At 39.9% G+C, this 72,089-nt stretch overlaps 3 protein-coding genes across 3 annotated transcripts; all 3 read left to right on the top strand.

Moving 5' to 3' along the window:
* Window positions 1-1,741: 1,741 nt before the first annotated feature.
* Window positions 1,742-8,705, top strand: LOC309569058 (protein S100-A6-like). Its single transcript, XM_082274820.1, has 3 exons — window positions 1,742-1,893; window positions 6,770-6,913; window positions 8,517-8,705. The coding sequence occupies exons 1-3, from the start codon at window positions 1,891-1,893 to the stop codon at window positions 8,655-8,657; spliced, it is 288 nt and encodes a 95-aa protein (XP_082130946.1). The 5' UTR covers window positions 1,742-1,890; the 3' UTR covers window positions 8,658-8,705.
* A 22,594-nt stretch (window positions 8,706-31,299) lies between these two features.
* Window positions 31,300-56,412, top strand: LOC309569895 (uncharacterized protein). The gene is made up of 5 exons (XM_082275886.1): window positions 31,300-31,338; window positions 35,999-36,159; window positions 44,014-49,854; window positions 51,676-54,683; window positions 54,990-56,412. Exons 2-5 carry the CDS (start codon window positions 36,022-36,024, stop codon window positions 55,774-55,776), a joined length of 9,774 nt encoding a protein of 3,257 aa, XP_082132012.1. The 5' UTR covers window positions 31,300-31,338; window positions 35,999-36,021; the 3' UTR covers window positions 55,777-56,412.
* Window positions 50,041-51,538, top strand: LOC309569474 (uncharacterized protein; the record flags this gene model as incomplete). Its single annotated transcript, XM_082275322.1, has 2 exons — window positions 50,041-51,467; window positions 51,526-51,538. Coding segments are annotated over 2 exons (1,440 nt in total), but the record flags the coding sequence as incomplete, so codon positions are not given.
* Window positions 56,413-72,089: the final 15,677 nt, after the last annotated feature.

The raw sequence follows: 72,089 nt of genomic DNA, 5'->3' as shown, positions 1-72,089 counted from the left end.
TTCTTTGCTGAATATATGGGGATGCCTCTCTGCTGTATTGGGCTGTCTCTTTGCTGAATATGCGGATATGTCTCTTTGCTGAATATATGGGAATGTCCCTCTGCGGGATTGGGCTGTCTCTTTGCTAAATGTATGGGAATGCCCCTCTGCTGGATTGGGCTTCCTCTTTGCTGAATGTATGGGAATGTCCCTCTGCTGGATTGGGCTGTCTCTTTGCTGAATATATGGGGATGTCTCTTTGCTGCATTGGGCAGTTTTTTTTTTTATTGAATATATGGAAATGTCCCTCTGCTGGATTGGGCTGTCTCTTTGCTGGATATATGGGGATGTCCCTCTGCTGGATTGGGCTGTCTCTTTGCTGAATGTATGGGAATGTCCCTCTGCTGGATTGGTCTGTCTCTTTGCTGAATATCTGGGAATGTCCCTCTGCTGGATTGGTCTGTCTCTTTGCTGAATATATGGGAATGTCCCTCTGTTGGATTGGGCTGTCTCTTTGCTGAATGTATGGGAATGTCCCTCTGCTGGATTGGGCTGTCTCTTTGCTGAATGTATGGGAATGTCCCTCTGCTGGATTGGGCTGTCTCTTTGCTGAATGTATGGGAATGTCCCTCTGCTGGATTGGGCTGTCTCTTTGCTGAATATATGGGAATGCCTCTCTGCTGGATTGGGATGTATCTCTGCTAGATTGGTCTGTCTCTTTGCTGAATATATGGGGATTTTTCTCCTCTGGATTGGGCTGTCTGTTTTCTGAATATATATAGGGATGTCTCTCTGCTGGATTGGGCTGTCTCTTTGCTGAATATTTGGGGATGACCCTCTGCTGGATTGGGCTGTCTCTTTGCTGAATATATGGGAATGCCTCTCTGTTGGATTGGGCTGCTGAATATTTGGACTTGCAAGCACAGATGACCTGGAATACACTTTATACATTTATACATTAAGTTGCAAGACTGTTAAAATAAAAGTGGGTGCACTGAAGGACTTGGAGGGAAGGCCAGTGGGCGGATTCGGTGGGACGGCCCTGGGGAATGTTGGTGGTCAGGCCCAGGCCTAAAGCTGTGTAAGGAGCCCCAAAATTTCTAAAGGCGGCCCTGGACCCTCACATCAGGTGCTGCCAATACAGGGGCCCCATGGCAGAGATTCAGGGACGTGTCTGGGCTGAAACTTTAATAAACAATGGCCGTACCTTCAGAGCGTATCTATAGGCAGAACTTTTTTTTGGATGGAGCAGGAAAGGGGTTAATAGACGGTGTCACCCGTGGAGCTTGCGATCATCAGACACGCACGTTGGTAAAGGCAAACAGTCACTTTTTATTCCAGGTAAACAGGCAAACAGAAAAAAAAACGGCTCATCTTCAGCATCAGAAAACACGAGATAGTCCAAAACTCTGATATCGCAGAACAAGTCAAAGGTGCAGCACCACCATACTGGTCCCCACTGGGGTTTTGGGGTTTCCCATTGGCTTCAGGGGTTCCAGGGTGGCTCGGTCCTAAGCTCAGCTCACCCGGCTCAATCTCTCTCAGCCAGATGCCGACTGAAAACCATTCCTCTCCTTTTCAGCCGAACTACCCCCAGAACCCCCAACCCTGCATGGAGGAGAACCCCGAGAACTCAACATTACCCTCAAATTCTCCCCTAAAGGGACCACATCCGGAATAGTTTTACTAATTCCTCATTTCGGAGAGTTTGTGAAGGGAGGGGAGCCAAGGAGTGGAAGAGAAGGAAGGGTGATACCTCCGCCCCAAATCCTTGGCTCATCCCTCATCAGGTGGCTCCCTCCTGGGTGTGGCGCTGTCCTGTCTGGGTATATATTGGGCATCAAATTGTAACAGGTACCACACCGGCTGAATTCTCCCTTTTGTCCGTCGTAGTCTGACAACATTGAAAACATGGTAAGTGAGACTCCACTGCTCCCTGTTTGTTCTGTGTGGGGGTGGTAGCTCATGGCCAGCTTGGTACGGGGCTCTCCTCTCCTTTGGGTTTCCTCTTGTGGGGTCATAGGATGGTTCGGGTTCTGATCTTGATAGGTCAGGGTCACCTGCACAGGTGGGAAAAATGGGGATCAGTTGTCAGACACCCCCTCAGGATGGGAGGATCTGGTCTGTGTTGGGGTGGTAGCAGTGCCAATGCTCATGACCAGCTTGGTACGGGGCTCTCCTCTCCTTTGGGTTTCCTCTTGTGGGGTCATAGGATGGTTCGGGTTCTGATCTTGATAGGTCAGGGTCACCTGCACAGGTGGGAAAAATGGGGATCAGTTTTCAGACACCCCCTGAGGATGGGAGGATCTGGTCTGTGTTGGGGTGGTAGCAGTGCCAATGCTCATGACCAGCTTGGTACGGGGCTCTCCTCTCCTTTGGGTTTCCTCTTGTGGGGTCATAAGATGGTTCGGGTTCTGATCTTGATAGGTCAAGGTCACCTGCACAGGTGGGAAAAATGAGGATCAGTTGTCTCAGACAACCCCTGAGGTTGGAGGATCTGCTCTGTGTTGGGGTGGTAGCAGTGCCAACGCTCATGACCAACTTGGTGCAGGGCTCTCCCTATGGGTTTCCTTTGGAGAGGTCATCAGATGTTTCAGGTTACGTTCTCAATAGGTCAGGGTCACTAGTGGGCAAAATGGAGGTCAGCTGTCTCAGACAGTTGGGGGGGGGGGGGGGGACACGAGCAGAGCGGAGAAGCTGGGCACTGATTGCCCTCGAAGGCACAATGGCCATTGGACAGATATTCCTGATCCAAGCGATCAATCGCCCCATTGTGATGACATTTTCCACCGATTGATGAAATAGAATGAAAGGTTGACACTACATGCGCCATCCCTGGTGGTAGTGGTGGGTTCGGCAAATATCCCCCACCTCTTGTGCTCCGTTTAGACACTTGGCCAATCCCTGTCCTCTATTTTTGCCCCGGTGTGTCTACTTTGCCTCCCCGGCATGTCAGACATTAACAGGTACACAAAGTTTACATTCACATGACGCCATTATTATTACACCCAGAAGATGCCATTTTCTCCTACGCAGCCAGCCGAGCTAATAATAATAATAATCAAAATAATTAGAAATAATATTATTATAATTTTGTATTATTATTATTATTATATTAGTTTTATTATCAATATTATTTAATTATTTGTATTGTTAATATCTATATTATATTATTTTCATTATTATTTCTTATTATTATTAATATTATTATTATTAATATTGCAAATGATGATGATAATAATAATCATAATATTAATGAAAATATTATAATATAGATATTAACAATAAAAATAATAATAATAATAATAATAAAGATAATAAAATATAATATCATTATTATTTTTTTTATTGTTAATATCTATATTATAATATTTTCATTATTAATCATTTTTTATTATAATTACTATTACTATAACAATAAAAATAATATTATAATATAGAGATTAACAATAAAATTAAATAATGATAATAAAAATAAAATTAAAATAATAATAATATAAACAAATATTAATATTAATATTAGAAAAAATAATGATAATAAAAATAATGATATTAATAATAAAAATATTAATAAATAAAAAAACTAATGGTAATAAAAATAAAATAATAATAATATAAAAAAATAATAATAAAAATAATGACATTAATAATAAAAATATTAACAAATAAAAAAAATGATAATAAAAATAAAATATTAATAATAATATAAACAAATATTAATAATATTATAAAAATAATGATAATAAAAATAATGGTAATAATAATAAAAATATTAATAAATAATAAAAAAAATAATGATAATAAACATAATGATAAATAATAATGATAATAATATAATAATATAAATACTTATGAATAATAACAAATAATAATGATGATAATAATAATATTTTTATTATTAATAATAATATTAATGATAATAAAAATATAATAGAAATAATAATAATATCAATAATACAAATAATTATAAATATAAAATGACAATAATCAAAATAATGATAAATATTAATGACAATAATAATAATTATTATAATGATAAAATTGATGATAATAATAATTATACTATGATAATATTGATACAAAAACTACAATAATAGTAATAATAGTATTAATACAATAATAATATTAAACAGAATACAATAATAAATTATAATAATAGTGATAAAGAATGCAGTAGTAATAACAATGATAATAATACAAAGTATCATTTTGCACAGATGCAGATTACAGATGTAACAAAATCCATTTACAGAGATCTCCGCCCCCTCTATGTTCATTTGTCCCCTCCCCCATCCCCGCCCCTGCGGAGTCCTATAGTACACAATAGAGAAATGAATGATGATTGGTCGGTGTACAGAACACGCACACATCCACCGTAGAACTTTGAATATTGAAATCTTTATTTAGTAAGAATGCACCTAAGGCAGCCAATCAGAGCTCATCATATGCTAGCCTGATCTCAGTGACCTGTGATTGGCTGAACAAATATCGCTTTTTATAGGGTCACCCCGGGGGATCAGATGAAGATCTCACAGGAGGATCCCGGTGTGAAGTCAATAGAGCAGCTTGATATCCCCAAAACCAATCCATAATGCTGACAAGCTAACATGTTTCAGGCACTGGGGGCAGTGACAGGCAATGGGGTGTGTGTGCTGCTTACAGGAGTCCAAGTCTAATGAGGAGACTGTAGAGGTGACACCGGGGGTGCAGAGCGGCATATAGTGGTGTCACCCCCCCTCAATTCGGCTATACAGCACGCAGTATCCAACAAGACCCTCCCCCAGACTTTGTATCCAACAAGCCCCTCCCTCAGACTTTGTATCCAACAAGTCCCCACCCCAGACTTTGTATCCCACAAGCCCATTCCCCAAACTTTGTATCCCACAAGCTCCTCCCCCAGACTTTATATCTGACAAGCCCCTCCCCTAGACATTGTATCGACAAGTCCCTCCCCTGACATTGTATCCAAAAAGCACCTCCCACACCCCAGACTTTGTGCCAGGGCTCAGCAGGATTTGAGGAAGCTCCATTACCTTTGTGTTTTATGTTACCAGCGAGCCGAAAATTAAAACCGATGAAGAGGAGTCTGGCTGGTAGCGGGATCGGGGAGCGCCATCAACTTTCACTGGGGGGGGGGGCAGGAGATCTACAATGACTCCGATATCCCGATACAAGCCATTATTTTTATTTACAATTATAAAGATTAATAATATAATAATAAAAATAGTAAGTAATAATTATAGTTGGGAGTAATCTCCATCTCCCAATAATCCCACTCTCCCAATAATCTTTGGCTCCCAATAGTCTTTGGCTCCCAGAAATCCCTCACTCCCAGTAATCTCCCTCTCCCAGTAATCTCTCTCTCCCAATAATCCCCCTCTCCCAATAATCCCTCACTCCCAGTAATCTCCCTCTCCCAGTAATCTCTCTCTCCCAATAATCCCCCTCTCCCAGTAATCTCCCTCTCCCAATAATCCCTCTCTCCCAGTAATCTCTCTCTCCCAATAATCCCCCTCTCCCAATAATCCCTCACTCCCAGTAATCTCCCTCTCCCAGTAATCTCTCTCTCCCAATAATCCCCCTCTCCCAGTAATCTCCCTCTCCCAATAATCCCTCTCTCCCAGTAATCTCCCTCTCCCAATAATCCCCCTCTCCCAGTAATCTCCCTCTCCCAGTAATCTCTCTCTCCCAATAATCCCTCTCTCCCAGTAATCTCCCTCTCCCAATAATCCCTCTCTCCCAGTAATCTCCCTCTCCCAATAATCCCCCTCTCCCAGTAATCTCCCTCTCCCAGTAATCTCTCTCTCCCAATAATCCCCCTCTCCCAGTAATCTCCCTCTCCCAGTAATCTCTCTCTCCCAATAATCCCTCTCTCCCAGTAATCTCCCTCTCCCAATAATCCCTCTCTCCCAATAATCCCTCTCTCCCAGTAATCTCCCTCTCCCAGTAATCCCCCTCTCCCAGTAATCTCCCTCTCCCAGTAATCTCTCTCTCCCAATAATCCCTCTCTCCCAGTAATCTCCCTCTCCCAATAATCCCTCTCTCCCAGTAATCTCCAGCTCTCCCATTGATCCCACTCTCCCTGTAATCCTGCTCTCCCATAAATCTCTCTCACCATGTAATCCCTTGCTCCCAGTAATCTCCCAGTACTCTCCCACTCTCCCAATGATCCCACTCTCCCAGTAATCCCGCTTTCCCAGTAATCTTCCTCTTCCAGTATTCCCTTGCTCCCAGTAATCCCTCGCTCCCAGTAATCTCCCATTCTCCCAAAGATCCCACTCTCCCAGTAATCCCGCTTTCCCAGTATTCCCTCTTGCCATGTAATCCCTCTCTCCCAGTATTCCCTCGCTCCCAGTAATCCCTCACTCCCAGTAATCCCTCGCTCCCAGTAATCCCTCGCTCCCAGTAATCCCTCGCTCCCAGTAATCCCTCGCTCCCAGTAATCCCTCGCTCCCAGTAATCCCTCGCTCCCAGTATTCCCTCTTGCCATGTAATCCCTCTCTCCCAGTAATCTCCCTCTCCTAGTAATCCCTCGCTCCTAGTAATCCCTCTCTCACAGTAATCTCCCTTTCCAAGTAATCTCCCACTCCCAGTAATCCCTCTCTCCCTCTCCCAGTAATCCCTCTCTCCCTCTCCCAGTAATCCCGCGCTCCCAGTGATCCCCCAGTAATCTCTCTCAGGCTTGTTTGGTTGTAATGAGCCCCACTCTGACCCCAGGCCTCACTGTCAGAGGGGTAGGTGGTCTCGGTGGTCTCGGTGGGTGGATTTATAATCTGTCTTCTCTCTCCAGGACAATAATCTGACCGTGGAGGAAATCATGGCTCTGATGATCCTAAAATTTGAAGGTTACAACTGTAAGAGTGGCGGAGACAAGAAAACATTGTGCACTGACAAGCTGTATGACCTGGCCACCGCAGAATTCCCCACACTCTGTGTAAGTGAATGCAGGAAATCTCCCCATTGTGGGAGGGGTAGAGACACAAATTACTGCAGGGAATCTCCCCATTGTGGGAGGGGCAGAGACACAAATTACTGCAGGGAATCTCCCCATTGTGGGAGGGGCAGAGACACAAACTACTGCAGGGAAATCCCCCCATTGTGGGAGGGGCAGAGACACAAATTACTGCAGGGAATCTCCCCATTGTGGGAGGGGCAGAGACACAAACTACTGCAGGAAATCTCCCCATTGTGGGAGGGGTAGAGACAAATTACTGCAGGGAAATCTCACCATTGTGGGAGGGGCAGAGACACAAACTACTGCAGGAAATCTCACCATTGTGGGAGGGGCAGAGACACAAACTACTGCAGGAAATCTCCCCATTGTGGGAGGGGTAGAGACACAAACTACTGCAGGAAATCTCCCCATTATGGGAGGGGCAGAGACACAAATTACTGCAGGAAATCTCACCATTGTGGGAGGTGCAGAGACACAAACTACTGCAGGAAATCTCCCCATTGTGGGAGGGGCAGAGACACAAACTACTGCAGGAAATCTCCCCATTGTGGGAGGGGTAGAGACAAATTACTGCAGGGAATCTCACCATTGTGGGAGGGGCAGAGACACAAACTACTGCAGGAAATCTCCCCATTGTGGGAGGGGTAGAGACACAAACTACTGCAGGAAATCTCCCCATTGTGGGAGGGGCAGAGACACAAACTACTGCAGGAAATCTCCCCATTATGGGAGGGGCAGAGACACAAATTACTGCAGGGAATCTCACCATTGTGGGAGGGGCAGAGACACAAACTACTGGAGGAAATCTCACCATTGTGGGAGGGGCAGAGACACAAACTACTGCAGGAAATCTCCCCATTGTGGGAGGGGTAGAGACACAAATTACTGCAGGGAAATCTCCCCATTGTGGGAGGGGCAGAGACACAAACTACTGCAGGAAATCTCCCTATTGTGGGAGGGGCAGAGACACAAACTACTGTAGGGAATCTCACCATTGTGGGAGGGGCAGAGACACAAACTACTGCAGGAAATCCCTCCATTGTGGGAGGGGCAGAGACACAAACTACTGCATGGAAATCCCTCCATTGTGGGAGGGGCAGAGACACAAACTACTGCAGGAAATCTCCCTATTGTTGGAGGGGCAGAGACACAAACTACTGCAGGGAAATCTCCCCATTGTGGGAGGGGCAGAGACACAAACTACTGCAGGAAATCTCCCTATTGTGGGAGGGGCAGAGACACAAACTACTGCAGGGAAATTTCCCCATTGTGGGAGGGGCAGAGACACAAACTACTGCAGGAAATCCCTCCATTGTGGGAGGGGCAGAGACACAAACTACTGCAGGAAATCCCTCCATTGTGGGAGGGGCAGAGACACAAACTACTGCAGGAAATCTCCCCATTGTGGGAGGGGCAGAGATACAAACTACTGCAGGAAATCTCCCCATTGTGGGAGGGGCAGAGACACAAACTACTGCAGGAAATCTCCCCATTGTGGGAGGGGCAGAGACACAAACTACTGCAGGGAGATTTCCTAAAAATAAAAAAAAATAAAAAATGTTGTCCTAATTCTGTCTTACAGACGAGCGCCAAGAAGGATGAGATCATAAAGGGAGTGATCAGTAAGATGGACAGAAAGAACGACAGAAGGGTGACCTTCGAGGAATTCATGTCTTTCTCGTGTTCTTTGGCCTCAGTCATCAGGGACATCTTGAAGGAGTAGCGCCCGGAGCGCAGGGGGCGGGGCAACAGTTACTGAATTCAGCAATCTTTCAATAAAAGCAGTAATATTTGATCTTTTTTTTTTATCTTATCTGCGGTTTTTGAGCTAAAAAATTGTAAAGTTGCAAAAAAAAAAACAAAAAAAAACCCCAAAAAACAACAAAAAAAAAGATTTATTGGCCGATTTCCCTGACTTCATATAATAATGGTAATAGCCAGCATCTGGCAGCAACCAATCAGATAAAAGAATCATAAAATGGAGCTCTGCCGGTAATAGAAAATATTATTTAGTATTGAGAACTAGGAAATCAGGCTGACAGTGGGAGGGTTCTATGAGCCAGTCATACTACAGCACTTTACACAGCTTCCTAACATGTTTCAGGTACTGGGAGCTATGTTGGGTGCTGTTGAGGAACTGGTGGGAGGAGGGACTTCACCAATGACCTAGTCCTTGGCTGGAGGCAGGAAGGAGACAACGGGAAGGTGCAGAGCTGTAGGAGATGACTAGCGGGGGGTCACCTGCCCAGCCTGAATCACAAGACTGGCCAAACGGAACGACAAGTATTGTGGCAGGTACGGAATATACAAGAGGTTTATTTCAATTATTCATCAGGCAAATCAGACAGTATCTGACAAAAGTAAGTACACCCTCACTCTTTTCATGTGACAACACTGAAGAAATGAGACTTTGCTACAATGTAAAGTAGTGAGTGTACAGCTTGTATAACAGTGTAAATTTACTGTCCCCTCAAAATAACTCAACACACAGCCATTAATGTCTAAACCGCTGGCAACAAAAGTCAGTACACCCCTAAGTGACAATCTCCAAATTGGGCCCAAAGTGTGAATATTTTGTGTGGCCGCCATTATTTTCCAGCACTGCCTTAACCCTCTTGAACATGGAGTTCACCAGAGCTTCACAGGTTGTCACTGGAGTCCTCTTCCCCTCCTCCATGATGACATCACAGAGCTGGTGGATGTTAGAGACCTTCCCCTCCTCCACCTTCCGTTTGAGGATGCCCCACAGATGCTCAATAGGGTTTAGGTCTGGAGACGCTTGGCCAGTCCATCACCTTTACCCTCAGCTTCTTTAGCAAGGCAGTGGTCGTCTTGGAGGTGTTTGGGGTCGTTATGTTGGAATATTGCCCTGCCCCCCAGTCTCTGAAGGGAGGGGATCATGCTCTGCTTCAGTATGTCACAGTACATGTTGGCATTCATGGTTCCCTCTTCAGTGTTCTTTATATATACCCTCAAATAGAACAAAGTTGCAAGAGTGGCCGATGCAGCTTGGTTTTATATATAGCCTTACAATAATTCAATGCTACAGCAGCACCCTCTGCTCTTATGTTAGGGTAAGTGTGTATTAGTACAGCTTGGGCTGAGAAGAAGAAGGGGTGTCCTGAAAATGTAACTGTTATTGCAAATAAAAAAAATATACTGTATATCATGGACAGTATTTGGCTGTGTTGATCTATAACATTACAATAATTAAATGCTACAACATCGCCCTCTACTGTTCTACTTGATATATAACCGTACAAAGCTGCAAAAGTGCCTCCTGCTGTTCTGTTTTATATAAATTTAAAAATGCTACAACAGCGCCATCTGCTGTTCCTCTAGCTATCCAGACACACAGGCAAGCACTATATATATATATATATATATATATATATATATATATATATATATATATATATATATATATATATATATATATATATATATATATATATATATATATATAGGCCCTATTAGCCATTTTCCCTCCTCATGTGACTCATTAGTGTTACAAGGTCTCAGGTGTATACTGCTCCCGCCCCCGCTTGTTCCCCGCTTGTTCCCTGCCATCCCCGCGCATGTGACCGGTGGCTCCGATGTCTGCCGGTCACTCGCGATCTCCCTCAGTAGAGGGAGAAAGACAGACGGCTGATTTTCGGGTGTCTTTGAATTCAGCCCTCTGCAGGGTGATAATTTTCATTTCCATCAAACAATGTGCCATCCTTTCCTTCCCAACGCAACCCAGTCTATACCAGTATAGATCCTAACACATTACCCAGTCCATACCAGTATACATCCTAACACATTACCCAGTCCATACCAATATAGATCCTAACACATTACCCAGTCCATACCAATATAGATCCTAACACATTACCCAGTCCACACCAGTATAGATCCCAACACATTACCCAGTCCATACCAGTATAGATCCTAACACATTACCCGGTCCATACCAGTATAGATCCTAACACATTACCCAGTCCATACCAATATAGATCCTAACACATTACCCAGTCCACACCAGTATAGATCCCAACACATTACCCAGTCCATACCAGTATAGATCCTAACACATTACCCAGTCCACACCAGTATAGATCCCAACACATTACCCGGTCCATACCAGTATAGATCCTAACACATTACCCAGTCCATACCAATATAGATCCTAACACATTACCCAGTCCACACCAGTATAGATCCCAACACATTACCCAGTCCATACCAGTATAGATCCTAACACATTACCCAGTCCATACCAGTATAGATCCTAACACATTACCCAGTCCATACCAATATAGATCCTAACACATTACCCAGTCCATACCAGTATAGATCCCAACACATTACCCAGTCCATACCAATATAGATCCTAACACATTACCCAGTCCACACCAGTATAGATCCCAACACATTACCCAGTCCATACCAGTATAGATCCTAACACATTACCCAGTCCATACCAGTATAGATCCTAACACATTACCCAGTCCATACCAATATAGATCCTAACACATTACCCAGTCCATACCAGTATAGATCCCAACACATTACCCAGTCTATACCAATATAGATCCTAACACATTACCCAGTCCATACCAGTATAGATCCTAACGCATTAACCAGTCTATACCAGTGTAGACCCTAACGCATTACCCAGTCCATACCAGTATAGATCCTAACACATCACCCAGTCCATACCAGTATAGATCCTAACACATTACCCAGTCCATACCAGTATAGATCCTAACACATTACCCAGTCTATACCAATATAGATCCTAACTCATTACCCAGTCCATACTAGTATAGATCCTAACACATTACCCAGTCCATACCAGTATAGATCCCAACACATTACCCAGTCCATACCAGTATAGATCCTAACTCATTACCCAGTCCATACTAGTATAGATCCTAACACATTACCCAGTCCATACCAGTATAGATCCTAACTCATTACCCAGTCCATACCAATATAGATCCTAACACATTACCCAGTCCATACCAGTATAGATCCCAACACATTACCCAGTCTATACCAGTATAGATCCTAACACATTACCCAGTCCATACCAGTATAGATCCTAACACATTACCCAGTCTATACCAATATAGATCCTAACTCATTACCCAGTCCATACTAGTATAGATCCTAACACATTACCCAGTCCATACCAGTATAGATCCCAACACATTACCCAGTCCATACCAGTATAGATCCTAACTCATTACCCAGTCCATACTAGTATAGATCCTAACACATTACCCAGTCCATACCAGTATAGATCCTAACTCATTACCCAGTCCATACCAATATAGATCCTAACACATTACCCAGTCCATACCAGTATAGATCCCAACACATTACCCAGTCTATACCAGTATAGAGCCTAACACATTACCCAGTCCATACCAGTATAGATCCTAACGCATTACCCAGTCCATACCAGTATAGACCCTAACGCATTACCCAGTCCATACCAGTATAGATCCTAACACATCACCCAGTCCATACCAGTATAGATCCTAACTCATTACCCAGTCCATACCAGTATAGATATCCAGCATGAGATTTTTCCTCATTGGGATCTGATGTGTTTTCAAAGTGTTCCTTTTTTGTATATTTTTTACAGTGGCACAAAGTTATAACAACCCCCCCTGCTGTTTGGTTTTATATAGAACCTCACAATAATTTAATACTGCAACGTCGCCCTCTGCTGTTTGGCTTTATATAGAATATAGAAACTTACAATAATTTAATACTACAACAGCGCCCTCTGCTGTTCGGTTTTAGATTTAATCTTACAATACTATACCTTGACTTCTATGAACTTTATAAAAAAATAAAAATACTGTAGGGAAAAATAATAATAATAAATATACTAACCTTTCACCTGGGATCTGCCCACAACGAGATCTTCATTAAATGGATTGTGATGTCACCCTCTGCAGTACAAAAGCCTGAGAAAAATTATGAATAGTTATTGTCTATTTTTTTTTTTTTTTTGAAAGCTGCTTTTAATGACTGGGGAGGGGATCTGATATTTTAATTGGACCTTGCATTTTGTCCACTTTAATTTAATTTAATTTAATCCTAGGAAATCCAGCAAGTCTGCAAATATACCCTGCCGCCCCCCCCCCCCCCCCCTTAATTCCCTTCTCCTGCTGTTCACCAAGAGCTCTGAAAGCCCGACTCGCCCAACTATTATTTTTAGAGTGAGAATGGCTGTCATTGTTATTAAAAAAAAAAAAGTCAAATATGATACAATAAAAATAAGTGAAAAAAATATATTAATAATAATTCCACAGAAAATTGCTGCAGTTGTGTAAATAAGTAAAATAAAATAAAGTGTACATCAAGAAACACTGCCAGGGTTGATTCGCTGTCTGTGTCCCCACGGGGGGATTTCACCTCACTTTCTTGGTGGGTCACTAGGACTGCAAATGCTGGTGCTCTTTACCCTCGTATATCTTGATCTGGGGTCACCGGGTGAGAAATATGAAGGAAGATCTACTCACTGAAGGAACCGGTTCCAATTTTCTTCCTACTTCATTCAAAACTGAAAAGGATGGAGAATATATCCCAATATAATCACTGAACGCAGGTTTTTTTTTTTTTTTACTTAACCACCCAAATGCCTCCACCTGCAGCCCTCAGCTCACCTGTGCTAGTTAATGAGCTGTAAGCTGATGAGCGCCCCCTCTCTGTATAGATAAACAATTGCCGACCAGGATTTTTCTGCCACTTTTTGTTCACAAGTTTAAATCAGTATTTTTTGCTTGGAAATTACTTAGAACCCCCCAAACATTATATATATATATATATATATATATATATTTTTTTTAGCAGAGAGCCTTGGAAATAAAATGTCGACTGTTGCAATTTTTTTCTGTCACCCATTATTTTTATTTATTTAATATATTATTAAATATATTATTAATATTATTATTAATATGTATATATATATATATATATACACACATTTTTTTTTTTAGCATAGAGCCTAGGGATTACAATATCAACTGTTGCGATTTTTTTTCTGTCACCCATTATTTTTATTTATTTAATATATGATTAAATATATTATTATTAATATATATATATATATATATATATATATATATATATATATATATATATATATATATATATATATATATATATATAATATTTACTTTAACCGCATCTCGACCGGAAGATTTTCCCCCTTAATGACCAGGCTATTTTTTGCGATTTGGCCCTGCGTTACTGTGACGCTGTACCCAAATAAAATTGAGCTTAAGGAATAAAATGTTGACTGTTGCCATTTTTTTAGGTTACCCATTGTTTGCACACTTTTTTATTTACTATATTATTAAAAAATGTTTTAGTATCATTATTAATATAATATTATATATAATATTTACTTTAACCACTTCTGGACCGGAAGGTTTTCCCCCTTAATGACCAGGCCATTTTTTGCGATTCAGTACTGCGTTACTTTACCTGACAATTGTGGGGTCGTGCGACGCAGTACCCAAATAAAATTGAGCCCAGGGAATAAAATGTTGACAGCTGCAATTTTTTTATGTCACCCATTATTTGCACAATTTTTTTTATTTATTTAATATATTATTAAATATATTATTAATATTATTATTAATATATTATTAATATATATAATATTTACTTTAACCACTTCTGGACCAGAAGGATTTACCTCCTTAATGACCAGGCTATTTTTTGCGATACGGCAATTGCGCGGTCATGCGACTCTGTACCCAAATAAAATTGAGCCTAGGGAATAAAATGTTGACTGCTGCAATTTTTTTATGTCACCCATTATTTGCACAATTTTTTTTATTTATTTAATTTATTATTAAATATATTATTATTATTATTATTATTATTATTAATAATATATTATTAATATATATAATATTTACTTTAACCACTTCTGGACTAGAAGGATTTACCTCCTTAATGACCAGGCTATTTTTTGCGATACGGCAATTGCGCGGTCATGCGACGCTGTACCCAAATAAAATTGAGATTAGGGAATAAAATGTTAACTGTTGCAATTTTTTTTATGTCACCCATTATTTGCACAATTTTTTATTTATTTATTTAGTATATTGTTAAAAATATTATTAATATTATTAATAAATTTCTATTATATATACTATTTACTTTAACCACTTCTGGACCGGAAGGATTTACCCCTTTAATGACCAGGCTATTTTTTGTGATTCGGCACTGCGTTACTTTAACTGACAATTGTGCGGTCGTGCGACGCTGTACTCAAATAAAATTGAGCCTAGGGAATAAAATGTCGACTGTTGTCACTTTTTTATGTCACCCATTATTTGCACATTTTTTTTTATTTATTAAATATATTATTAATATTATTTTTATATATAATATTTACTGTAACCACTTCTGGACCGGAAGGTTTTTTCCCGCTTAATGACCAGGCCATTTCACCAGGAATTTTGTGATTCGGTACTGACCCAATTGCGCGGTTGTGCGTCGCTGTACCCAAATAAAATTAAATTAGATTTTTATTTTTTATTGGGAATGTTATATAGCAGAAAGTAAAAAATATTGGGGTTTTTTTTTTCGGAATTGTCACTTTTTTTGTTTATAGCTCAAAAAATAAAACAGGGGATCAAATACCACCAAAAGAAAGCTCTATTTTTGGGGGGAAAAATGAATTTTTTCATCATTTTAGGCCAATTTTTATTCTGCTTCAAATTTTTGGTAAAAAAAAAAAAATCCCAATAACCAAAATTGGTTTGGTTATTGCGTCTACAAACTAAGGGGAAAGATTTATGTCATTTTTATTTATTTATTTATTTTTTTATTACTTTTATTCCTATTTCAAGAAATATAAACATCCCTGGTAATAGAAATAAGGGATGACAGGTCCTCTTTATGGAGAAATCTGGAGGCCAAAACTACCCCAAATCTCTTCTTAACCTTTAAAAGCAAAGGGTTAAAAAAATATATATAAAAAAAATTAAAATAAATTTTAAGTTTATTAAAATATAAAAGCAAAAAATATATTTGTTTACTTACACCCTTGACAGGAAGTGACATCATGACATCGCTCCGGTCCTCCAAGGCCATAGAGGTGACCAGAGATGATCTGGTCTCTGTTTGTCTAATTTTTATTTATTTATTTATTTTTTAACTACTTTTATTACTATATATAAGGAATGTAAACATCCCTGATAATAAAAATATGGGATGACAGGTCCTCTTTATGGAGAGATCTGGGGGCCAAAACGACTCAAATCTCGTTTTAACCTTTAAAAGCAAAGTATTAAAAAAAAAAAAAATAATAATAATAATTAAAAAAAAAAAAGTTAGATTAAAATAATTTTTTTAATTTATAAAAATTATAATAAATTTGTTTACTTCCACCAAGGACCGGAAGTGATATCTCATGACTATTCACACCCTCTGAAATTTCCCACATTTTGTCATGTTACAGCCAAAAACGTAATTTTTGATACAAATAAATCTGTGAAAAGTGTGGCTGCATTTGTATTCAGCCCCAGGTTGGGCGGTAAGGGGAGGAGATTCGGGATCCAGGGAAACCCAAAACACTTGATTCGGTTTCGTTGGGATCGGCCTCAGCAAGACGTGACTCAGCCATTGTCAGAGCCGAGACTGGCAACCAATGCTCAGAGTTGGGCAATGCCGACACCCAACATCTACAGAAGGCGGGCTTAGCATTTCCTATGCTGTAGGCCACCTCGGCTGCAGCCTGGGGCACCATTACTCAGGGGCCTCCCTGCTGAGTAAGCAATGCTAAGCTCAGGTACAGGCTGGAGGAACCAGGCCAACGCTCTGGAGCTGTTGGAGCCACATCTACCAGCCTCTCTGCTCACCAAACCAGAAGACAGGAGCTAAAAATAAAAAATAAAAAACTGATACCATCGGACAGCCAGTAAAACTTATCTCAGGGTGTCAAGGAATATTTGCAGCTGCAGTAAAGAGAAACCCTCCCCCTCTACCATTGATGGGAGTCTTAGATAATAGGGAGGGGGCGTGGTTGGGATCAGGGAACACAATTGGCTTACAGGGGTCTCAGAGAGAGGGGGCGTGGCTGGGATCAGGGAACACAATTGGCTTACAGGGGTCTCAGAGAGAGGGGGCGTGGCTGGGACCAGGGAACACAATTGGCTTACAGGGGTCTCAGAAGGAGGGGGCGTGGCTGGGACCAGGGAACACAATTGGCTTACAGGGGTCTTAGAGGGAGGGGGCGTGGCTGGAACCAGGGAACACACTTGGCTTACAGGGGTCTCAGAGAGAGGGGGCGTGGCTGGGACCAGGGAACACAATTGGCTTACAGGGGTCTCAGAGGGAGGGGGCGTGGCTGGGATCAGGGAACACACATGGCTTACAGGTGTCTCAGAGAGAGGGGGCGTGGCTGGGACCAGGGAACACAATTGGCTTACAGGGGTCTCAGAGAGAGGGGGCGTGGCTGGGACCAGGGAACACAATTGGCTTACAGGGGTCTCAGAGAGAGGGGGCGTGGCTGGGACCAGGGAACACAATTGGCTTACAGGGGTCTCAGAGGGAGGGGGCGTGGTTGGGACCAGGGAACACAATTGGCTTACAGGGGTCTCAGAGAGAGGGGGTGTGGCTGGGACCAGGGAACACAATTGGCTTACAGGGGTCTCAGAGGGAGGGGGCATGGCTGGAACCAGGGAACACACTTGGCTTACAGGGGTCTCAGAGGGAGGGGGCGTGGCTGGGACCAGGGAACACACATGGCTTACAGGGGTCTCAAAGAGAGGGGGCGTGGCTGGGACCAGGGAACACAATTGGCTTACAGGGGTCTCAGAGGGAGAGGGCGTGGCTGGAACCAGGGAACACAACTGGCTTACAGGGGTCTCAGAGAGAGGGGGCGTGGCTGGGACCAGGGAACACAATTGGCTTACAGGGGTCTCAGAGGGAGGGGGCGTGGTTGGGACCAGGGAACACAATTGGCTTACAGGGGTCTCAGAGAGAGGGGGTGTGGCTGGGACCAGGGAACACAATTGGCTTACAGGGGTCTCAGAAGGAGGGGGCATGGCTGGAACCAGGGAACACAATTGGCTTACAGGGGTCTCAGAGAGAGTAGGCGTGTCTGGGACCAGGGAACACACTTGGCTTACAGGGGTCTTAGAGGGAGGGGGCGTGGCTGGGACCAGGGAACACAATTGGCTTACAGGGGTCTCAGAGAGTGGGGGCGTGGCCAGAATCAGGAAACGCATTTGACTACTGTTACCCAGGGTAACTCAGGATCTATTTTTAAAAAATATTTTTTTCCAGGGATCTCACGCCGGGTTCAGCATCCGCCGCCGCACATCGCACACAGGACGCTGCCTCAGCTTGTCGGGATCAGATCCCTTCATCTTGCCAAAGGTTACTAGGGGTCACATGACAATTCTCGCCCACACCCCGCAATTATCTCTCATCATCCGCATCACAGAACATGAGATCAGTTACATTGTTATACAAGTCCATCGAGTCCGACCGCTTCCATCGTACGCCTCGCGCCGTTCGCCATCACTCCATCAGATCATAAAAAATTATCCCGTTACCGATTTCTGGCTTCATAAAATAAACTTTACAATAAAATTCCCAAATAAAATTCACCGCTTCTTACGGCTGGGTAACGGAAAACTGTACGCGGTCATAAAAATATACCGCTCACGTGGCTTTATTTATTCCTCAAAACAAAATAAATAAAATGGTATATTGCATGTCTTAATAAAAAAATAGTAAAATAAAGAAATTATTATTATTATTATTATTATTATTATGTCTTAATAAAAAAAAAAAATATATATATATATATATATATACATACACATATTTTTTTTATTAAGAAATAATAATAATAATTATTATATGCATATATATATATATATATATATATATATATATATATATATATATATATATATATTAAGACAAAATAATAATAATAATAACAATAATAATTATTTATATATATATATATATATATATATATATATATATATATATATATATATATATATATATATATATAAATATATATATATATTTATTTATTTTTTATTAACACAAAATAATAATTATATATATATATATATATATATATATATATATATATATATATATATATATATAATTATTATTGTTATTATTAATATTATTACTATTTTGTCTTAATAAAAAAAAAATATATACATATATATATACATATATATATATATATATATATATATATATATATATATATATATATATATATATATATATATAAATAATTATTATTGTTATTATTATTATTATTTTGTCTTAATATATATATATACATATATATATATATATATATATATATATAATTATTATTTCTTATATATATTTTATATTATATTATATATTTTTTTTTAAAAAAAGCAAGTAAACTGACAAAGATAGTGAAAAATGCATACATATATATATATATATATATATATATATATATATACACACACACACACACACATACTGTATATACACAAATATACAAAAGTAGAAAGGTTCAATACCAACAGTTTCGGGGCTATATCTCGTTCATGCCCTTCATCAGGTAGGAACACATATATATATTTAATTAATTTAAGAATAGTATATTGTATGATTTAAATAATAATAATAAAAAATAAAAAAAGTTTAAAAAAGACAAAATGATAAAAAATTGTAATAATAGCAAAAAAAAAAAAAAAAATTATAAAAAATAATATTTAAATAAGAACAGTATCTTGTATGCGTTTGATAAAATAAATAAAAAATATATAAAAATAAAGTAAACAAAGAGCATATATATTAATTATAAAATTGTATATGTAAAAAATTATATATACAGTATCTGACAAAAGTAAGTACACCCCTCACATTCTATCTTTTCATGTGACAACACTGAAGAAATGAGACTTTGCTACAATGTAAAGTAGTGAGTGTACAGCTTGTATAACAGTGTAAATTTACTGTCCCCTCAAAATAACTCAACACACAGCCATTAATGTCTAAACCACTGGCAACAAAAGTGAGTACACCCCTAAGTGACAATCTCCAAATTGGGCCCAATTAGCCATTTTCCCTCCCCGGTGTCATGTGACTCGTTAGTGTTACAAGGTCTCAGGTGTGAATGGGGGGCAGGTGTGTTAAATTTGGTGTTATCGCTCTCACTCTCTCATACTGGTCACTGGAAGTTCAACATGGCTCCTCATGGCAAAGAACTCTCTGAGGATCTGAAAAAAAGAATTGTTTCTCTACATGAAGATGGCCTAGGCCAGTGATGGCGAACCTTGGCACCCCAGATGTTTTGGAACTACATTTCCCATTAAACTCAACTACACTGCATAGTGCATGAGGATAATGGGAAATATAGTTCCAAAACATCTGGGGTGCCAGGGTTCGCCATCACTGGCCTAGGCTATAAGAAGATTGCCAAGACCCTGAAACTGAGCTGCAGCACGGTGGCCAAGACCATACAGCGGTGCAACAGGAAAGGTTCCACTCAGAACAGGCCTCACCATGGTCCACCAAAGAAGTTGAGTGCTGTGCTCAGCGTCATATCCAGAGGATGTCTTTGGGAAATAGACGTATGAGTGCTGCCAGCATTGCTGCAGAGGTTGTAGGGGTGGGGGAGGGGTCAGCCTGTCAGTGCTCAGACCATACGCCGCACACTGCATCAAATTGGTCTGCATGGCTGTCATCCCAGAAGGAAGCCTCTTCTAAAGATGATGGACAAGAAAGCCCGCAAACAGTTTGCTGAAGACAAGCAGACTAAGGACATGGATTACTGGAACCTTCTCCTGTGCTCTGATGAGACCAAGATAAACTTATTTGGTGTCAGATGGTGTCAGGCGTGTGTGGGGGCAACCAGGTGAGGAGTACAAAGACAAGTGTGTCTTCCTACAGTTAAGCATGGTGGGGGGGGGTGTCATGGTCTGGGGCTGCCGGCACTGGGGAGCTACAGATCATTGAGGGAACCATGAATGCCAACATGTACTGTGACATACTGAAGCAGAGCATGATCCCCTCCCTTCAGAGACTGGGGGGCAGGGCAGTATTCCAACATAACGACCCCAAACACCTCCAAGATGACCACTGCCTTACTAAAGAATCTGAGGGTAAAGGTGATGGACTGGCCAAGCATGTCTCCAGACCTAAACCCTATTGAGCATCTGTGGGACATCCTCAAACAGAAGGTGGAGGAGGGGAAGGTCTCTAACATCCACCTCTGTGATGTCATCATGGAGGAGGGGAAGAGGACTCCAGTGACAACCTGTGAAGCTCTGGTGAACTCCATGCCCAAGAGGGTTAAGGCAGTGCTGGAAAATAATGGCGGCCACATAAAATATTCACACTTTGGGCCCAATTTGGAGATTGTCACTTAGGGGTGTACTGACTTTTGTTGCCAGCGGTTTAGACATTAATGGCTGTGTGTTGAGTTATTTTGAGGGGACAGTAAATTTACACTGTTATACAAGCTGTACACTCACTACTTTACATTGTAGCAAAGTCTCATTTCTTCAGTGTTGTCACATGAGATGTCAGGGGAGGAGATTGGACTTCCTGTGTAACCTCTATAGGGTCCAGGTATCTCCTCTATAGGGTCCAGGTATCTCCTCATGCTTCCAGTAGTGACACTGACCCGAGCCAAATGCAAAACTAGTGACAAAAAGCCTTTTGTTCCTTTTTTTTTTTTTTTATGCTGTGTCCCCATTGAGGAGATGTGCCTTCTACACACCGAGGAATTCCATCATCGTCACCTCGTCATGCAATGAGATTCAATAATTATAAATTACAATACGGAGGATGTTTATGCATAGAAAAACAATGATAATAATAATAATGTATAATTAAATAAATATTATTAGTTTTTTTATTAGTATATGAACAGATGTCGGATTACCGTCTAATTATAGTATTTGATGAGATGATAACCCTTCATTTTATTAATCCGACATTTATATTCAGTATAATAATGTAGGTCACGGTGCGGTTTGGCTTGTTTGCAGATACGTGGAGGGCATCCTTAGGCTGCATTCTCACCTGAGCGTAGCGCTTTGAGCTTTTTTTTTTTTTTTTTCGCGTTTTTATGCACAATTTTGGCGCATTTTATCCAGCGTTTTTGATCGTTGGCATTTTTTTATTAGCCAATAGAGAAAACTATCATCTGTTGCATCATTTGTTGCTAGACATTTCAGCTTTTTTAGCTTTTCCATCAGATTTTATTTCTTTTTTATTATTATTATTATTATTATAAACATTTTTTATGTATTATTATTAATATTATTATTGTTATTATAATAATATATTTTTTATTATATTATTTTATTATTATTACTATTATTATAAACATTTTATTATTATTATTATTATTATTATTATTATTATATATTTTTTATTATATTATTATTATTATTATTATTATTATTATTATTATTATTCATTTATTTTATTTATTTTTTTCGTTAGGGTAAGGGGTTAGAATTAAGGTTAGGTTAGGGTAAGGATTAGCAGTTTGGGTTAGGAAAAGGATTAGGGGTTAGGATTATATATTTATTATTATTATTATTATTTTGTTAGGGTGTTAATACTACTACTACTAATATTATTATGAATAAAGATGATAATAATAATAATAATAATAATAATAATAATAATATTTAAATAATGCTAATCCCTCACGCTAAAATATATGAATAAATAAATAAATATTGTGCCAGTCCTGTGTCAATTGGTCTTAAAGGGCTCCAACTTGGTCAATTGGTCTTAGAGCGCTGTACACTAATTTAGTAATAATAATAATATAAATTAATAAATGAATGTAAAAAACAATACGCGCATAAATAAAAATAATCATACATAATTAATAATAAATGCATTCAATAAATGAGTACTAAGTAATAATAAATAAATGATTAACCCCCTAACTTAAACCTCTAACCCTTAAAAAAATAAAACAAAATAATAATAATAATAAATAGCTAGACACTCTAAGCCTAACATAAAATAAAAAAATAAATACATTGTTATTGTAGTAATAGTAATTTATTTATTTTTTTGGGGTTAGGTGTTTATGTATTATATGTTTTTATTATTAATATTAATAATAATAATAATAATAATAAATGAAAACAAAAAACACGTATAAATAAAAATAATCATAAATAATAAATAAATTCAATAAATGAGCGCTAAGTAATGATAAATAAATGATTAACCCCCCTAACTTAAACCTCTAACCCTTAAAAAAATAAAACAAAATAATAATAATAATAAATAGCTAGACACTCTAACCCTAACACAAAATAAAAAAATAAATACATTGTTATTGTAGTAATAGTAATTTATTTATTTTTTTGGGGTTAGGTGTTTATGTATTATATTTTTTTATTATTAATATTAATAATAATAATAATAATAATAAATGAAAACAAAAAACACGTATAAATAAAAATAATCATAAATAATAAATAAATTCAATAAATGAGCGCTAAGTAATAATAAATAAATGATTAACCCCCCTAACTTAAACCTCTAACCCTTAAAAAAATAAAACAAAATAATAATAATAATAATAATAAATAGCTAGACACTCTAACCCTAACACAAAATTAAAAAAATAAATACATTGTTATTGTAGTAATAGTAATTTATTTATTTTTTTGGGGTTAGGTGTTTATGTATTATATTTTTTTATTATTAATATTAATAATAATAATAATAATAATAATAATAATAATAAATGAAAACAAAAAAACACGTATAAATAAAAATAATCATAAATAATAAATAAATTCAATAAATGAGCACTAAGTAATAATAAATAAATCATTAACCCCCCTAACTTAAACCTCTAACCCTTAAAAAATAAAACAAAATAATAATAATAAATAGCTAGACACTCTAACCCTAACACAAAATAAATAAATAAATACATTGTTATTGTAGTAATAGTAATTTATTTATTTTTTTGGGGTTAGGTGTTTATGTATTATATTTTTTTATTATTAATATTAATAATAATAATAATAATAATAAAAAATGAAAACAAAAAAACACGTATAAATAAAAATAATCATAAATAATAAATAAATTCAATAAATGAGCGCTAAGTAATAATAAATAAATGATTAACCCCCCTAACTTAAACCTCTAACCCTTAAAAAATAAAACAAAATAATAATAATAAATAGCTAGACACTCTAACCCTAACACAAAATAAAAAAAATAAATACATTGTTATTGTAGTAATAGTAATTTATTTATTTTTTTGGGGTTAGGTGTTTATGTATTATATTTTTTATTATTAATAATAATAATAATAATAATAATAATAATAATAATAATAATAAAAAATGAAAACAAAAAAACACGTATAAATAAAAATAATCATAAATAATAAATAAATTCAATAAATGAGCGCTAAGTAATAATAAATAAATGATTAACCCCCCTAACTTAAACCTCTAACCCTTAAAAAATAAAACAAAATAATAATAATAAATATCTAGACACTCTAACCCTAACACAAAATAAATAAATAAATACATTGTTATTGTAGTGATAGTTTTTTTTTTTTTGGGGGGGTTAGGTGGTTATGTATTATTATATTTTTATTAATAATAATAATAATATTATATACTAATAAATAATAATAATAAATAGCTAGACACTCTAAACCTAACACAAAATAAATAAATACATTATTATTGTAGTAATAGTATTTTTTTTGGGGGGGTTAGGTGTTTATGTATTATTATTTTTTATTTTATTATTAATATTATTTTTATTAATAATAATAATAATAATAATAATAATATTAACTCCAAAGACATGCTGGTAGGTTAACTGTCTAAATTGGCCCTAGTATGTGTATGTATGAACGTCAGTTAGGGACCTTAGATTGTAAGCTCCTTGAGGGTAGGGACTGATGTGAATGTACAATATATATGTAAAGCGCTGCGTAAATTGATGGCACTATATAAGTACCTGAAATAAATCAATAAATAAATAATTTATTGTTAATAATTTTTGTTTACGATTAAGGGTTGTTTTATATTTATGTATTATTACATATTATTCATTTATTTTATTTATTTATTATTTATGATGATTTTTGTAATTTCTGTATTTATTTTACATTTATTTATGTGAATGTACAATATATATGTAAAGCGCTGCGTAAATTGATGGCACTATATAAGTACCTGAAATAAATCAATAAATAAATAATTTATTGTTAATAATTTTCGTTTACGGTTAAGGGTTGTTTTATATTTATGTATTATTACATATTATTCATTTATTTTATTTATTTATTATTTATGATCATTTTTGTAACTTCTGTATTTATTTTACATTTATTTATGTGAATGTACAATGTATATGTAAAACGCTGCATAAATTGACGGCACTATATAAGTACCTGAAATAAATCAATAAATAAATAATTCATTATTAATATTTTTTTTTTTCACGGTTAGGGGTTGTTTTTTATTTATGAATTATTACATATTATTCATTTATTTTATTTATTTATTTATTTATTTATTTATTTATTTATTAGTTATGATGATTTTTGTAATTTCCATATTTATTTTACATTTATGTATTCATATATTTACTACTATTTTATTTTTTAAATTTTTTTTCATTTGAAGTAGAAAATCGCGCAAATAAGTGCGACAAAATGCGCACAAAAACGCGCGAATGATGCGTTTCTATGGGGATGAAAATGCATCAAAACACTGATGTCCGCCCGATTCGAGCCACAAAAGAAGCTCCGGAACTTTTTAGAGCTTCGGGCCGTTTGGCGCCGGGTGACTTGAACCGTCTCCATAGAGAATATTTTTTTTTTTTTCCTCCAGCGTTTTATATCTTCGATCTTCCAGCTACAGAACGCTGAGGTGTGATTGGGGCCTTAGCAATGAATGGCGCCGCTGCGCGTCTGCTACAGGATGGCGAGTTTCTCTGCGTGTCGGCAAAACCCGCGATTTTACGCTCATTCCCAATACACAGATCCTATAGGTCTGCAGATCGAAGGTGTGAATAAAGGAAACACCAGATTATGGCCACTAGATGGCGCTAGGAAACACTTAGTGTTGGATTTATAAATCATTCACGCTGCGTCTGAATTTGTTCGGTGCTATAGATCTCCAAATCGAAGGTGTGAATGAAAAAAAAAACAGAACATTATGGCCACTAGATGGCGCTAAGTCACAGTTAGGGATGTATTTATAAATCATTCACATATTTGTTTGTTCAGCCAAACTGCGTGTGAATTTGTTTGGTGCGAATTGTGCCAAATCGAATGTTCTTAGGCTATAGATCTGCAGATCGAAGGTGTGAATGAAGAAAACACCACATTATGGCCACTAGATGGTGCAAAGTATCATAGGAATAAAAATATACTCCTCATCGCCATCTAGTGGCTCTATTGCTGTATATTCCCCATTTACACTGCATGTCCTGTGTGAATTTTGCCAAATCGAAGGTTCTAAGGCTAAAGATCTGCAGATCGAAGGTGTGAATGAAGAAAAGACCTCATTATGGCCACAAGATGGTGCTAATTATTACTTAGCTGTGCAAATAATTTCTAAATACAACACTAAGTGTATCCTAGCGCCATCTAGTGGCCATAATGTGGTGTCTTCTCTATTCACACCTTCGATCTGCAGATCTATAGCCTAAAGCTGGATACACACTATCCAACTTTTGTGGCTAGATTTCCTTCAGATTTACCTTTTCTATGTAATACAAGGGTCTGCCAGGTTGCATACAAATTGAAAGTGTTTAGGTTTGACCTCATATTATCTGGTTTTGGTAAGTCTGAAGGAAAAAGTCTTCAGAAAATGTTATAGTGTGTATGGCCCTTAAGAACCTTCGATCTGGCACAATTCACACAGGACAAATTCACACGCAGTTTGGCTGAACAAACAAATATGTGAATGATTTATAAAATGCAACCCTGAGTGTTACTTAGCGCCATCTTGTGGCCATAATGTGGTGTTTTCTCTATTCACACCTTTGATCTGCAAATCTATAGCCTAAGAACCTTCGATCTGGCACAATTCGCACAGGACATGCAGTGTGAATGGGGAATATGCAGATATAGAGCCACTAGATGGCGCTGAGGAGTATACTTTTATTCCTATGATACTTTGCACCATCTTGTGGCCATAATGTGGTGTATTCTCCATTCACACCTTCGATCTGCAGATCTTTAGCCTAAGAACATTTGATTCGGCACAATTCACACAGGACAAATTCACAGGCAGCGTGGATGGACGAACAGCTGTGCAAATGATTTATAAATACAAACCTGCTCCTCCATCCACGCTGCATGTGAATTTGTCCGGTGTGAATTGTGCCGGATCGAAGGTTCTTAGCCTTGTTTTCTGCAGATCGAAGGTGTGAAAAATTACCACAAGATGGCGATAAGTAACACTTGGGGTTGTATCTATAAATCATTCACATATTTGTTTGTTTAGCCAAACTGCGTGTGAATTTGTCCGGTGCGAATTTTTCCAAATCGAATGTTCTTAGGCTAAAGATCTGCAGATCGAAGATGTGAATGAAGAAAACACCACATTATGGCCACTAGATGGCGCTAAATATCATAGGAATAAAAGTATGCTCCTCAGCGCCATCTAGTGGCTCCCCATTCACACTGATAGGAATGTATGAAAGCTGGAACAGACGGAATGTGAAATGGCGGCCAATCAGCTTCTCCCTTCAGCTTTCTTCTGTTGCGTTTCATAAATGAAATTTAGATTCGTCCTTCAAAACTGCGAGTACATTCCTTCTCTCCGAATGGGGCAAAAACGGAATATTCTCAGGTTATATTCTCTGAAGATCGAAGATGAGCGTGGGGTGAAAATACTGAATTATGGCCACTAGATGGCGCTAAGTATAATAGGAAATATTTATGCTGCTTTGCGCCATCTAGTGGCCATATTGTGGTGTTTTCACTCTTAGGGGCAGAAATATTCCACCGTCACCTCGTCATATAATGCAAAACACGGGGGAGGGGTCTGTGTAGGAAAACAATAATAATGTATAATTAAGAAAATATTTATACTTTTTATTGGTATATAAATAACTGCCAAATTACTTTCTAATTAGTGTGTGACGGCGTGACAACCCTTCTTTTATTGGACCTTAATTTATATTCATTATAATCCGAATTTCATATAAATCATCGCTACCTCCGGAGAGCATTCAGGAGGAGCTATTTTATCTTTTTTTTGTTTTTAACATGTGTTCATTTTTCTATATATTTATTTTCTAAACTATTATACTGTTACATAAGATACATTTTATTACATGATTTTATTATGTAATTACTTTTATTATTTGTATTTATTTTGACATATTTATTTTTTTATTTTTCGTTTTATTTATTTGATAAACTATTATACTCTTACTTAGGATGAATTTGATTACATGATTCTATTATTTAATTACTTTTTTATTTGTATATATATATATATATATATATATATATATATATATATATATATATTTATTTTTTATTTTAGTTATATTTTTATTTATTCATTTTATTTATTTATTAAACTATTATACTTTTACATAGGATACATTTTATTACATGATTCAGTTATTTATTTACTTTTATTATTTCTATTTATTTTGACATATTTATTTTTTATTTAAGTTATATTTTTATTTATTCGTTTTATTTATTTGATAAACTATTATGCTCTTACATAGTAAAAAATTTGATTACATGATTCTATTATTTAATTACTTTATTTTTTTTATATATTTTTTATTTTAGTTATATTTTTATTTATTTATTTTAATTTTTTTAATAAACTATTATACTTTTAAATAAGATACCTTTTTTTTTTTTTTTTTTTTTTAGATTATTCAATTATTTCATTACTCTTATTATTTGAATTATTTTGATATATATTTTTTATTTTAGTTATATATTTATTTATTTATTTTACTTATGTAATCAATAATTACTCTTACATAGGATACATTTGATTACATGATTCTATTATTTAATTACTTTTATTATTTGTATATATATATATATATATATATATATATATATATATATATATATATATATAATAAAAAATATATATATATCTTTTTTTATTTTAGTTATTTTTATTTATTCATTTTATTTATTTAGTAACCTATTATACTTCTACATAGGATACATGTTATTACATGATTCTATTATTTAATTACATTTATCATTTGTATTTATTTTGACATATTTATTTTTTATTTTAGTTATATTTTTTATTTATTCATTGTATTTATTTAACTACATGATTCTATTATTTATTTACTTCATTTATGTATATTTATATTCATTTAATTACACGATTCTGTTATTTAATTGCTTTATTTATTTATTTTATTTATTTATTTTTTATTATTATTTCATTACATTAATCTATTATTACATTATTTATTATTATTTTTATTATTATTATATTATATGATTCTATTTAGTAGTTACTTTATTTATTTATTATTTTATTTATTTATATTTGTATTTATTTCATTATTTAATTGCATGATTCTATAAGTGAATTACTTTATGTTTATTCTTTTATTTTTTTTTAAAGTTTTATTTATTGTTTTTGCTATTTAAAGACATGATTTTATTACCAATTATTACCCCGCCCCCACTCTGCCCCACTCCGCCCACCTCTCCACATCACTTATTATTCGTAGCACAAAATGTCAGAAATATTTTTCACATTGTAAAGCGCTGTGCAAACTGTTGGCGCTATATAAATCTTGTATAATAATAATAATAATAATAATATTTCTGCAAATTAAACAATATTTCACTGTAATTCACAGTATGTTTTCGGAATAAAATAACTCGTGTATTCTCAGCGCCAACTAGTGGCCAAGGTATAGTATAGTGTTTTTCATTGCATTATTTCAGAAAACTATACCACATTTTGGCCACTAGATGGAGCTGATAACACCAGGCATTATTTATTCTATTTGGCCACTAGATGGAGCTGATGACACCAGGAGTTAAAAATATTCTATGTGGCCACTAGATGGATCAAAACTGATTGGTTGCCAGGCAGAGCTCCTCCAATTTTGGCAAATTCCTCTTGCTGTCTTTTTTAAATGATGAATTACATTCGACCTGCATAGAGAACAGCCCGAGAACATTTGATTTTGCCCCACACACCTTCGTCCTGTATGAATTGGGCAAACGGGTCGAATGTTATCCATAACAACATTTTAATGGTAAAATGGTGTGAATGGGGAAAAAAACGCATCAATATGGCCACTAGATGGAGCCGAGGAGCTTCATTACTTACCACCATCTAGTGGCCGTATTGTGGTATTTTTTTTTCACATTCGAATTGCAAAGACTACAGTCAGAGAACATTCGATTTCACCCGATTTTACAGGCAGTTTGGATGGAGTGACATCTATGCAACTTCCTTTTTCTTAATTATCTCTGGACCCCCCCATCCTTCATCCAAACCCCCCCCCCCACCCCTCATCCAAACCCCCCCTCCACCACTCATCCAACCCCCCCAACCCTCATCCAAACTCCCCCCCTCCACCACTCATTCAAACCCCCCCCACCCCTCATCCAAATCCCCCACCCTTTATCCAAACCCCCCACCCCTCATCCAAACCCCCCCCCCCACCCCCCTCATCCAAACCCCTCCTCCACCCTTCATCCAAACCCCCTCATCCAAACCCCCCCACCCCTTCATCCAAACCCCCCCAACCCCTCATCCAAACCCCCCCTTCACCCAAACCCCCCCTACCCTCATCCAAACCCCTCCACCCCTCATCCAAACCCCCCCTTCACCCAAACCCCCCCACCCCTCATCCAAACCCCCCCACCCTTCAACCCATCCCCCCCACCCTTCATTTAAATCCCCCCACCCCTTATCCAAACCCTCCCTCCACCACTCATCCAAACCGCCCCCCCCAAAAAAAACGTTTTGTTTCCAGAAACATTTTTTGGGGGGGGGGACATAAACTGGTTTATTGCAACAGTTATGATAAATGTTGGAAATCGCAGTCAATGCCGAGTGATTCACGGGGAGTGCTGGGAGTCACACCGAAGGAGAACAACTTCCCATCGATGGCAGAGAGGGGGGGGGAGGGGGTGCCTGCAGAGTGTTGCAGCATCAGAGCATTGCACAGATCCCTCATTATTTAGGCAGGGTGTGATGGTGAGATTGGGAGGTAATGGGCAGCTCGGGAGACGGAACACGGCGGGGCGGAGCTGGGTGTCACCGGGTGACACTCTATTTATTATATAAAGACACCCAAATGAATCCGATCCAAACGTACCCAGACACCGAGCTGCCTGAGACCGGAGGAGACGCTTCACTCAGGTAACAAACTACATCCGACCCATTTCCTGAGTGTGCCACAGGAGCTGACACTCTAATCCCATCACTTCACTATTATTATACATTTATATATCTCTGACATATACCGCAGTGCTGTACGGAGATCACTGAGCCAATACCAGAGGAGCTTACACTCTAATGTCCCCCCCCCCCACAGTCACGTCAGTCTCTGTACCAGAGGAGCTTACACTCTAATATCCCCTCCTCCACAGTCAGAACAGTCTCTGTACCAGAGGAGCTTACACTCTAATGTCCCCTCCCGCACAGTCACATCAGTCTCTGTACCAGAGGAGCTTACACTCTAATGTTCCCTCCCCCACAGTCACATCAGTCTCTGTACCAGAGGAGCTTACACTCTAATGTCCCCTCCCCCACTGTCACACACTATTATTATTATTCCTTTGAGGGGTATTTGTGGGGGAGGAGTAGGTGAGCAGTTCTGGGACTTGGGATCCCTCTGAGGGGAATGGGCGGGGGAGGAGTAGGTGAGCAGTGCTGGGACTTGGGATCCCTCTGAGGGGAATGGGCGGGGGAGGAGTAGGTGAGCAGTGCTGGGACTTGTGATTCCTCCCTTTAATTTTTTTTTATCACTTTTTTTTTCTATTAAACATCCCTTGTAATAGAAATAAGGGATGACCGGTCCTCTGTATGGAGAGATCCGGGGTCTATAAGACTCCAAATCACTCCTCTACCTTTAATAGCAAAAGTTAAAAAATGTGTGTGTGTGTATGTATGTATATATATATATATTTTTTTTCTAATTAATAATTGTTTAATTTTATACTTATTTATTTTAATTTGATATATACATATATATATATATATATATTTTTTTTTTTCTGTTATTATTAATCTTATGTTTTATTTGGTATTTTTTTCCGCTTGTTTTTTTGGTTTATTAATTTTTTAAAGTTTTTTTTTATCACTTTTTTTTTCCTATTAAACCTCCCTTGTAATATAAATAAGGGATGACAGGTCCTCTGTATGGAGAGATCTGGGGTCTATAGGACCCAAAATCACTCCTCCACCTTTAAAATCAAAGTAGGGATGGGGGCAACTTAAAATATTTTTTTCTTATTTATTTTATTTTAACATTGTCCCTTCCATTTTTTTTTATCACTTTTATTCCTATTACAAGAAATGTAAACCTCCCTTGTAATACAAATTAGGGATGACAGGTCCTCTTTATAGCGAGAACTGGGGTCTATAGGACCCCAAATCACTCCTCTACCTTTAAGAGCAAAAGCTAAAACAAATGTGTTTTATTTCTGCCCTAGACTGGAAGGTCAGTTTTTTTTTATAACATTCACTTATTAGGACTTGCGTAACAATTGTGTGTGAATATATATATATATATATATATATATATATATATATAAATTTGTTTTAAACACATTTTTTATTTTATATTTATTTATTTTTTTAATTTAGTATATTATTATTATTATTATTTTATTATTATTATTTTCATTATTATTATTATTATTATTATTTTTTTTTTTGGTATTTTTTTTTTCATTTTTTTTTTGTTTTATTAATTTAAATTTTTTATTTTTCTACAAAAAGGGGAGTCACCCTTTCGGCTGTAATTTTACCTCCCACTGAAGTAAATCAATAATTTCCAGCACTGGTGCGGACAATCCAGAGATACATTGATCAGTGTTTGACAATAGGGTGTGGGCGGGGCTTAGGGTGTGGGTGGGGTTTAGTCGCCCCAATGTGGGGACAAGTGGAACTGCACCCGCTAATGCCTCTCTGTGCTGACACCGCTCCCAGGTGTGCGGCATTTTGAGGCGGGTACCGCCCAGCCTGCATTGGGCTCCACCAATTCAGCAGCTCCCTCCCCATGACACCTCCCATGGTTGCTATGAGATACAGGAAACGCTCTCTCTCTCCCAGGGCCCCTCTGCACCCCTCTTCTCTGTGACTTCATACTGTGCTGCAGTCAGGTCCCAGGGGGGAAGCGCCCATTAGTGGTGGCACCGAGCGCTTAACCCCCTCCACTACCAAAGTGACCGTCACCCGTCTCCTGGCTGTTTGGCTGCTTTATGCAATGTCACAACACCTGGATAGCGCCCCGTGTGTCCGACCCGGGTAATGCAGCTCCCTCTGGCTCCGCCCCCTTGATGTGTTGCATGCCCTGTACTTTAGGTACACCCCCTTTAAGGGACGTCAGACCAGGCAATTACCAATTAACGGTCACTTTACTGAAGAAAGACAAATATACAGGGAGAGTTCCTGCAAAGAGGCTCCACCCCCACATTCCTGTACAGGGTTCTAGTGACCTACCTGAATACCAGCCTGGTCCTTTACAAGTCCAAATAATCCACAAGAGGCAGCAAGTGTCCCCAGAGTCCGTGATTGGCAGTAAGTCCTCAGCTGGCAGGTGAGAGCCCATAGAGTCCTTGGGTTCCCAGCCCCTCAGGGCACCCAAACTGGGCACCCCCCAGATAGAGGGAACCAGCCGGAAGAGTAAAATCTCAGTATTTGTTCCCAGCAGTTCTCTCAGGGCAGTCTCTGAAAAACCCTGCAGAAAAATCCAGCCAATCAATTCCTCCGATCCCCCACACACCTACATTGTGACCATTCACACCTGGCTGGACAGAGGGCAGAAAAACATTAACCCCTACCAGGCACCCGCCCACAAGGGAGCTGCTTCAAAATTGGGATCCAAAAATTGACTAAAATTGGTAAATTTGGCTAATTTAATGTTCCGGACATATTAAGAAAAAAATTAAAAATGGGAATTCAACTTTTTGATGATTTTTTTTTTTATTTATTTTTTTAATGGCTAGTCGCTAAAAGTGAAAATTGTGAATTTTTTTTTTTGTGAATATTCATGCGTATGTTTGTCCAATCATCAGCCAATCCGCAAATGTGAAAACCTCTGAATTGTATCTCTGTAATTCCTCGATTTTTGTTATGCCAACATATATAATTACAAGAATAAATTAATATAATACAATTGTATTAATTGAATTAATATTATATTACATTATAATTACATTATATTATATTATTTTTTAATTATTATTATTTATAATATTATTATTATTATTATTATTATAGATTATATTTTATAATATTTTGTTTTATTTTGTTTTAAAATATATATTCGAGTATATTATATTTTATAATATGTTATATTATATTATTTAAATGATATAAAATATTTTATATACATATATATATATATATATTTTTTTTTTAACGCTTTTTATTGACGAAGATGCATGACATTATAAACATACAACAAAATGCTCACTGTAAGCGCAATAAAGTACAATATGTGGTTTTACAGACATGAAACAGGTTAACAAAGACATGTACAAAAGTGTACTTAGAATTCCAAAAAAGAAAAAAAGTTAAATACCAAATACCCCCCTGGTGTACAAAAATGTATTATATAATTATTATTATTATTATTATTAATAATAATAATAATAATAATAATAATTGTATAGTATATAATAATAATAACTATTCAATATCATTATTATTATATTATTATAAGCAAGTTAAATACTGGATATCCTCCTGGTGTACAAAAATGTATTATGTATTATTGTTGTTATTTATATTATTATTAATAATAATTTTATATTATAAAATAATAATAATTATTATTTTTATTATTCATATTTTTACTATTGTCTTATTATTATTAATATTATTATTATATTATTATTATTATTATTGTCATATTATTGTTACATTATTATTATTACTATAAAAAAAATTTAAATACCGGATACCCTCCTGGTGTACAAAAATGTATTTTATTATTATATTATTAATAATAATAATAATAATTGTATATTATATAATAATAATCATTATTCAATATTATTATTATTATAATATTATTAATAATAATAATAATATTATTATTATACGCAAGTTAAATACTGGATATCCTCCTGGTGTACAAAAATGTATTATGTATTATAATTGTTATTTATATTATTATTATTAATAATAATATTTTATGTTATAAAATAATAATAATTATTATTATTTTTAATAATATTATTATTATTGTCTTCTTCTTCTTCTTCTTCTTCTTCTTCTTATTATTATTATTATAAAAAAGTTAAATACCGGACACCCTCCTGGTGTACAAAAATGTATTATATATATTATATATTATTATTATTATTACTACTACTACTACTACTAGTAGTACTACTACTACTACTATTATTATTATTATTAATAATAATAATAATAATAATCATTTTATATTATTATATATTAATAATAATAATAATAATAATAACTATTGTCTTATTATTATTATTATTATTATTATTATTAGAAGAGTTAAATACCGGATACCCTCCTGGTGTACAAAAATGTATTAATATATTATTATTATTATTATTATTATTAATAACAATAATAATAATTATTATTATTAATACAATTATTATATATTATTATTATTATTATTATTATTATTATTATTATCATAGTATTATTATTATTATTTTAAGAAAAGTTAAATACCGGATACCCTCCTGGTGTACAAAAATGTATTATTATAAATTGTTATTATTTTCATATTATTATTATTTTCTATTAATTGTATAAAAAATAATTCAATTATAATTTATTGAATCTTTTTTTTTTTCATTTCCAGCCTAGACCTTCCCTGCCGCAACCATGGCAAACATTCTAAACGCCATCCGGCGGATCATCGAGACCTTCCACAGCTACAGCAGCCAGACCGCCCCCTGCGACAAGCTGAACATGGAGGAATTCGACAGACTCATCCAGACGCAGTTCGCCGATGTCATTCAGGTATGAAGTCGCCACATGACAGCACAATGGTGGGCGGCGTCATTTTATACCAACGGGGGCAATTTTTTAATTTTAATTTTAAAATCAGCAATTTTTTGAAAATGACGTAGAACACACACAAATATTATATATTTTCTTAAAGCAGAGGCTTTGTAGAAAAAAAGTGGCGGCAGTTGACATTTTTATTTTGCACGCTATTTGCACAATTTTTTAGTCAGTAATTAAAAATTTAAAAAAAAAAGAATTAAAAATTAGGAAAAGAAAAATAATAAAATTAATTTTGGTGATAAACACAAAATATTACCCTCTTTTTTGTGGTAAAAGATGGGGTTGTGTCAAGTAAATAGATACCAAACATGTCAATTGCATGTGCCCATAAAACGGTGCCTAATATTTTTATTGGTGACAATTTAAAAACATTGGCTTTAGAGATATTGCTCTTTCTCCAGTGATTGTAGCAATACCTCAAAACGCCATTTACATACACCTGCGGGACTTAAGCGCACATTTGCATTCAGGTATATGCGCAAGGGTGCGGGCATGCTTTTAAAAAATGTTTAATTATTTTTATTTATTTTATTACAAGATTTATTTTAATTGTTTAATTATTTTTTTATTAAATGTATTTGATTTATAAATATAAATTAAGGAATATTATAAATGATATAAATGCTAATATGTATTATAAAATTGTCAACATTATAAAAGAAAATTATAATTTTTAATTTATTATCACATCCTTATGTACATACATATGAGCACATGGGCCCTTGGGAGGAAGCGATGTATGACGTCACTCTGGTCCTCCAAGGTCATAGAGTGGAGGCCATCTTGTCCTCACTTGACTTCCTACCTGGGACAAGGATGGATCGGATCGTTTTCCCTGCTACTGACGTAACGGAATGTAAACATCCCCTGTAATAGGAATAGGGCATGACAGGTCCTCTTTACAGCAAGATTTTGAAAGCCTGAGATTTAAAAAAAAAAAAAAAAAAAAAACACGAGGGGACGTGAGGTGCTTTAATAATTTTTTTTTGTTTATTTCATTTTAGTTTTTTCATTTTTACACTTCTCCTTTAAATTATTTTTTTTTAATCACTTTTATTCCTATTACAAGGAATGAAAACATTCCTTGTAATAGAAATAGGGTATGACAGGTCCTCTTTACAACGAGATTTTAAAAGCCTGAGGATGAAAAAAAAAAAAAAAAGCATGAGGGGACGGGCGCGCTTTAATTAATTTATTTTTTTATTGTTTATTTCATTTTAATTTTTTAATTTTTACACTTTTCCTTTAAAGTTTTCTTTTTAATTTGGGTGGGCGCTTTAATTTTTTTTATGGTTTATTTCATTTTAATTTTTTAATTTTTACACTTTTCCTTTATATTACATTTTTTTTATCACTTTTTTCCTATTACAAGATATGTAAACATCCCTTGTAATAGGAATAGGGCATGACAGGTCCTCTTTACAGCAAGATTTTGAAAGCTTGAGATTAAAAAAAAATTAAAAATAAAACCACAAGGGGAAGTGGGGCGCTTTATTTTTTATTTTTTATTTCATTTTATTTATTTTTTTCTAAACTTTTCCTTTAAATTATTATTTTTTTTATCACTTATTCCTATTACAGGGAATGTAAACATCCCTTGTAGTAGTTATAGGGCATGACTGATACTCTTTACAGCGAAAATTTGAAAGCCCGAAAAAAAAGAAAAGCACGAGGTGACGGGACGCTTTAATTCTTTTTTTTATTGTTTATTTCATTTTAAATTTTTAATTTTTTACACTTTTCCTTGAAATTATTTTTTTTTATCGCTTTTATTCCTATTACAAGGAATGTAAACATCCCTTGTGATAGAAATAGGGCATGACAGGTCCTCTTTACAGCGAGATTTTGAAAGCCTGAGACTGAAAAAAAAAAAAAAAAAAAGCACGAGGGGACGGGCGCGCTTTAATTAATTTCTTTTTTTATTGTTTATTTCATTTAAATTTTTTAATTTTTTACACTTTTCTTTTAAAGTTTTTTTTTAAATCATTTTTATTCCTATTACAAGGAATGTAAACATCCCTTGTAATAGGAATAGGGCATGACAGGTCCTCTTTACAGCAAATTATGGAAAGCCTGCGATAAAAAAAAAAAAAAAACACAATCTCAGGCTTCGTGTCTGAACACTGTTTACATATGTGGGTGCAATTTTTTTTTCTTATTTATTTTACCTTTTATTTTTACACTGTACCCTTAAAAAACATTTTTAATCACTTTTATTCCTATTATGAGGAATGTAAACATCCCCTGTAATAGAAATAAGCAGGACAGGTCCTCTTTAATGTGAGATCTGGGGTCAAAAAGACCTCACACCTCACATCTACACTAAAAAAAAAAAATGTAATTTGGCCCATTAAGGCCGTTGGGAGGAAGTGACGTATGACGTCGCTCCGGTCCTCCAAGGCCATAGAGTGGAGTGGGGGCCAGCTTGCCTTCACTCGACTTCCTGCCTAGGAGGAGAAAGGACCAGACCGGGAAGCGTCGGGTGGGGGGAGAACCTCTCCAGCCGCCCATAAAAGTGATCCCGCAGCGAATCGGCTGCTGGGACCACTTTTATGTGGAAGAGGACCGCCCGCCCAGTTGGTTTAAAGTGATGAGGTGACAACCCAACTGGAGGAAACATCCTTTGTTAAGTTTTCGCTAAAATATTGTTTCAGACTGATCGGAATGTCCTCACACCAGCTGGGACCGGACAATAGGGACTCGTTGAGTCTCCACTGTTGGGGGCGATAGCGCTGACAATGTTACGGTAACCATAGAGTGGTCTGACCACGCTACAGCCTTATACATACTGGGTACCAGGGAGGAGGAGCCAAAAATATGGTCAATACGAGAATACGTGAATCTCTCCTTACAGGATGTGACTCGTGCATCAACTAGGATAGGAGAATGGAACATTTTAGCCACCCCCACACCTGCCTTAGGGGTCCGTTTGAGACACGACCGTATGGGGTCGGATTTACAGTGTACAGCATCCGTAACATACAAAAGTATTCACACCCTTTGCCATGACACTCAAAATTGAGTTCAGGTGCATCCTGTTTCCACTGATCGTCAACTTGACTGGAGTCCACCTGTGGTAATCTCAGTTGATTGGACATGATTTGGAAAGGCACACACCTGTCTATATAAAGGTCCCTCAGGTAACAGTGCATGTCAGAGCACAAACCAAGCCATGAAGTCCAAGGAATTGTCTGGAGACCTCGGAGACAGGATTGTATGGAGGCACAGATCGGGGGAAGGGTACAGAAATATTTCTTCAGCATTGAAGGTCCCAATGAGCACAGTGGCCTCCATCATCTGTAAATGGAAGAAGTTTGGAACCACCAGGACTCTTCCTAGAGTGAGCGATCGGGGGAGGAGGACCTTAGTCAGGGAGGTGACCAAGAACCCGATGGTCACTCTGACAGAGCTCCAGCGTTTCTCTGTGGAGAGAGGAGAACCTTTCAGAAGAACAACCATCTCTGCAGCACTCCACCAATCAGGCCTGTATGGGTGTGGCCAGACGGAAGCCACTCCTCAGTAAAAGTCACATGACAGCCCGCCTGGAGTTTACCAAAAGGCACCTGAAGGACTCTCAGACCATGAGAAACAAAATTCTCTGCTCTGATGAAATAAAGATTGAACTCTTTGGCCTGAATGGCAAGTGTCATGTCTGGAGGAAACCAGGCACCGCTCATCACCTGACAAATACCATCCCTACTGTGAAGCATGGTGGTGGCAGCATCATGCTGTGGGGATGTTTTTCAGTGGCAGGAACTGGGAGACTAGTCAGGATGGAGGGAAAGATGAATCCAGCAATGTACAGAGACATTCTTGATGAAAACCTTCTCCAGAGCGCTCTGGACCTCAGACTGGGGTGAAGGTTCATCTTCCAACAGGACAACGACCCTAAGCCCACAGCCAAGATAACAAAGGAGTGACTATGGGACAACTCTGTGAATGTCCTTGAGTGGTCCAGCCAGAGCCCAGACTTGAACCCGATTGAACATCTCTGGAGAGATCTGAAAATGGCTGTGCACCGACCCTCCCCCCATCCAACCTGATGGAGCCTGAGAGGTCCTGCAAAGAAGAATGGGAGAAACTGCCCAAAAATAGGAGTGCCAAGCTTGTAGCATCATACTCAGAAATACTGGAGGCTGGAATTGGTGCCAAAAGAGCTTCACCAAAGTATTGAGCAAAGGGTGTGAATACTTATGTACATGGGAGTTTCTGTTTTTTTCAAACAAACTTTTTTCACGTTGTCATTATGGGGGATGGTTTGTAGAATTTTGGGGAAAATTATAAATTGAATCCATTTTGGAATAAGGCCGTAACATAACAAAGTGTGAAAAAAGTGAAGCGCTGTGAACCCTTTCCGGATGCGCTGTATCGAAGGACAAGTCCAAGGCAAGATTAGTGTCCCCCCCCCCCCCCCACACTGACAACCTGCCCCTCCAGGTGTGGGGTTAAGGCTCAGAGCAATTTAGTGAGAAAGGTAGCTTGACTGATGTTGGTGGTATAGTAAGAGATAAAGGAGCAAAGTTGTTCTCCCACTAACCCTTTAACCAAAAGAAACCTCCCTTCCGGGTCCCTGATTTCCTGTTTAAGGGTAAAAGAGATCTAGTCGGTCGCATTTGCCAGAAAAAACAGTGGTGGCAGCAGCTACAGTTCATTGAGGGAACCATGAATGCCAACATGTACTGTGACATACTGAAGCAGAGCATGATCCCCTCCCTTCAGAGACTGGGCCGCAGGGCAGAATTCCAACATAACGACCCCAAACACCTCCAACCACTGCCTTGCTAAAGAAGCTGAGGGTAAAGGTGATGGACTGGCCAAGCATGTCTCCAGACCTAAACCCTATTGAGCATCTGTGGGGATCCTCAAACAGAAGGTGGAGGAGGGGAAGGTCTCTAATATCCACCAGCTCTGTGATGTCATCATGGAGGAGGGGAAGAGGACTCCAGTGACAACCTGTGAAGCTCTGGTGAACTCCATGCCCAAGAGGGTTAAGGCAGTGCTGGCAAATAATGGCGGCCACACAAAATATTCACACTTTGGGCCCAATTTGGATATTGTCACTTAGGGGTGTACTCACTTTTGTTGCCAGCGGTTTAGACATTAATGGCTGTGTGTTGAGGTATTTTGAGGGGACAGCAAATTTACACTTTTAGTCCCCGTTCACACTAAGGCGACCTGTGAGGCGACCTGGTCGCCTCACAGGTCGCCGTAGGTCGCTGCCCATAGGGAAGCTGCGGACCCGTTCTAATAGGAGCGACACAAGTCGCTCCGACTTAGAAAAAGGGTCCGGAGCTTCTTTGGGGCGACCAGGAGGCGACCGCCATAGACTTCAATGTTATGAAGTCCGTGGCGGCCGCTCCGAGGTCGCGGCGCGCTGCTCGCACCGCGACCTCGGAGGTCGCGGTGCGAAGTAGCGTCGCTTGTATGTGAACGGGGCCTTATACAAGCTGTACACTCACTACTTTACATTGTAGCAAAGTCTAATTTCTTCAGTGTTGTCACATGAAAAGATAGAATGGGAGGGGTGTACTTACTTTTGTCAGCTACTGTGTGTATATATATATATATATATGCAGGAGCTACAGGCAGATTTACATTCACATGTATGTGCAGGGGGGGTTTTACCTTTTTTTTATTTTAATTATATTTATTAAAATAATTTTTTAAAGAAATGTAATGGTTTTATAAACATTATACATTAACAAATATATATTTTTGTACATTTAGTATTTATTATACTTTTCTAAATATTAGAAATGAAAATCATTTTTAATTAATTAAAATGAATGAATAAATACATATGAATTTATTAATATTAATTAATACATATTTATTTATTACAATTAACTACTTTAATTCTTTCATTTTAATACTTTTTTTTTCCTTTTACGCGTTTTGAATTTTTTACATTTATTTTTATTTTATTGGTATTACCTGGGAGCTAACAAGCCCCCTCTGTGATAGCATGGGCAGGTGACAGGTCTTTATGGAGACATCAGGAATTAGTATCAGTATTTATTATACATTTCTAAATATTATAAATTAAAAATTGTAATTTTTAATGAATTATAATTAATAATTAAATACATATGTATTTATTAATATTAGTTAATACATATGAATTTATTAATATTAATTAATACATATTTATTTATTACAAATAGTTATTTTAATTCTTTCATTTTATTAGTTTTTTTTTCCTTTTAGATGTTTCGAATTTATTATTTTTTTTTTTTTACTATATTGTTATCACACGGGAGCAAACAAGCCCCCTCTGTGATAGCATGGGCAGGGGACAGGTCTTTATGGAGACATCAGGAATTAGTATCAGTATTTATTATACATTTCTAAATATTATAAATTAAAAGGATAATTTTTAATTAATTATAATTAATAATTACATACATATGTATTTATTAATATTAGTTAATACATATGAATTTATTAATATTAATACATATTTATTTATTACAATTATTTATTTTAATTCTTTCATTTTATTTGCTTTTTTTCCTTTTACACGTTTTGATTATTTTTTTTTATTATATTGTTATCACACGGGAGCTAACAAGCCCCCTCTGTGATAGCATGGGCAGGTGACAGGTCTTTATGGAGACATTAGGAATTAGTATCAGTATATATTATACATTTCTAAATATTAAAAAATTAAAATGATCATTTTTTAATGAATTATAATTAATAATTAAATACATATGTATTTATTAATGATAGTTAATGCATATAAATGTATTAATATTAATTAATACATATTTATTTATTGCAATTAATTATTTTAATTCTTTCTTTTTATTCGTTTTTTTTCCTTTTACACATTTCTAATTTTTTTATATCATTTTTTTTTATTATATTGTTATCACACGGTAGCTAACAAGCCCCCTCTGTGATAGCATGGGCAGGTGACAGGTCTTTCTGGAGACCTCAGGAATTTATTAGATGTCTCCTCTGCCCTGGAATGCAGCTAATCAAGCACGGAAGATTTAAAATAACCGAATGACATCAAGTGGTTAAAGAAATATATTTTAAAGGAGAACTTTGACCCACATAAAGGCGCTATTTATATATAAATATAGGGAGTGTGATTTAAATTTACCTGCACAACCGGATGACATCTGAGAAATATTTTGGGATTTTTTTTTTTTCATAGGGTGTTTCCGTGACTTGGAAGGGTGTAACATTTATAGGGTGTAACTGTTCAGCCTTACTAAACAAAGGATGAAATCTGCAAATCCAGATATCTGCAGCGTTATTGATGACGGCAGAAAATATTTGTGTGATTATTGGACATGCAGACCGCGGGGTCGCAAAATATATCTAAAAATGTAAAGCGGAGGGCAGAAATATTACATCTTTTTTTTAAAGCAACCGCCTCTAACCGTGTGTATAGGAAAAAAACAATAGCAAAGAATAGAAAAGAATATATTCTGAAATTCGAATTTCGAAAAAAATTAATTAAAATAGAATAGAAAAGAATAGAAAAGAAAGAACAATAGAATCAAATAGAATTAAAATTTGAATTAGAATAAATTTGAATGCTAATTCGAACTTTCAGAAATCGGTTGAGTTGAATTTAATTCCACCGAATTCAGAAAATTCTAAACAAATTCTGAAAACTAAATTAAACTAAACTAGATTATTTAAATAATGAATTGAAACACAATAAATGTTTTGTTCCGCAACATGTCGTATTCCGGGGTTGGATGAAAGAGTTTCACACTTCCTGTTTTCTGACAGCGCAGAGGGTTGTGGGTTCAAATCCTGATCTGTTATTTGTATTCCTTCTTTCAGGATTCCAATGACCCGCAGACCATCAAAGAAATCCTGCAAGCCCTGGATGTGAACAAAGACGGTGAGGTGGACTTTCAGGAGTTCCTGAATCTGGTGTCCAAAGTTGCAGTCGCTTATTTCGAAGCCCTGAGGACCAAGAAAGGCTGTGACATTTGTGCCTCCAGGAAAGGACCACAGAAATCCACTGCTCCAGCTTCTAAGTCACTGCAGTGCCAAGCAGAGTCAGATCACGGGCAGCTTCAAACTCAAACACAAGATGTGACCACAAAAGAAGGTTCTGTACCGAAGCAGGATCAGGAAAAGCCACCCCAGAAACATCACTCTGTCGTTAAGAAAGATCTCGGACAAGATAAAAATCAGAAACAAGGTCTCACCACTAAAGAAGATCCACTCCAGAAGCAACCTGCCCAGGAGACAGACCTTACCTCTAAACAAGACCCAGCTCAAAAGCTAGACCTAGCAAAGGAAATAAAGCCAGTACCGCCAAAACAAGACCTGGCACAGAAAGACTGGACATTAAAACAGGATCCAGGACAAAAGCAAGATTCCAAGGAGAAACCTGATGTTATAAAGAAGCAAGAATCAACCAAGGAGAAGGACTCCACTCAGAAAAGTGACCAATTAAAGTCAACACCAAAACAAGATCAAAGCCAACAGCTAGACCCAGTCCAAACCGTAGACTTAACACAGAAAGGTGCCCCAGCTTTAAAGAAAGAGTCTTCAAAGGAAAAAGATCCAACTTCAAAGCAGGACCAAGCTCAGATAATATTTGTGACACCAAAAGAAGACCCAACATCCAACATACAATCAACTCTGAAGCAATTGTTAAAAGACTCAGAATACGAACAATGTCCCTCCCTGAAAGAAGACCCAACTAAGAAAGAAGAACCTACACTGAAACTGGGCAAAACTGCAAAGCAGGACCCAGCTGAGAAGAAAAATCCCAGTTGTCCACTTGAACCAGAAGAGAAACAATGCTCTGTATTTAAGCGGTACACCCAGTCGCAAGATCCCAAAGAGACCCAGAGAGAAATAGTCCAGAAAGATGAACCAAAAGAGAAACAAGAGTCAACCCAAAAACAAGATCAGACCAAAAAACAAGATACTAAAGAAAGTCAAAGTTATTCAGGGAAGCAAGATTCAAATGCAAAAAAAGACCCACCCTTAGAAAAAGACCCAATAAAGAAACATGGTCAAACCCAAGACATGAAAGACAATAAAGACTCAACTCAAAAACAAGATCAGACTAGCAAAAAAGATGTAACCGAAAGTCAAAGTTCTTTGATGACGAAGGATTCAACACCGAAACAAGACCCAACCTTCGACAAAGACCCAGTAAATAAATATGGTAAAAAAGAAGACTCAAAAGACAAAGAAGACCCACCCCCAAACCCACCCCTAAAACAAGATTGGACTAGTTTAAAAGATTTTAAAGACAATCAAAGTTCTTTGATCAAGAAAGAATCAACATTGAAACAAGACCAAACTTTCAAAGAAGATCCATCAAAGACACTTGACCTTGGGCAAAAACAAGATCCTAAGGACAAACAAGCCCCACTCCTCAAACAGGACCAAACCCTCAAACAAGATCCAATCCTCAAACAAGACTCAACCATCAAAAAAGACCTAAACCTCAAGGAAGAATCAACAAAGAAAGATGGGCAAAAACAAGATCCAAAAAACAAAGAAGACCCAACCCAAAAACAAGACCAGACTAGTAAACAAGACAATAAAGACAATCAAAGTTATTTGAAAAAGAGAGATTCAACACATAAACAAGACCAACCTCCTAAAGAAGATCCAACAAGGACACTTGTGCCTGAGCAGAAGATAGATTCTAAAGATAAACAAGACCCAATCCTCAAACAAGACCCAATCCTCAAACAAGATCCAACCCTCAAAAAAGATCCAACCCTCAAAAAAGATCCAACCCTGAAACAAGAACCAATCCTCAAGCAAGAGAAACCAACAAGTACAAGACCAGCAAAAGAACAAACACAGAAACCAGACTCAACCCAGAAACACAAAAGTACGCTGATGGAAGACCAACCTCAGCCAACTTGCACAATCGAGAAGCATGAGATAAAATTGACAAAAGACTCAGAATACGAACAATGTCCCGCCCTGAAAAAAGACCCAACTAAGAAAGTAGAACCAACACTAAAACCGGGCGAAACTGCAAAGCAGGACCCAGCTGAGAAGAAAAATCCCAGTTGTCCACTTGAACCAGAAGAGAAACAATGCTCTGTATTTAAGCGGTACACCCAGTCGCAAGATCCCAAAGAGACCCAGAGAGAAATAGTCCAGAAAGATGAACCAAAAGAGAAACAAGAGTCAACCCAAAAACAAGATCAGACCAAAAAACAAGATACTAAAGAAAGTCAAAGTTGTACAGTGAAGCAAGATTCAAAGGCAAAAAAAGATCCACCCTTAGAAGAAGACCCAATAAAGAAACATGGTCAAACCCAAGACATGAAAGACAATAAAGACTCAGCTCAAAAGCAAGATCAGACTAGCAAAAAAGATGAAACCGAAAGTCAAAGTTCTTTGATGAAGAAGGATTCAACAACGAAACAAGACCCAACCTTTGACAAAGACCCAGTAAATAAATATGGTAAAAAACAAGACTCAAAAGACAAAGAAGACCCACCCCCAAAACAAGATTGGACTACTAAACAAGATTTTAAAGACAATCAAAGCTCTTTGATCAAGAAAGAGTCAACATTGAAACAAGACCAAACTTTCAAAGAAGACCCATCAAAGACATTTGGCCCTGGGCAAAAACAAGATCCTAAGGACAAACAAGGCCCACTACTCAAACAGGACCAAACCCTCAAACAAGATCCAATCCTCAAACAAGATCCAATCCTCAAACAAGAACCAACCCTCAAGCAAGACCCAACCCTCAAAAAAGACCAAAAATTCAAGGAAGAATCAACAAAGAAAGATGGGCAAAAACAAGATCCAAAAGACAAAGACCCAACCCAAAAACAAGACCAGACTAGTAAACAAGACAATAAAGACAGTCAAAGTTATTTGAAAAAAGGAGATTCAACACATAAACAAGACCAACCTCCTAAAGAAGATCCAACAAGGACACTTGTGCCTGAGCAGAAGATAGATTCTAAAGACAAACAAGACCCAATCTTCAAACAAGACCCAATCTTCAAACAAGATCCAATCCTCAAAAAAGACCCAACCCTCATTCAAGACCCATCCCTCAAAAAAGAAACAGCTTTAAATGATGACCCAACTAGCAAAGATAAGCAACCAAAGAAGAAGGAAGACTCCACTCTGAAACAAGACCAAACACAAAAAGAGGGCCATTCAGAGAAACAATGTTCTTCAAAGAAAAAGGATCCTACTCAAAAAGAAGACCCACACCAGAAGAAAGACCAGAACCAGGCCTCCACTCAGAAACAAGACCCAATAGAAAAACAAGGCTCAGAACAGCACTTGTGGCAAAAGGATTCTCTTGCTCTTTTTGCTCTTTCCACCCTGGAAAAAGACGAACCTCCGAAGAAAGATTCAACACAGAAGCAAAGTCTAACCCAGATTCCAGGCTTCACACAGAAGCTAGACCCAGGACAAACCCAAAAACAAGAGTCCACCCAAAAACAAGACCAGACCCGAACACATGATACCACCCAAAAACAAGACAAAGCCCTGAAACAAGAATCCATTCAAAAACAAGACACAAACCAGAAGCAAGACGAGACCCAGAAAAAAGACCCCACCCAGAAACAAGACTCCACCCAGAAACAAGACCAGACCCAGAAGGAAGACCAGACCCAGAAGCAAGATCAGACCCCGAAACAAGACTCCACTCAGAAACAAGATGCCACCCAGAAGCAAGACACCACCCAGAAACAAGACACTACCCAGAAACAAGGCACCACCCAGAAACAAGAATCCACTCACAAAAAAGACCAGGCCCAGAAAAACGTCTCTATTCATATAGAAGACCTGGCCCAGAAACAAGACTCTACCCAGAAACAAGACTCCACCCAGAAACAAGACCAGACCCAGAAACAAGACCAGACCCAGAAACAAGACCAGACCCAGAGACAAGACCAGACCCAGAAACAGGACCAGACCCAGAAACAAGACTCCACTCAGAAACAAGATGCCACCCAGAAGCAAGACACCACCCAGAAACAAGACACTACCCAGAAACAAGGCACCACCCAGAAACAAGAATCCACTCACAAAAAAGACCAGGCCCAGAAAAACGTCTCTATTCATATAGAAGACCTGGCCCAGAAACAAGACTCTACCCAGAAACAAGACTCCACCCAGGAACAAGACCAGACCCAGAAACAAGACCAGACCCAGAGACAAGACCAGACCCAGAAACAGGACCAGACCCAGAAACAGGACCAGACCCAGAAACAAGACTCCACTCAGAAACAAGATGCCACCCAGAAACAAGGCACCACCCAGAAACAAGAATCCACTTACAAACAAGACCAGGCCCAGAAACACGTCTCTATTCATATAGAAGACCTGGCCCAGAAACAAGACTCTACCCAGAAACAAGACTCCACCCAGAAACAAGACCAGACCCAGAAACAAGACCAGACCCAGAAACAAGACCAGACCCAGAGACAAGACCAGACCCAGAAACAGGACCAGACCCAGAAACAAGACTCCACTCAGAAACAAGATGCCACCCAGAAGCAAGACACCACCCAGAAACAAGACACTACCCAGAAACAAGGCACCATCCAGAAACAAGAATCCACTCACAAAAAAGACCAGGCCCAGAAAAACGTCTCTATTCATATAGAAGACCTGGCCCAGAAACAAGACTCTACCCAGAAACAAGACTCCACCCAGAAACAAGACCAGACCCAGAAACAAGACCAGACCCAGAGACAAGACCAGACCCAGAAACAGGACCAGACCCAGAAACAAGACTCCACTCAGAAACAAGATGCCACCCAGAAGCAAGACACCACCCAGAAACAAGACACTACCCAGAAACAAGGCACAACCCAGAAACAAGAATCCACTCACAAAAAAGACCAGGCCCAGAAAAACGTCTCTATTCATATAGAAGACCTGGCCCAGAAACAAGACTCTACCCAGAAACAAGACTCCACCCAGGAACAAGACCAGACCCAGAAACAAGACCAGACCCAGAGACAAGACCAGACCCAGAAACAGGACCAGACCCAGAAACAGGACCAGACCCAGAAACAAGACTCCACTCAGAAACAAGATGCCACCCAGAAACAAGGCACCACCCAGAAACAAGAATCCACTTACAAACAAGACCAGGCCCAGAAACACGTCTCTATTCATATAGAAGACCTGGCCCAGAAACAAGACTCTACCCAGAAACAAGACTCCACCCAGAAACAAGACCAGACCCAGAGACAAGACCAGACCCAGAGACAAGACCAGACCCAGAAACAGGACCAGACACAGAAACAGGACCAGACACAGAAACAAGATTCCAATGAGAAAAAAGACTCAACTCCAATGCAGTACTCTACACTGAAACAAGACTCAACCCAGAAACTAGACCTGACCAAAAAAGAAGACTCTACCCAGAAGGAAGACCCAGTACAAAAAGCTGGTTCTGATGAGAGGTTGAGGGCAACCCAGAAGGAATATTCACCACAGAAGCAAAGCCAGATTCCAGGCTTAACACAGAAATCAGACCCAGATCAGACCCAGAAACAAGACTCCACTCAAAAGCTAGACACCACCCAAAAACAAGGCTCAAACCTGGCAAAAGACTTTACCCAGAAACCAGGCTTCACTCTAATGAAAGATCCACTTTTAAAACAAGGCTCTACCCAGAAACAAGACCAGACCCAGAATCAGGGCTCCGTCCAAAAACAGGACACCACCCAGAAACAAGACCAGACCCAGAAACGGGACACCACCCAGAAACAAGACTCCACACAGAAAAAAGACCAGACCCAGAAACAAGACTTCACCCAGAAACAAGACCAGACCCAGAAAGAGGACAACATTCAAAAACAAGAACAGACCCAGAAACAAGACTCCACCAAGAAACAGGAAACCACCCAGAAACAAGACTCAACTCAGAAAGAAGACCAGAAACAGGACTCCACCCAGGAACAACACTCCACTCAGAAACAAGACCAGACCCAGAAACAAGACTCCAATAAGAACACATTCTCCATTCTTAAGCTAAACTTAATCCCAATACATTACTCTACACCGCAACAAGACTCCACCCAGAAGGCAGACCAAGTCCAGAAAGCTGATTCTACTCAGAAACCAGACCCAACCCAGAAGGAAGATTCACAACAGAAGCAAAGCCCAATCCAGATTCCAGGCTTCACACAAAAGCCAGAACTAGGACAGACACAGAAACAAGTGACCACCCAAAAGCTGGACACTACCCAGAACCAAGACTCCACCCAGAAACAAGATCAGACACAGAAACAAGACACCACCCAGAAACAAGACCAGACCAAGAAAGACTCCACTCAGAAACAAGACCAGACCCAGAAACAAGACTCCTCTCAGAAACCGGACACCACCCAGAAACAGGACCAGAACCAAGACTCCACCCAGAAACAAGACTCCACTTATAAACAGGACACCACCCAGAAGCAAGACCAGGCCACCCATAAACAAGACCAGACTCAGAAACAAGACTCAACCCAGAAACAAGACCAGACTCAGAAACAAGACTCCACTCACAAACAGGACACCACTCCGAAGCAAGACCAGACCACCCAAAAACAAGACCAGACCCAGAAACAAGACTTAACCCAGAAACAAGACCATACTCAGAAACCAGACTCCACTCACAAACAGGACACCACTCCGAAGCAAGACCAGACCACCCAGAAACAAGACTTAACCCAGAAACAAGACCAGACTCAGAAACAAGACTCAACCCTGAAACAAGACCAGACTCAGAAACAAGACTTAACCCAGAAACAAGACCACACTCAGAAACAAGACTTAACCCAGAAACAAGATCAGACCCAGAAACAAGACTTAACCCAGAAACAAGACCAGACTCCGAAACAAGACTCAACCCAAAACCAAGACCAGACTCAGAAACAAGACTCCACCCACAAACAGGACACCACTCCGATGCAAGACCAGACCACCCAGAAACAAGACTTAACCCAGAAACAAGACCAGACTCAGAAACAAGACTCAACCCAGAAACAAGACCAGACTCAGAAACAAGACTCCACTCATAAACAGGACACCACTCCGAAGCAAGACCAGACCACCCAAAAACAAGACCAGACCCAGAAACAAGACTCCACCCAGAAACAAGACCAGACCCAGAAAGACTCCACTCATAAACAGGATACAACCCAGAAACAAGACCAGACCCAGAAAAAAGACTCAACCCAGAAACAAGACTCCACTCAAAAACAAGACTCCACTCAGAAACAGGACACCACCCAGAAGCAGGACACCACCCAGAAGCAGCACACCACCCAAAAGCAAGACCAGACACAGAAAAAAGACTCCATTCAGAAACAAGACCCAACTATTTTGCAGTGCTCTACACTGAAACAATACCCAACCCAGAAACTAGACATTACACAAAAACAGGACACCGCATCAAAGCAAGACCAGACCCAGAAACTAGACATTACCCAAAAACAAGACCAGACCCAGAAACAAGACTCCACTCAGAAACAAGATCAGGCCCAGAAACAAGACCAGACCCAGAAACAAGACACCACCCAAAAACAAGACCAGACCCAGAAAGACTCCACTCATAAACAGGATACAACCCCGAAACAAGACCAGACCCAGAAACAAGACTTAACCCAGAAACAAGACCAGACTCAGAAACAAGACTCAACCCAGAAACAAGACCAGACTCAGAAACAAGACTCCACTCACAAACAGGACACCACTCCGAAGCAAGACCAGACCACCCAGAAACAAGAGCAGACCCAGAAACAAGACTTAACCCAAAAACAAGACCATACTCAGAAACAAGACTCAACACAGAAACAAGACCAGACTCCGAAACAAGACTCAACCCAGAAACAAGACCAGACTCAGAAACAAGACTCCACTCACAAACAGGACACCACTCCGAAGCAAGACCAGACCACCCAGAAACAAGACTTAACCCAGAAACAAGACCAGACTCAGAAACGAGACTCAACCCCGAAACAAGACCAGACCCAGAAACAAGACTTAACCCAGAAACAAGACCAGACTCAGAAACAAGACTTAACCCAGAAACAAGACCAGACTCAGAAACAAGACTCCACTCACAAACAGGACACCACTCCGAAGCAAGACCAGACCACCCAAAAACAAGACCAGACCCAGAAACAAGACTTAAACCAGAAACAAGACCATACTCAGAAACAAGACTCAACCCAGAAACAAGACCAGACTCAGAAACAAGACCAGACTCAGAAACAAGACTCCACTCACAAACAGGACACCACTCCGAAGCAAGACCAGACCACCCAGAAACAAGACTTAACCCAGAAACAAGACCAGACTCAGAAACGAGACTCAACCCCGAAACAAGACCAGACCCAGAAACAAGACTTAACCCAGAAACAAGACCAGACTCAGAAACAAGACTTAACCCAGAAACAAGACCAGACTCAGAAACAAGACTCCACTCACAAACAGGACACCACTCTGAAGCAAGACCAGACCAACCAAAAACAAGACCAGACCCAGAAACAAGACTTAACCCAGAAACAAGACCATACTCAGAAACAAGACTCAACCCAAAAACAAGACCAGACTCAGAAACAAGACTCAACCCAGAAACAAGACCAGACTCAGAAACAAGACTCCACTCACAAACAGGACACCACTCCGAAGCAAGACCAGACCACCCAGAAACAAGAGCAGACCCAGAAACAAGACTTAACCCAGAAACAAGACCATACTCAGAAACAAGACTCAACACAGAAACAAGACCAGACTCCGAAACAAGACTCAAAGCAGAAACAAGACCAGACTCAGAAACAAGACTCCACCCACAAACAGGACACCACTCCGAAGCAAGACCAGACCACCCAAAAACAAGACCAGACCCAGAAACAAGACTTAACCCAGAAACAAGACCAGACTCAGAAACAAGACTCCACCCACAAACAGGACACCACTCCAAAGCAAGACCAGACCACCCAGAAACAAGACTTAACCCAGAAACAAGACCAGACTCAGAAACAAGACCAGACTCAGAAACAAGACTCAACCCAGAAACAAGACCAGACTCAGAAACAAGACTCCACTCACAAACAGGACACCACTCCGAAGCAAGACCAGACCACCCAAAAACAAGACCAGACCCAGAAACAAGACTCCACCCAGAAACAAGACCAGACCCAGAAAGACTCCACTCATAAACAGGATACAATCCAGAGACAAGACCAGACCCAGAAAAAAGACTCAACCGAGAAACAAGACCAAACTCAGAAACAAGACTCCACTCATAAACAGGACACCACTCCGAAGCAAGACCAGACCACCCAAAAACAAGACCAGACCCAGAAACAAGGCTCCACCCAGAAACAAGACCAGACCCAGAAAGACTCCACTCATAAACAGGATACAACCCAGAAACAAGACCAGACCCAGAAAAAAGACTCAACCCAGAAACAAGACTCCACTCAAAAACAAGACTCCACCCAGAAGCAGGACACCACCCAGAAGCAGGACACCACCCAGAAGCAGGACACCACCCAAAAGCAAGACCAGACACAGAAAAAAGACTCCATTCAGAAACAAGACCCAACTATTTTGCAGTGCTCTACACTGAAACAATACCCAACCCAGAAACTAGACATTACCCAAAAACAGGACACCACATCAAAGCAAGACCAGACCCAGAAACTAGACATTACCCAAAAACAAGACCAGACCCAGAAACAAGACTCCACTCAGAAACAAGATCAGGCCCAGAAACAAGACCAGACCCAGAAACAAGACACCACCCAAAAACAAGACCAGACCCAGAAAGACTCCATTCAGAAACAAGACCCTACTCATAAACAAGACACCACTCAAAAGCAAGACCAGACCACCCAAAAACAAGACTCCACTCAGAAACAAGACCAGACCCAGAAACAAGACTCCACTCAGAAACAAGACCAGACCCAGAAACAAGGCTCCACTCAGAAACAGGACACCCCCAAGAAACAAGACCAGACCCAGAAACAAGACTCCACTCAGAAACAAGACTCCACTCAGAAACAAGACCAGACCCAGAAACAAGACTCCACTCTGAAACAAGACCAGACCCAGAAACAAGACTCCATTCAGAAACAGGACACCACCAAGAAACAAGACCAGACCCAGAAACAAGACTCCACTCAGGAACAGGACACAACCAAGAAACAAGACCAGACCCAGAAACAAGACTCCACTCAGAAACAAGACCAGACCCAAAAACAAGACTCCACTCAAAAACAGGACACCACCAAGAAACAAGACCAGACCCAGAAACAAGACTCCGTTCAGAAAGAAGACCCGACCCACAAACAAGACTCAAGTGGGAAAAAAGACTCAACCCTGGAAGATCCCACCCAAAAGAAAGACCCAGTCCAGAAATCAGATTCCGCTCAGAAGCTGGGCCTAACCCAGAAAGAAGATCCACCACAGAAACAAAGCCTATCCCAAGTTCCAGGCTTCACACAAAAACTGGACCCAGGCCAGACCCAGAAACAAGACCAGATGAAAGACTCCACCCAGAAACAAGACTCAACCCAGAAACTGGATCCAATCCAGAAACAAGACCCAGCCCACAGGCAAGATCAATCTAAGAAGGATGACCAAATATTAAAACAAGGCAGCACTGAGTATAAAAGCCAGCATGAGGGACAAGATCCAACACAGAAAGAAGACCCATTAAAGAAACAAGAGTCTGCTCAAACAAGACAAGATGACAAGTCAACCAAACAGGCTGGACGCATCGAAATACATTATTCATATCCCACAGAAGGTGATGAACCATCTCACCAGACAAGTCACTTCCAAAGTCCAGAAAATGTGGGTGATCCATACGCACATTCATTCCTAAAAGCCCAGCAACTTATTGACCAGAGAGACACTGTACCCTCAAGTTTTGTCCAATATACCACAAGAGGGCAGAGCACCTCACAGCAGATTCCTCAATTCTCTCAAGGGGATGACAAAACGGCCCAACAGACTGGACTTACTGAAACACATTATTCCTATACCTCAGAGGGTGATGCACCATCTCACCAGACATGGGGAACCAGCCTCCAACAGGGAGATAAAGTTGATCCATACGCACATTCGTTTCTAAAGGCCCAACACTACATTGACAATAGAGATACTGTACCTTCAAGCTATGTCCAATACACCACAGGAGGGCAAGACACCACACAGCAAGTGACCCAACAAATGAAGACCACAACTTGGTCAACCTATGAACAACACACCGGTGGAGGACAGGACACCACACAGCAAATGACCCAACAAAAGAAAACCACATCTTTGCCAGCCCATGAACAACACACCAGTGTAAATCTGGGTTCATCAACTGGGCAGAGTCAGCATGAAGCTGAGCCACAAAAGCAAGACCAAAGCCCCTGTCATTATCCTTTATATGAACTTGCTCGACAATCCCCAACACTCCCAAGAAGTAAACAACCTTCAACAAAACCAAAAGAGTCTGTTGATGAACCTCAAAAATCACCACCTCCATCCCCTGGAGTAAAAGGGTCCAGTAATACCAGTTCTCAGAAGGACGAGAAGCAAAAGTCCACTGGGAAGTCATTCAGATGGCCATGGCAATAAGCAAATGACCAAAGTTTGTGGCCCTGGATGGCGGTTGATCGCACGTTCTTGAAGGGTTGTTGAGTTACTTCCTAATTGCCGTCTTTTTTGGGGATTCTTGTCTTCCAGTGAGTGTAATCCATTCATTTAAAACATGATTGCCATTTTAAGCCAGACCTTCTTGAAATTTGGCTTATCCACCAGCAAACCAACAGTGCTATGACCATGGTGACTGTAGGTCTCCGGTCAGGAACCTTGAGCTCCCGAACAGTCATCCTAATTTTCCCAAATCAAAAATGTTTACCCCGGTGCTGTGTTGGGATTTCCTGAAGAAATCTCCAGCCGTTGAACAAGTTGGAGCACTCGAGAGGGAAGGGGTGGTGATTCCCAACATTATACAGGACTGTGGAGGAGCACATTGGTTCGGGCACCCCAGATCTATCCAATGAGAGCCTATAGAAGGTGAGCTGGTTTGGACATTTATTGATTTTCTTCAAACTGTGACCTTTATGTGAACGTACGTCCTGAATTATTATCCATTTGGTGTTTGTCAATGGCTTCATTTAACGTGCAATAATAAAATATTGTATATGTGATATATAATGTATGTAATACTTGGTGTTGGTGTTCTATTTTATTAAAACTTTGATCAACTTTTTTTGGTCTGTTGGTGTCTTTTGATGTCTATTCGAAAACGTCTGAACTCCCCCATTAAATATCTGTAGGTAAAACTTTTTTCCTAGTTTTGGATGGAGTATAGGAGGGGTAAAAGGGTTAGGGGGAGGGTTAAGAGATCCCCCTCTCTCTTTGTATCTGCTTTACCAGGACAAAATGTAATGTTCCTCCCGGAACAGGAGATGTGGGGGAAGTCTTCAAATGGGGACACCTATTCCAATGGTAGATCTATTTCTTTACAGAGATTTCCTCTCACTTCCTGTTGTGGGAGTTGATGGGAAATGAAAGAAATTTCCCCAATGGAGTACACCTAGGAATGGAAATCCTTGCAGCCCTCAAACTCCCTAGGTGGGTTCAAATCTAGGCCAGTCACTTACCAGTTGTGTCTCCAGGATGGGAAATTAAGGGAAATCTTCCCAATGGGACACAGACATCAAATAAAAAAACCTTACAGTTGTTTAACCACTTGCCGACCGCTCACATTGAGGGTACTGCGGCAAAGTGGCTCGATTCTGTCGACTCGACTTGACTCTTCCCCTTGTGGGCGGCGCGCGCGCCGCCGGAGGCTTGCTCCCGCTGTATTCAGACATAGCGGGAGTCGGGCCAGGGGAGGAGAGGCGGTGATCCCCGCCGCTCTTCCCCAATCATCGGGGATCGAGTGAGGAAATCCGCCCGCTTTGTTTACACAAAGTGAGGAAATCCACCCACAAGGGAAGGAGTCGAGTCGACGGAATCGAGCCACTTTGCCGCAGTACACTCAATGTGAGCGGTCGGCAAGTGGTTAAACAACTGTAAGGGTTTTTTTTTTCCAGACACAGCGGGAGTCGGGCCAGGGGAGGAGAGCCGGTGATCCCCGCCGCTCTTCCCCAATCGTCGGGGATCGAGTGTGGAGATCTGCCCGCTTGTGTAAACAAAGCGGGCGGATCTCCTATGTGACAGGCAGGGACAGATCACAGGATTCAGCATAGCTCAACCTGCGATCTGTCCCTGTGTCACACAGTCCCCTCCCCCCCACACACGTCAGTAAGCACCAGGCATACATTTAACCCCTTGATCACCAATAAAGTTAACCCCTTCCCTGCCAGTGTCATTATTACAGTAACAGTGCATATTTTTTGCACTGATTACTGTAGTAATGTCACTGATCCCCCCCCAAAAGTGTCAAAAATGTCAGTCAAGGGTCTGATCTGTCCGCCGCAATGTCGCAGTCCCGCAAAAAAAAAATCACAGATCGCCGCCATTACGCGTTAAAAAAAAAAAAACAATAAAAATTACATAAATCTTTCCCGTAGTTAGTAGCTGCGATAACTTTTGCGTAAACAAATCAAAATAGGCTTATTGCAATTTTTTTTACCAAACATAGGTAGCAGAAAACAAATTGGCCTAAAATGTTAAAAAATTTTGATTTTTACATTTTTTTAGGGGGAATTTCATATAAAAAAATGAGAAAATATTGTTATTTTTTCAAAATTGTCGCTCTTTTTTTGTTTATAGCGCAAAAAATAAAAATCGCACAGGTGATCAAATACCACCAAAAGAAAGCTCTATTTGTGGGGAAAAAAGGACATAAAATGTAATTTGGGTACAGCGTCGCACAACCGCGCAATTGTCCGTTAAAATAATGCACTGGCGAATTGCAAAATATGGCCTGGTCAAGAATGGGGTAAAATTTTCCGGTCTTAAAGCGGTTAAAAATACGCTCATTGAGAATTTTTTTGTCAAAGACATGTAGCTAAATACATTTTGGCCAAAATATATGCCAAAAATTGAATATATTTGATATTTTTTAACTGTCAAAGTAGAAAAATATTGTTATTTTTTCAAAATTGTCTCTCTTTTTTTATTAATATCGCAAAAAATTAAAAGTGCAGATGTGATCAAATACCACCAAAAGAAAGCTCTGTTTGTGGGGAAAAAAAGACGTAAATTTCGTTTGGGTACGGCGTTGCATGACCGCGCAGTTGTCAGTTAAAGTTGCGCAGTGCCAAGTTGCAAAAAGTGGCCTGGACGTAAAGCAGGAAAATCCTCCGGTGGTAAAGTGGTTAACAATGGCAACACACAAAAAAGGTAAGGGGACGAATACACTTTTAGGGATTGTCCGGAAAAGAAGGAAGCAAACTCACCCGAAGGGTGGAGGGTAATCAGGATACATGAATGTTTCTACAAAGCAGTCTCTTGTCTTCTGCACATCTTTATAAACTTTCTGGGTCACTCTATCACAGGACTATGTTGGCTGGACACCTAAACCCTAGAACAGTGATGGCGAACCTTGGCACCCCAGTTGTTTTGGAACTACATTTCCCATGATGCTCCACTACACTACAGAGAGCATGAGCATCATGGGAAATATAGTTCCTAAACATCTGGGGTGCCAAGGTTCGCCATCACTGCCCTAGAATGTTGCTCCTTAAAGGTCTAGTGGTCTCTCAGTCTTGGAAAAGGTTCTTCTGTTGACATTTCTCTCAATAGGTAACTCACCACTACTATTGTGGTGGACAACTGCAGTTTTCTTCTACTAGGTCCAAATAGAATATTCCTGAAAGCCAGGACCTTCAATGAGTAGAGATCCTTGCAGCACTCTAAATCCCTAGGTCGATCCAAATCCCTATGGAAATCACTCACCACCTCCATTGTGAGAACTAACTGCAGTTTGCTTCGTCCAGGCCCAACTAGAACATTTGTGGTGGCAAGGACCTTCAAGGGTTCGTTCTAGGAGGGGAAATCCTTGCAGCACACCAAATCCTTAGGTTGGTTCAAATCCCTGGGTCAGTCATTCACTCACCACTTCTATTATGAAGAACAACTGCAGTTTGTTTCCTCCAGGCCCAACTAGAACATTTGTGGTGGCAAGGACCTTCAAGGGTTCCTTCTTGGAGGGTTAATCCCTCCAGCACACCAAATCCCTAGGTTGGTCCAAATCCTTTGGTCAGTCAGTCACTTACCATCTCTATTGTAGGGGACAACTGCAGTTTGCTTCCTCCAGGCCCAACTAGAACATTTTTGGTGGCAAGGACCTTCAAGGGTTCCTTATACGAGGGTTAATCCCTCCAGCACACCAAATCCCTAGGTTGGTTCAAATCCCTGGGTCAGTCAGTCACTCACCACTTCTATTATTAAGAACAACTGCAGTTTGTTTCCTCTAGGCCCAAGTAGAACATTCAAGGCAGTCAGGATTTTTAAGGGTTCCTCCTAGAAATGGAAATCTTTGCAGCCCCCCCAACTCCATAAGTGGGTGCAAATCTAGGTTAGTCCAAATCCCTAGGTCAGTCATTCACCATCTCTATTGTGGGTGACAACTGCAGTTTGCTTCCTCCAGGCCCAACTAGAACATTTTCGGTGGCAAGGACCTTCAAGGGTTCGTTCTAGGAGGGGAAATCCTTGCAACACACCAAATCCCTAGGTTGGTCCAAATCCCTTGGTCAGTCAGTCACTCACCACTTCTATTATGAAGAACAACTGCCGTTTGTTTCCTCTAGGCCCAAGTAGAACATTCAAGGCAGTCAGGATTTTAAGGGTTCCTAGAAATGGAAATCTTTGCAGCCCCCCAACTCCATAAGTGGGTGCAAATCTAGGTCAGTCCAAATCCTTAGGTCAGTCCAAATCCCTATGGAAGTCACTCACCACCTCCATTGTGAGAACTAACTGCAGTTTGCTTCCTCCAGGCCCAACTAGAACATTTTTGGTGGCAAGGACCTTCAAGGGTTCGTTCTAGGAGGGGAAATTTTTGCAGCACTCCAAATCCCTAGGTTGGTTCAAATCCCTGGGTCAGTCAGTCACTCACCACTTCTATTATGAAGAACAACTGCAGTTTGCTTCCTCCAGGCCCAACTAGAACATTTGTGGTGGCAAGGACCTTCAAGGGTTCGTTCTAGGAGGGTTAATCCCTCCAGCACACCAAATCCCTAGGTTGGTCCAAATCCCTGGGTCAGCCAGTCACTCACCACTTCTATTATGAAGAACAACTTCAGTTTGCTTCCTCCAGGCCCAACTAGAACATTTTTTGGTGGCAAGGACCTTCAAGGGTTCGTTCTAGGAGGGGAAATCCTTGCAGCACACCAAATCCCTAGGTTGGTCCAAATCCCTTGGTCAGTCAGTCACTCACCACTTATATTATGAAGAACAACTGCCGTTTGTTTCCTCTAGGCCCAAGTAGAACATTCAAGGCAGTCAGGATTTTTAATGGTTCCTCCTAGAAATGGAAATCTTTGCAGCCCCCCAACTCCATAAGTGGGTGCAAATCTAGGTCAGTCCAAATCCCTAGGTCAGTGAGTCATTCACCATCTCTATTGTGGGTGACAACTGCAGTTTGCTTCCTCCAGGGCCAAATAGAATATCAATGGCAGCTAGGATCCTCAAGGGTTCCTTGTAGGAGGGAAAAGCATGGCAGCCCTCTGTCTCCCTAGGGGGGTCCAAATCTAGATCAGTTTAAATCCCTGGGTCAGTCAGTCACTCACCACTTCTATTATGAAGAACAACTGCAGTTTGCTTCCTCCTGGCCCAACTAGAACATTTTTTGGTGGCAAGGACCTTCAAGGGTTCGTTCTAGGAGGGGAAATCCTTGCAGCACACCAAATCCCTAGGTTGGTCCAAATCCCTGGGTCAGTCAGTCACTCACCACTTATATTATGAAGAACAACTGCAGTTAGTTTCCTCTAGGCCCAAGTAGAACATTCAAGGCAGTCAGGATTTTTAAGGGTTCCTCCTAGAAATGGAAATCTTTGCAGCCCCCCAACTCCATAAGTGGGTGCAAATCTAGGTCAGTCCAAATCCCTAGGTCAGTCAGTCACTTACCATCTCTATTGTGGGTGACAACTGCAGTTTGCTTCCTCCAGGCCCAACTAGAACATTTTTGGTGGCAAGGACCTTCAAGGGTTCCTTCTAGGAGGGTTAATCCCTCCAGCGCACCAAATCCCTAGGTTGGTCCAAATCCCTTGGTCAGTCAGTCACTCACCACTTCTATTATGAAGAACAACTGCAGTTTGCTTACTCCAGGCCCAACTAGAACACTTTTGGTGGCAAGGACCTTCAAGGGTTCTTTCTAGGAGGGTTAATCCCTCCAGCACACCAAATCCCTAGCTTGGTCCAAATCCCTTGGTCAGTCAGTCACTCACCACTTCTATTATGAAGAACAACTGCAGTTTGGTTCCTCCAGGCCCAACTAGAACATTTTTGGTGGCAAGGACTGTTAGCTCAATCTTGGCAGGAGGCAATTACAAGATGATTTACGGCCCTTCAGTCCTAACTCCCCCTGTGTAGTGAATTCTCCATCTGCTAGCCAGGAGATGCAGCGACACATAGCAACTTAAGCTTAGCGTAGACACATCTAATTTATTTCAAGTTTCGCTCACATTTTTAATTTGAGCGGCAAAAACCACTTGAAACCAGTTACAATTCATGGGTCAACTTAACAATAGAACATATCTCCACCAAAAACAATACATGAAAAGGCCCTTGTGTTCCCCATACATCTCTGTCAATGTGAGGTGTTTCGTGTCTGAAATTGTGTTTTGTGGTAAAGCCGCTCCGTCTGTGTTCAGCTGTCTGATGTGTTAATGTAAGCAATTGTAAATTGTGTTCAGGTGTTGTCTGTCGTCTATATGCAAAAAATCCAACTGCCAAGTGTCCAGGGTGTATGAATGAGGTGTGTTTAATATAATTGCAAGTGGCCACATTCCATTGTAGAGTGGGCACAAGCTGAAATGTATTATGAAATATAATGTTTCAGTAAGGCGCATTGATACACTCTTTCAATAACCTTCAAGGGTTCCTTATAGGAGGGTTAATCCCTCCAGCACACCAAATCCCTAGGTTGGTTCAAATCCCTGGGTCAGTCAGTCACTCACCACTTCTATTATTAAGAACAACTGCAGTTTGTTTCCTCTAGGCCCAAGTAGAACATTCAAGGCAGTCAGGATTTTTAAGGGTTCCTCCTAGAAATGGAAATCTTTGCAGCCCCCCCAACTCCATAAGTGGGTGCAAATCTAGGTTAGTCCAAATCCCTAGGTCAGTCATTCACCATCTCTATTGTGGGTGACAACTGCAGTTTGCTTCCTCCAGGCCCAACTAGAACATTTTCGGTGGCAAGGACCTTCAAGGGTTCGTTCTAGGAGGGGAAATCCTTGCAACACACCAAATCCCTAGGTTGGTCCAAATCCCTTGGTCAGTCAGTCACTCACCACTTCTATTATGAAGAACAACTGCCGTTTGTTTCCTCTAGGCCCAAGTAGAACATTCAAGGCAGTCAGGATTTTAAGGGTTCCTCCTAGAAATGGAAATCTTTGCAGCCCCCCAACTCCATAAGTGGGTGCAAATCTAGGTCAGTCCAAATCCTTAGGTCAGTCCAAATCCCTATGGAAGTCACTCACCACCTCCATTGTGAGAACTAACTGCAGTTTGCTTGCTCCAGGCCCAACTAGAACATTTTTGGTGGCAAGGACCTTCAAGGGTTTGTTCTAGGAGGGGAAATTTTTGCAGCACTCCAAATCCCTAGGTTGGTTCAAATCCCTGGGTCAGTCAGTCACTCACCACTTCTATTATGAAGAACAACTGCAGTTTGCTTCCTCCTGGCCCAACTAGAACATTTGTGGTGGCAAGGACCTTCAAGGGTTCGTTCTAGGAGGGTTAATCCCTCCAGCACACCAAATCCCTAGGTTGGTCCAAATCCCTGGGTCAGCCAGTCACTCACCACTTCTATTATGAAGAACAACTGCAGTTTGCTTCCTCCAGGCCCAACTAGAACATTTTTTGGTGGCAAGGACCTTCAAGGGTTCGTTCTAGGAGGGGAAATCCTTGCAGCACACCAAATCCCTAGGTTGGTCCAAATCCCTTGGTCAGTCAGTCACTCACCACTTCTATTATGAAGAACAACTGCAGTTTGTTTCCTCTAGGCCCAAGTAGAACATTCAAGGCAGTCAGGATTTTTAAGGGTTCCTCCTAGAAATGGAAATCTTTGCAGCCCCCCAACTCCATAAGTGGGTGCAAATCTAGGTCAGTCCAAATCCCTAGGTCAGTCAGTCACTTACCATCTCTATTGTGGGTGACAACTGCAGTTTGCTTCCTCCAGGCCCAACTAGAACATTTTTGGTGGCAAGGACCTTCAAGGGTTCCTTCTAGGATGGGAAATCCCTCCAGAACACCAAATCCCTAGGTTGGTCTAAATCCCTTGGTCAGTCAGTCACTCACCACTTCTATTATGAAGAACAACTGCAGTTTGCTTCCTCCAGACCCAACTAGAACATTTTTGGTGGCAAGGACCTTCAAGGGTTCGTTCTAGGAGGGGAAATCCTTGCAGCACTCCAAATCCCTAGATTGGTCCAAATCCCTTGGTCAGCCAGTCACTCACCACTTCTATTATAAAGAACAACTGCAGTTTGCTTCCTCCAGGCCCAACTAGAACACTTTTGGTGGCAAGGACCTTCAAGGGTTCTTTCTAGGAGGGTTAATCCCTCCAGCACACCAAATCCCTAGCTTGGTCCAAATCCCTTGGTCAGTCAGTCACTCACCACTTCTATTATAAAGAACAACTGCAGTTTGCTTCCTCCAGGCCCAACTAGAACATTTTTGGTGGCAAGGACTGTTAGCTCAATCTTGTCAGGAGGCAATTACAAGATGATTTACGGCCCTTCAGTCCTAACTCCCCCTGTGTAGTGAATTCTCCATCTGCTAGCCAGGAGATGCAGCGACACATAGCAACTTAAGCTTAGCGTAGACACATCTAATTTATTTCAAGTTTCGCTCACATTTTTAAAGGAGATTTGAGCGGCAAAAACCACTTGAAACCAGTTACAATTCATGGGTCAACTTAACAATAGAACATATCTCCACCAAAAACAATACATGAAAAGGCCCTTGTGTTCCCCATACATCTCTGTCAATGTGAGGTGTTTCGTGTCTGAAATTGTGTTTTGTGGTAAAGCCGCTCCGTCTGTGTTCAGCTGTCTGATGTGTTAATGTAAGCAATTGTCAATTGTGTTCAGGTGTTGTCTGTCGTCTATATGCAAAAAATCCAACTGCCAAGTGTCCAGGGTGTATGAATGAGGTGTGTTTAATATAATTGCAAGTGGCCACATTCCATTGTAGAGTGGGCACGAGCTGAAATGTATTATGAAATATAATGTTTCAGTAAGGCGCATTGATACACTCTTTCAAGGACCTTCAAGGGTTCCTTATAGGAGGGTTAATCCCTCCAGCACACCAAATCCCTAGGTTGGTTCAAATCCCTGGGTCAGTCAGTCACTCACCACTTCTATTATGAAGAACAACTGCAGTTTGTTTCCTCCAGGCCCAAGTAGAACATTCAAGGCAGTCAGGATTTTTAAGGGTTCCTCCTAGAAATGGAAATCTTTGCAGCCCCCCAACTCCATAAGTGGGTGCAAATCTAGGTCAGTCCAAATCCCTAGGTCAGTCAGTCACTTACCATCTCTATTATAGGGGACAACTGCAGTTTGCTTCCTCCAGGCCCAAATAGAATATCAATGGCAGCTAGGATCTTCAAGGGTTCCTCGTAGGAGGGAAAAGCATGGCAGCCCTCTGTCTCCCTAGGTGGGTCCAAATCTAGATCAGTTTAAATCCCTAGGTCAGTTAGTCACTCAATAACCCCCTTCATTGTGGGGGTAAAACACAGTTTTTTTTTTTTTAATCAGATAATTTTTATTGAAATTATTTTTCACATACAATACAAAACAAAACAAAACCAACAAAAAAGAAAAAAAAAGATAACAGTCGAAGAAGCATCCATAGCTCAGAAGCATAATCAGAGAAGTGTAGAATATACTAAGCCGGCGGCGGGAGGGCCGCCGACGTGGTTATAAATGCACAAAAACATATCAAAGAAACATCAAGGTAGTGAGTCTCTGCGAGGAGGACAAAGAGACCCTGGGGATATTATCCAGAATACCAGTCCGCTCCTCCGCGGAGATGGGACCCAGATCCTCAGCCCAGGACTCCCTACACTTAAATGCCATAGCTTGCGAAACTTGGCCCATGAAGGCCGTATAAAGTGAGGAAATTTGCCCTTTCTTAATCGTAGTATTCATCAAACTAAGGAGGATAACTGTCCGGCACAGGCCCCAGGAGGAGACCTTAGACTAGGAGTCAATAGCGTGACGCAACTGCAGGTACTGAAAAAAGAGGGAGTTGGGTAGTCCGAACTCGGTACGTAGAAACTGGAAATCTTTAAGTGTGCCCCCCCCCCTGTACAACTGGTAAATAAAGTGGACACCATGGTCCCCCCATCTCAGAGAGCTCCACAACCTATCTAGCTCAGGATAATTAGCGTTATTAAGGATACGAGAGTATTTTGAGAACCCTTCATAAGCAAAATGTTTTCTAGCTCTCTGCCAAACCCTGTCAAGGAGCACGAGGGTGGGATAGCCAGGGGAGTCTCGCAGGGCCCCCGCTTCTAATGCCTCAACAAGTGTGCCACCTGCCAAACGAGTCTCAAGGATCCGTCTGACAGGATCATTAGCATCGTCCAGCAACCAACCAGTTACGTGTTGTAGCTGAGACGACAAGAAGTAATAGTAGGGATTCGGGACGGCCAAACCTCCACTATCCTTGGCCTCCTGCAAAGTAAAACACAGTTTACTTCTTCTAGGCCCAAGTAGGATATTTGTGGTCATGGAAGACAGAGCCTTCGAGGAGTGGAGATCATTCCAGCTCTCTTAATCCCTGAGTTGGCCCAAATCCCTAGGGATGTAATGCACCAGTTGGTTGAACTAGATGGACTTGTTTTTATTTTCAACCAGATTAACTATGTAGTTATGTAACCACCTCCATTGTGAGGGGTAACTGCAGTTTGCTTCCTCTAGGCCCAAATAGAACATCAGTGGCAGCCAGGACCTTCAAGGGTTCCTTCCAAGAGGAGAGATCCTTGCAGCACTCCAAATCCCTAAGTCAGTCCAAATCCCTGGGTCAGTCCAAATCCCTGGGTCAGTCCAAGTCCCTGGGTCAGTCAGTCACTCACCACCTCCATTGTGGAGAACAACTGCCGTTTGCTTGCTCTGGGCCCAAATAGAACATCAGTGGCAGCCAGGACCTTCAGGGGGTTCCTTCCAAGAGGAGAGATCCTTGCAGCACACCAAATCTCTAAGTCGGTCCAAATCCACGGGTCAATCAGTCACTCACCACCTCCATTGTGGAGAACAACTGCCGTTTGCTTGCTCTGGGCCCAAGCTGAACATCCATGGCCGCCAGGGTTTTTAAGGGTTTCTTCCAGGAGAGGAAATCCTTGCAGCCCTCCAACTCCATAGGTGGGTCCAAATGTAGGTCAGTCCAAATACCTAAGTCAGTCAGTCACTCGTTGTCTCCATTGTGAAGAACAACTGCCGTTTGCTTACTCTAGGCCCAAGCAGGACATCCATGGCAGCCAGGATCCTCAAAGGTTCCTCTTAAGGAGGGAAGATAATGGCTGCCCTCCAACTTCCTAGGTGGGTCCCAAGGTGGATCAGTCCAAATATCTAAGTCAATTAGTCACTCATTGCCTCCATTGTTAAGAACAACTGCCGTTACTCTAGGCCCAAGCAGAACATCCATGGCAGCAAGGATCTTCAGGGGTTACTTTTAGGAGGGAAAGTCATGGCAGCCCTCCAATTCCTTAGGTGGGTCAACATCCAGGTTAGTTTAAGTCCCTAGGTCTGTCACTCAATCACATCTCCATTGAGTAGAACATTTATGACAGCCAGGACCTTCAAAGGTTTCTCATAGAAGTGGAGATCCTTGCATCACTCAAAATCCGTAGGCCTAAATGAATGGGAACAAGGCAGTTGTTACAACCTTGTCCTCATAGGTCAAAAGCCCAGGAGGGTAGTTCATGTACCAAGAAGTGCCTCAGATATTTATCACCTCTCCCAGCATGCACCAGGACCTGGACTCGGACATCCGGTCCCCATAATACAGAATATCACCTCTAGCACACCTTGTTGGAGCATGCTCAAACAGCTTTGACTGGGATGAATCCCTCCATACTTAGAGAACGCCAACAGACACATATAAGCAAGCCCGCCTCTCTGCTTCCTACAGAATCACAAAAATGCAAAAATAGAAGTGGAAAAATATGATATATCCGTTCATTTGGATGGATTGGAACCATCTGTGAAGCTGCAGGGTAAGGATGTGATGGAGGCCACAGATCTTTGTTGGTGGAAGGTCACATCGGCCAGGACTACGGTGGTGAGCTTCAAGAAGGATTGGCACACCGACCCGCCTGTGATTACCTTATCTCTTTAACAGTCAAAAATATGTTTTCCTAGAAAGTGTTGAACTCTTTCCAGTTTACAGCTCATTTACTTACACTAGATCAGGGGTCTCAAAACTTTCCAAACAAGGGCCCAGTTTACGGTCCTTCAGACTTTAGGGGGACAGACTGTGGCCAGTGGGAGTAGAATATACCCTGGTGTCAGTGCGAGTAAACAATGCCAAATCTTTAGGGGGAGGAAAAGTGTCCCATCATTGGTGTCAGTGGGAGGAATAGTGCCCCATCATTGGTGTCAGTGGGAGGAATAGTGACCCATCATTGGTGTCAGTGGGAGGAATAGTGTCCCATCATTGGTGTCAGTGGGAGGAATAGTGCCCCATCATTGGTGTCAGTGGGGGGAATAGTGTCCCATCATTGGTGTCAGTGGGAGGAAAAGGCCCCATCATTGGTGTCAGTGGGAGGAATAGTACCCCATCATTGGTGTCAGTGGGGGGAATAGTGCCCCATCATTGGTGTCAGTGGGAGGAATAGTGTCCCATCATTGGTGTCAGTGGGAGGAATAGTGCCCCATCATTGGTGTCAGTGGAGGGAATAGTGCCCCATCATTGGTGTCAGTGGGAGGAATAGTGCCTCATCATTGGCGTCAGTGGAAGAAATAGTGCCCCATCACTTCCCGCCCAGCCTATTCTCAAATGAAGGCTGGGCGGGTCTTTTGTCGTTCCGGGTGAACATCATATAACGTCCTCCTGGAACGGGCCGCACTGCGATCTGTCACCAGCTGTGCCCACCGGACAAAGCCGATGACTGATTACCGTACCATGTGATCACGGTGGCCAATCACAGTGGATCACACAACAATTGTAAGCAATGAATAGCTTTGATTCATGCCATTCATTGTGTACAATTGAGTTGCTAGCTGTGATTAGTCACAGTGATCACATAGTACAGACAAGGCCAATCACAGCCCATCTGTACCATGTGGCTAGCTGTGGCCAATCACAGCTAATCACAACAATACACACTGAATGACTCAATTCAAGGTTTGCTCACACCAGTGAAAAATTGCGTTTGGAAAATTGCTGCGCAAATACAGCGTGACATAAAAAAGTTGCAACGATCGCCATTTTATTCTCCGGTGTCTCTGCATAAAAATATATACAGTATATATATATATATATATATATATATATATATATATATATATATAATGTTTGGGGGTTCTGAGTAATTTTCTAGCAAAAAAAATGATGATTTTTACATGTTGGAGAGAAATGTCGGAATTTGATTGGGTGACAAGTAGTTAACGTTGAGTCTGGCAACATATCAAGGAGTGAAGATGGCACCGATATGATAATTGGCCAAATCTTAACCCACGCCCATCAGATAAACAGGTCGGGCGCGGCGCCCAGATGACACGAGTCCTAAAGGGAAATGTAGAAAGCTGGAATCAGGCTTTAACTATTAACACTTTACCACCTCTCACCTCTCTCCACCAATAGCATTCGTCGCACGAATGTCAGAAATATTCCTGAAAACTGAACAGAATTTCACCATATATTTTCAAATAGTTTAACTTTGGTATCCTCAGCGCCATCTAGTGGCCAAGATGCAGTATGTTTCTGAATAGATTACCTCCTGTATCATCAGCTCCACCTAGTGGCTGAAATGCAGTATTTTTCTGAATAAAATAACCCCTGTGTCTTCAGCTCCATCTAGTGGCCAATATGCAGTATGTTTCCGAATAGTTTAACTCTTGTATCTTCAGCTCCACCTAGTGGCTGAAATGCAGTATGTTTCTGAATAGATTACCTCCTGTATCTTTAGCTCCACCTAGTGGCTGAAATGCAGTATGTTTCCGAATAGATTACCTCCTGTATCTTCAGCGCCACCTAGTGGCCAAAATGCAGTATATTGCTGAATAGAATAACTCCTATATCCACAGCCCCATCTAGAGGCCAAAATGCAGTATGTTTCTGAATAAAATAACTCCTGTATCCTCATCTCCATCTAGTGGCTGGAATACAGTATGTTTCTGAATAGATTAACTCCTGAACCTTCAGTATTGTTTCTGAATAAATTCCTGAATCTTCAGCTCCTTCTGGTGGCCAAAATGCAGTATATTTCTGAATAGATGAATTCCTGATTCTTCAGCTCCATCTAGTGGCCGAAATGCAGTATGTTTCCGAATACATGAACTCCTGAATCTTCAGCTCCATCTAGTGGTCAAACTGGAGTTAATTTATGAATAGAATAACTCCTGAATCTTCAGCTCCACCTAGTGGCCAAAAAGGAGTATATTTATGAATAGAATAACTCCTGAATCTTCAGCTCTACCTAGTGGCCAAAATGCAGTATATTTATGAATAGATTACCTCCTGTATCCTCAGCTCCATCTAGTGGCTGAAATGCAGTATGTTTCCGAATACATGAACTCCTGAATCTTCAGCTCCATCTAGTGGTCAACCTGGAGTTAATTTATGAATAGAATAACTCCTGAATCTTCAGCTCCACCTAGTGGCCAAAAAGGAATATATTTATGAATAGAATAACTCCTGAATCTTCAGCTCTACCTAGTGGCCGAAAATTCAGTATGTTTCTGAATAGATTACCTACTGTATCCTTGGCACCATCTAGTGGCCGAAATTCAGTATGTTTCTGAATAGATTACCTCCTGTATCCTCGGCTCCATCTAGTGGCCAAAATGCAGTATGTTTCTAATTAGATTAACTCCTTCAGCTCCATCTAGTGGCCAAAATGCAATATGTTTCCAAATAGATTAAAGCGGAGCTCCACTCAAAAGTGGAACTTCCACTTATCTGTCTCCTCCCCGCCTCCAGTGTCACATTTGGCACCTTTCAGGGAGGAGTCGGGAGCGGGTGCCTGTTTTTGACAGGTATCATGTCCCCACTTCCGCCGGACCTCGCCGTGGCGAGATACATCAGAAGTTCTGCCCCCTCTTCCTCCCTCCTCCTTCCTCTGCTTCTAGGCTAGTAAGAGAGCGCAGCGTGCTTCGTGCATGCGCAGTAGGGACCCGACTGTGAAGCTGCAAGTTTCCCTTACCGGCAATGGCGGCAGCATTCGACAGTCAATAGAAACATCGGCACCGGTGCCGACATCGCTGGACTCCAGGACAGGTAAGTGTCTTAATATTCAAATGTAGCAGCTACAGTATGTGTACAGTGTGTGTACAGTATGTGTAGCTGCTGACTTTTAATTTTTGGAGGTGGGGGAGCGGAGCACAGCTTTAACTCCAGTATCCACAGCGCCATCTAGTGGCCAAAATGCAGTATGTTTCCAAACAGATTAACTCCTGTACCCTCAGCTCCATCTAGTGGCCAAAAATGCAGTATATTTCCAAACAGATTAACTCCTGTACCCTCAGCTCCATCTAGTGGCCAAAAATGCAGTATATTTCCAAATAGAGTAACTCCTGAATCTTCAGGTCCATCCAATGGCCAAAATGCAGTAGTTTTTTGAATAGATTAACTTTTGTATCTTCAGCTCCATCTAGTGGCTAAAATGCAATATGTTTCTGAATAGATTCATTCCGGTATCCTCAGCTCCATCTAGCGGCCAATATGTGGCACATTTTCTCACTGAGGTTTTCAGAAAACTATACTGCATTTTGGCCACCAGGTGGAGCTGATTATAAAGGAGTTAATCTATTAGAAATCATACGGTGACATTTAGTTCAGCTTGCACAAAGGTTTCTGATATTTGTGCAATGTATTCTTTATAAATAGCCCCTGTAAAGCGGACCTGGCTGTTATCATAGACGTGTTTTCGTGTTCGGTGCAGCATGCTCAGTAATATGTGTAACACTTTTAGGCATGTATTGCCTCTCACAGAGATCACAATATTTTCCCTGACAACGCCTTCATCTGCTTTTACCTCCAGAATGACAGCACTAATTGTTCAGGCATCCTCCAGGGTCACCATCTACTTCCTGGGCTGACATTCCAGAGATTACACAGTCATGGAAATCCTGGTCCCTGTGCAGTTCCTTGCTGTGATCACAAATGTCTGACATAGATCAGCCTCCTGCTGCAGCCTCTCATCTTGTGACTTCCTACAGAAGTTACAATGTACAGTCTGATCACAGGGGGAGGGGAGACTGAGGAAATGCCTCCTCCTCCTTCTACAAAGTTACAACGTACAGTCTGATCACTGTGGGAGGGGAGACTGAGGAAATGCTTCCTCTTCCTTCTACAAAGTTACAACGTACAGTCTGATCACTGGGGGAGGGGAGACTGAGGAAATGCTTCCTCCTCCTTCTACAAAGTTACAATGTACAGTCTGACCACTGGGGGAGGGGAGACTGAGGAAATGCCTCCTCCTCCTTCTACAAAGTTACAATGTACAGTCTGATCACTGAGGGAGGGGAGACTGAGGAAATGCTTCCTCCTTCCTGCAGCAGACTGATGACATCATCACAGTCTGGGCGGAGTCACTGGCTGGAGCTGAA

The sequence above is a fragment of the Pelophylax lessonae genome (genome assembly GCF_965119305.1).
Source record: "Pelophylax lessonae genome assembly, chromosome: 13".
In the NCBI taxonomy this organism is placed as follows: Eukaryota; Metazoa; Chordata; class Amphibia; order Anura; family Ranidae; genus Pelophylax; species Pelophylax lessonae.
This window is presented reverse-complemented; position numbering and strand designations above follow the sequence as displayed.

Excerpts from the sequence above, each read along its gene's own strand:
- LOC309569058 (XM_082274820.1), top strand. Across the intron at positions 6,914-8,516 it reads CAGAATTCCCCACACTCTGT|ACGAGCGCCAAGAAGGATGA; the intron begins GTAAGTGAATGC and ends TCTGTCTTACAG.
- LOC309569895 (XM_082275886.1), top strand. The coding sequence starts at position 36,022 with ATGGCAAACATTCTAAACGCCATCCGGCGGATCATCGAGACCTTCCAC. Across the intron at positions 36,160-44,013 it reads AGTTCGCCGATGTCATTCAG|GATTCCAATGACCCGCAGAC; the intron begins GTATGAAGTCGC and ends TCCTTCTTTCAG. Across the intron at positions 54,684-54,989 it reads GGCCAGACCCAGAAACAAGA|AAGTCCAGAAAATGTGGGTG; the intron begins CCAGATGAAAGA and ends AAGTCACTTCCA.